General features: G+C 42.2%; 3 protein-coding genes across 3 annotated transcripts in view; all 3 read left to right on the top strand.

The window, feature by feature from the left end:
• Positions 1-5984, top strand: part of LOC139652501 (disks large homolog 4-like) — a gene marked incomplete at its 5' end in the record, with an annotated part of 12700 nt that extends 6716 nt beyond the window's left edge. The window contains 12 exons of the mRNA XM_071529599.1: positions 1-69; positions 187-289; positions 997-1111; positions 1919-2095; positions 2356-2398; positions 2487-2517; positions 2910-2957; positions 3111-3212; positions 3902-4074; positions 4527-4639; positions 4750-4841; positions 5878-5984. The exon at positions 1-69 is cut by the window's left edge and continues 88 nt beyond it. Coding sequence (XP_071385700.1) covers positions 1-69; positions 187-289; positions 997-1111; positions 1919-2095; positions 2356-2398; positions 2487-2517; positions 2910-2957; positions 3111-3212; positions 3902-4074; positions 4527-4639; positions 4750-4841; positions 5878-5984 — 1173 coding nt within the window. The remainder of the gene's footprint in view (positions 70-186; positions 290-996; positions 1112-1918; positions 2096-2355; positions 2399-2486; positions 2518-2909; positions 2958-3110; positions 3213-3901; positions 4075-4526; positions 4640-4749; positions 4842-5877) is intronic.
• A 10811-nt stretch (positions 5985-16795) lies between these two features.
• On the top strand, positions 16796-48765 carry LOC139652500 (ephrin type-B receptor 4a-like). The gene is made up of 17 exons (XM_071529598.1): positions 16796-16914; positions 32468-32538; positions 35842-36123; positions 36293-36683; positions 39251-39403; positions 40909-41244; positions 41337-41461; positions 42720-42885; positions 43260-43359; positions 44792-44856; positions 45031-45144; positions 45644-45891; positions 45989-46204; positions 46940-47089; positions 47335-47528; positions 47986-48144; positions 48638-48765. The coding sequence occupies exons 1-17, from the start codon at positions 16833-16835 to the stop codon at positions 48744-48746; spliced, it is 2961 nt and encodes a 986-aa protein (XP_071385699.1). The 5' UTR covers positions 16796-16832; the 3' UTR covers positions 48747-48765.
• A 16642-nt stretch (positions 48766-65407) lies between these two features.
• Positions 65408-72089, top strand: part of LOC139652499 (voltage-gated potassium channel subunit beta-3-like) — an 18189-nt gene continuing 11507 nt past the window's right edge. Inside the window, exon 1 of the mRNA XM_071529597.1 lies at positions 65408-65697. Within this exon, the coding sequence (XP_071385698.1) occupies positions 65408-65697 (290 nt within the window). The remainder of the gene's footprint in view (positions 65698-72089) is intronic.

Genomic DNA, 72089 nt, shown 5'->3' with positions numbered 1-72089 from the left:
TCCTTCATCCTGGCTGGGGGTCCCGCCGACCTCAGTGGAGAGCTGCACAAGGGCGATCAGATCCTGAGTGTAAGGACACTGTTTCCTTCATAATGTTTTCACACACACATATAGACACACACACACTCCATAGTGACACAGAGATTCCTCAGCTCTAGGTGTTAACAGCCATGTTGTGTGTGTCAGGTGAATGGCGTGGACCTGCGTATGGCCACACACGAACAGGCAGCTGCAGCACTGAAGAACGCCGGCCAGACAGTGACCATCATTGCTCAGTACAGACCAGATGGTAAAGCCAGAAATGCAACACAAAGACGCCACATTTGTCATATTTGTCTGTCTCTGTCATAATATACACTCGTACGAAGGGTGTGTCATTGTTAACACATCCATGTTTGTGTTTGTGTTACTGTACATATTGATACAACACATGCTGTAGTGAACATGTGTTGTGTTGGTCAGTAACATGAATGTGTGTTGTCCATGACTAGGAATGAAGAGTTTCCTTCCAAAATTAGATATCCATCATTTAAAAAAAGACACCCACTCACCCATATTGACTGCTGGCATTAAAGTTAAACAGATTATGGGTTAGGTTTGAAGTTAGGAGTCAACTACATTTGCTTATGAAATAGTTTTTTGAGGACAGAATCATTTGGTTTTTTTTATATATATTTCGTGATTAATTTGAGGTAGCAACCTAACCCTAACCCTTCAAATACAAACGTGTTGAAAATGACACATCTTTTTATGCTGCAAAAAAATATACATCTTTGCAAGTCATTTAGTCTGATATTGAGTTTGAATGAGTTTGAATTTTCTTCTTTTTTGTCATTTAGAGAGTGTCTACTAATGGAGTAATCGGCTTCATTTCTCAAAAAATATGATTTTATGACTGAATACGGAACTAAATGACTTGTAAAGATGGATTTCTTTTGCAGTGTAAGAGTGTATGTCTATAATTGGTCTATATGTGTTTGTATTTCTGTGTTTCAGAGTACAGCCGTTTCGAGGCTAAGATCCATGACTTGAGGGAACAGCTGATGAACAGCAGCATGGGCTCTGGGACCACAACGCTAAGGAGCAACCCAAAGAGAGGCTTCTACATCAGGTCTGACTCTACAGCAGTAACAGTACACACCAGCATGACACAGCTCACACAATGGGTCTAGTAGGGGGCTTTCAGGTGATGTAATGCACCCTCTGGCGGCCATATTGGAGGTCCACAACTCTTGGGCTATGAACAAATTATTGCATTTCTAAATGTACAATTTAGCCGTTTAATTTCTGTGTCTATTTTTGAGGAGGGACTGATAATTTCCCTACTGATACATCTGATTGATTTTGTATTTAGACAGTCTCAGCTTGTTAGCTAACCGCTAATCATCACTGCCTAACATCTAATTTGCACACTAGCTAGCATATTTACTAGAAGCAAACAAGAAAATGCATAATAACATTAACATTGAGTGCTTTGCAAAATTAGCCTGCTGTTCTAGTTAGCTAGCTAACAATGTCAAGGTCAAAACCAGCTGTTTGTTTGGGTTAACTGAGCTGATTCGGAGTAGGTAGAGTGACAAGAGGACAAGGGCTAAAGACAAGATAGTTTCCTTGCAGTAACCTAAATTTGGAAAGAAATTTACCCTATTGGACCATTCACTTTTACTTATAGCATTACTGAATTGACCTACCACCACATTTTTTTTAGGTATCTCTCTTTTTTGTTATACGTATATTTAGTCATTATTTGCACACAGCCAATTCTCCGCTGGACCTCCATGTGGTTGTTAGATTTGTGACACAACTGCAAAGCCTGAGTGTACTCAGATGATTGTTTTTCCCAAACACTGATTACAGGCTATTTCAATGAATAATAATTTGAAAGAGTTAAAGACTACTGACTTCTTCCATCACGCAGGGCTCTTTTTGACTATGACAAGACTGCAGACTGTGGCTTCCTCAGTCAGGCGCTGGGCTTCAGGTTTGGAGATGTTCTCCATGTGTTGGACTGTGGGGACGAGGAGTGGTGGCAGGCCCGCAGGGTGAGCCCCCAGAACGAGGCCGAGGAGGTTGGCTTCATCCCCAGCAAACACAGGTCAGACACCCCTCTCAATGTGTGTCAATGACTGTGTGTGTAGTGGTCTCTTGTTTTGTTTCACCATTCACTGCACACCTTGATTAAATCTTTCTGCTCAGTGTATGATTAAGAAAGTTCATACAATTGGGAGTTACAGATGAACAGTCATCATTTTTTTTTTAGCTACATCTTGATTGTTGTTCTTTCTCACCTCCCTCTTTTTCTCCTTTCCCTCTCTGAATTTCAATGCTTTTTCTTTTTGCTCCTGACCTCTCCAGGGTTGAAAGGAAAGAGTGGTCTCGCGTTAACACCAAAGAGAGGGTAAGCATATTCGACAGAACTGACTGAATGAGGCAGGTTCTCTCAAAATGTCTCTCAGTCTAAGCCTCTGTGCTTTTCTGTGTTGCAGGACCATAGTCGGGACAGCTTGGGCTCTCAAGGTAAGTTGGCCTGCAGCATAACTGTACAAGACTGCTAACAATCCTGCTGCTCCTCTGGCTGATTTAAGCCAGCCGATTGCAAGCTGTAGCCCCAATGATATTGCAGCAAGGACAAGACACATAGCAACACTGGTTTATGATTAGCTGCTGACGGGTGACGTCACCCAAAAGTTCAGCTGTAGCCAACTTTTCCTCACGGGGAAATGATGAGGTGATTATGGAGAGCACCGACTGACTTTCCTCTGGTCATAGAACATGCACTGAACTCTGCTGACTGGTTTGCTTGAGTTGGTTGGAGTGAACGCACAGTAAGGACAGGCCAGTTTAATGTCATTTCAATAACAGTGATAAGACATTTCTGCCTGGCTGATGCTTCTGTGTCCCGTCTCCAGGGAGGGACAACAACTCACACAGTTATGAGACAGTCACACAAGTGGAAGGTAAGATCATACAATACAATGTTTTGAATTTACATTTTCTTCTACATTTTTGTGGTGATATATTTTTTGTATTTATTTCCTTTCTCCAACTTCTCCCACTTTTTGTCTTCGTCTGATCTTTGTCTGTCTCCCTGTCTTTCTCTCCATGCAAAGTTCATTATGCGAGGCCCATCATAATACTGGGTCCTGTGAAGGACAGGGTAAATGATGACCTGCTGTCTGAGTTCCCTGATAAATTCGGATCTTGTGTCCCACGTAAGTATTTATATTGGAATTATATACACTCACCGAGCACTTTATTAGGAACACCTTACTAATACTGGGTAGGTATCAGCTTTCAGCTCAATGTCAACCAGCTACCAAAGTGACATTTCCATCCGCAGAATTGCCGCTCACTGGATGTTTTTTGTTTTTCGCACCGTTCTGTGTAAACTCTAGAGACTGTTGTGTGTGAAAATCCCAGGTGATCAGCAGTTTCAGAAATACTCAAACCAGCCCGTCTGGCACCAACAACCATGCCACGGTCGAAGTCACTGAGATCACATTTTTTCCCAATTCTGATGTTTCATGTGAACATTAACTGAAGGTGCTGACCTGTATCTGCATGATCTTATGTATTGCACTACTGCCACATGACTGGCTGAATGGATAATTGCATGAATAAGCAGGTGCACAGGTATTCCTAATAAAGTGCTCCGTGAGTGTAGATTGCTCAATCCTGTGGTTTCACTTGATGTCACTGCTGCCACCTGCAGCCATTTTAGGGCGATTATACTGCGTCTGTCCTAGAGTGTGACTGGTTTAGTTTGGATATTCAAGTGGTGTGAGCTGCTTTTGCTCATTCATTTGTTTATTCATAAAATTTGGATGAAATGAATGAATGAGTAAAGCGGCTCATGCGCTGCTAGGCCACCAGAGTGATCGTGTTGTCCTTCAATCCACAGACACCACACGGCCTAAGAGGGAGTACGAGGTGGATGGGCGGGACTATCACTTTGTGTCGTCACGGGAACAGATGGAGAAGGACATCCAGAGCCACCGCTTCATCGAGGCGGGACAGTACAACAGCCACCTGTATGGCACCAGCGTCCAGAGTGTCCGCGAGGTGGCTGAGCAGGTACATGTTATACCAGTCCTGGGGAGAAACTTTGATATCAATGGTGATGATAACACTTGATAAAATGGGTAATTCCAGTCATCAGTTCTGATTGACTGATGCACATTCAAAGCCATTGTATAATAGATAAACACACAGCTATGACAACCTAAGTGTAATTTAAATACTAACACGCAAACTGATATCACCACTCATACTGGCACTCGAACTATAACTCCAGACACAAGAGTAACATTTAAATATTATTTAATTATTACTGATCAAACATGAAAGATTTATTGAACATTTGCTTCCTTTGTATTACAATGTTAACACTGTTTTATAAAAGCAATAACCCACTAGAGAACAGTTTTGGATTAAAAAGACATTACTAAAAATGTTATATCTGATCTCATGACAGTTTTTATTCATTATTCCTCATCATCTCTTCCCCTCTATGTGTGTGTAAGTAGCAGGGGAAACACTGCATCCTGGATGTATCGGCCAATGCTGTGCGTAGACTACAAGCTGCTCAGCTCCATCCTATCGCCATCTTTGTCCGGCCCAAGTCACTGGAGAATGTCCTGTACGTACTGTAAACATTCAGTACACTTAAAGTATTTAGTACAGATATTGAATACACATCATGGAAAAAAATCTGTCATGAGAGATGACTTTGTGTGTGGTGTTGTGCAGAGAGATCAACACTCGCCTGACAGAAGAGCAGGCCAGGAAAGGAATGGACCGCGCTCTCAAACTAGAACAAGACTTCCTAGAGTGTTTTTCAGGTAAGACCAGAGACCTCGTGTCTAAATGACTCACATGCACAGAGACAATCTATGCACACCTTTCCACACCAAGTCTGGGATCTCCAGAACATGTACCACACATTCTCAACACACCATGTGTACCCTCAAGGGGATTTGGGTATGGGATATGGCGACCCCCGATGGTGAAGGGCTAATACACCTGTCTTTATGCTCCACTGTAGGCTTAGTCACAATCAACTGGATTTGAAGTGGTCATGATTAAAATGTTCAGTTTTATGATGACAACACTTAGTGCTAGAAACAACAGGTCATGCATATTTCTGACTGTTGATGATGATGCTGTGTGCTCTTCAGATGGCGATAATGTGTGCATTTCAAACTTCATTACTGTCGCTATCACTTCTTACCATTTGACAAATTTTCTCTTTTCTCAATTCTAAATGTCAATAAATGTCTTCAAAAAATCATACTTGAACTTCACAGCAAAGCTTTGATTACTCAGATTTGCTGCTACGTGTGATATCTGCTTTCCTGCCAGAACTGAAATCGGGTGAACACGGGGCACTTTAAAATAAACATTTATCGCAAATCTCAGCAACCGGGTGTGAATATAAAAGTTTCCTCGCTAATCCACTGCTGTTTACAATTCATAACAAGAAATCTGAACAGGTGGTGTACATGACATTTTATAAATCTGAGTGTAAATGTGGGTATGCATGTTTCTGCTGTTCAGATTTCACCGATTTGTAGCACTGAATCTATGTTCTAAGTTTTAGACGTGAAGCGGAGATGTGTAATAGAGATTTGTCAGCTTGTCAATCTGCATTGCTTTAGATGTAGATTATCATAATTCATGATGTATATTAATAGTAGGCTTGATTACAGTCTTCATCATGACTCACCAGGCAAACACATCTGATTATCTTTGTATCTACTGTCTCTCTTTTTCTCCCTCCTCCCCCCGTTTCCCTTCTTTTCTGCTCGCTCCTGCTCTTTTCTTTTCTTTTTCTTCATTTCCTCTATTTCCCCTCTCACATCCTCTGTCCCGCTGCAGCTGTCGTGGAGGGGGACAGCTTCGAAGAGGTTTACCACAAAGTAAAGACAGTGATCGAGGAGCAATCAGGGCCTTACATCTGGATCCCCACTCGGGAGAGGCTGTGATGCTGCACCCACCTGCCCGCCCCTCCCACACCCACCAACACCACCTCCCCCATCCGCCACCCCCCCGCCCCCCACCCCCAGCCAGCCAGCCTTGCCTGTCTGTCCGTCCTCCAGCAAAGTCAGTGCTTAGGCTATCACAGAGAATGACACATGAGAGAGACAAATGCATACCAAGACAAACACAAAGACATACACAGGAAGCGACACAGTGGGACAAAGAACGATACCAAAAAACAAAAAAAAACAAACAAGAGAGAGACGCTGAGACAGATGTGAACACAGAGTGATGTGTAATTAGACAGAAAGAGACTGACAGAAAAGATGTAATCAGTATTCCACTTTAATGAGGCAGGACTGAGTGCTGAGAGAGTACAGAGGGAGACCCAGCAGGGACGGAGCCGGACCCCAGGGTAAGCACAGAGTAAAAACCACCTCGCCCTCCCCTTCTCTCTCGAGTCTCACACCTCCACGCCCCCTAACGTCCGACACGGAGGTGCCAAAAACGACAACAGCTCTCTGCTCCCTCCTTTTTATATCACCTGGCTTTTCCCTCCTCCTCCTCCTCCTGTCAGCGCTCCATCATTCGGGACAGGAAAGGGGGGAAGGCCGAGAGAGGGTCGTCCAGATCCTGCTGAGTCCCTCTTGACCAGAGAGTCTTTCTTGCGAAAGAGTCGTTTTTTTTTCCTTGTGAGTCTCTTCTTGGTTCTGAGCGTGAACTAAGAACAACGCCTCAGTGACCGAGACTGGCATTTTTGCTCAATCACCCATTACAGATATTGCAAGGAATTATTTAAAAGCAGTTCAAATAATAATATTAATAATGATTAAAAAAGAAAAAAAAAACACTCATATGCTGAATTTGTGCATGCATCCTCAAAGACAATGGAGACGGGAGACCAAAACAATGGGAAAATGAGAGAAAGAAAACACAAAATAAAAAGAAGAGAGGCAGATAAGTAGGAGGTGTTCTCCTTTTCCACCTCCCTGCTGTGGAAGAGTTTTTTTAGCATGTCCCATGAAGGGAGAAGAGACGAGAGACACGGTCCTGAGACGTGATGGTCATGAGAGGCCGGTCCTGAGCAAAGTAGAAGCTCTGACATCCAGTATAGCCTCTGCTCTCTTATGCACACACACTCTCACTCACGCACGCCCACACACACACACACACTCACACACACACACACACACACATGTAGAGTTGTAACCTCAGCTGTAACCTAGCACACTCCTCTACAGGCGGACTGGCTGTTCTGACCTGCTAGTCAGATTTCAGGATGAATGTTATCTCTAGGCACAAACAGCAGCGCTGTTAGCTTAGCTTCATCGCATCACAGCCAATTCACTGATCACTTGTCCAAAACAATCCCTCAGCCGCAGACATACACACTGTTTCCAATGGCCACAGTAACAGCCATGGTGTGTGTGTGTGTGTGCGTGTGTGTCTGTGTGCGTGTGCGCATTTGTGCACATTCGTGTGTGTGTGTGTGTGTGCGTGGAAAGTCCTCTTTGTGGGAGGAATAGGTCTTCTTTTTTCTCTCTCTTCCACTTTTTCTCCGCTTCTTTCTCCCTCTTGTGTCCACACAAATTAAAGCTAAGTCATGTTTAACAAATAAATGGCCTATATATAAATATAAATATATATATATATATCTTTTTTATGACAATTTCTAACGGGACTTAGTCTGTAAAAATCAACATCTCCAAACAATATTCCATTGATTTCTTTGGGTAATATTGCTGTTTGGTTGTTGAATTTACTCACGTTCCCATTTTATTGTTGTAAAACACAGCCAAGACCTACACAGAAGTAATTGAACCATTGAAGTCGATGTAAAGCAGACCTCACTCTAGAGCTTTGAACTGACATATTTGACATGTTCTTGTATATGTTCAAAACGAATTGAAATACACGTACAATGCAGTTGTGTGTGTCTGTGTGACTGTGTGCGCGTGTGCCTACGTGTGCTCGCTGCTTGTGTATGCATGTGTGTGCTGGGCGACATGAAAGTGTGCGTTATGTATACAAATCTAATTATACTATATCATGATATTATTTATCCTTTATAATATATGATTATAATGTATAATATATAAATGGGTGGTGTGCGTATGTGTGTGCTAGAGCGAGAGAGTGAGATGTGCACATGAAGATTTAGTGCAATACTGCTATGATGTTATGCAACGGAGATGGGTTTGTGTGTGTCTTCGAAGATTATATCAGTATTTATAAAGTTTGCACTGACAGCATTATATGCTACAGGTATCGACAGGAAAAACGGCAAAGGACTCCAAGGGTTTCTAAGCACGCGTTTGTATTTACTTACAATTTGTTCTGAATTATGATTATAAGAGTGAAGGTAGAAGTGCTGGTAGAAGTGACTGCTCATATTTATTGTTTCTTTATTTTGCTCACTTGCTTCTCTCGAGGTGGAACAGCTGAAGCTTGTGAATGAAGAGTATCAATGTTTTTTTTTGTTTATGATTTATTATTTATTAAGAACTGTCACTGGTTCCATTTTACTCACTTCAAGTCTGTATATTTTTGTATTTTATTTGTTTTTGGGTTTTTTTCATATTGAGAGAGTTTTTGGGTCCTGGCATGAAGTGTTGTAAATAGTAGAGATGTTGGGGTGCCGTGTGGCTTTGGATTTAGCCGTGCACATTGCTGAATTGATGCAAGTAGAGAATCCATCAGAGCCACAGCCCAGTTAACTGCTCAAACACAGTAACAACATCCGCACACCTTGGGTGGGGAACACACACACACACACACACACACACACACACACAAATATATCAGCACTTCCACACATCCATTTACATGAACAGAATCACAGAAACACCGACACATAACACATTCTACATGAATGGAATAATATGTTTTCAATTTCTTTATTTGAGGGTTCAATGTATTTCTTAATATCTCTCTCAGCCATCCGTATCATAGTGTGATATTCCTTATAAAATATATGAATTTTTACAGAAAAAGACTGATTATAAAGTTACAACAAAGTCAACTGATGCAGAAAAATCTATTTAACAATGACAATATCAAGCAAAATAAAATGTTCCAGTTCAGTGAATCGCTTGTTGTAAATTAGCTATAAAATAATAAAAATAATTTAAAAATGCTTTCTGAAAGTTGACTTTGCAATGTTGTTTTTTCTAACTGTGTTGACGATTTGATGCCTCAGAATTACACAGGTGAGACTGCAGGAAAACAACAGTCCGGCCAGCGGAGGGCGCTCATTCTCCATTTTTCATTCTTCAGCGTCTTACTGTAAACAGGCTTTCTCTCTGTCTCTTACTCCCCAGGCCCACAGCAGCCTCCTCCCCTCTTTCTCTCCCCCTCTCTCATCAGGGGAACCATTTTCTCTTTAGAAAAGCACACAATGAAGATGAGTCCGTTTGATCTCATATTATGCTATTGTGTGTGTGTGTGTGTGTGTGTGTGTGTGTGTGTGTGTGTGTGTGTGTGCAGACATGCAATATGTGCATATATATGGCTGTTATGACCCTTTATTCCTGTATCCCATGGCTTCAGGCTTGTAGCATATTTGTGTCATCCATATATTTATTTTAAAAAAGATCATTTTCATGTATTAACACTAGAAAGGCCAGTGGATTTTGGGGGGTCAATGAGAAAGCCAACAAGCTGTCAACTGAATTACAACTACTGTTTCTTGGCGTGATTTAGAAATCTTACAACCCTGGTTTGTACAGTAAGTGATTCTAAGAAAAGTCATGGAGGGAGATTGCATTTCACTTCTAAAATTCAAAGCAACAGTCAATTGTCTGCAACATTTCCTGTATTGTTCCAGTTTTTCTTTATAAGAAAGAACAGTTGAGAGTGACAGGGAGGATTCAAACCCAAAACCTCCCAGATATGTGATGTGCACCTCAGCCCTTTGAGTCCTCAGGTTACCCCCATCCACATTCTTCTGTTATCCTCCTATCTCCCACAAACAGGTGTTCTATTATCAGTGGATATTTGAGTACACTATCTACCCAGAAGTTGGTGGTGTAATGCAAGGTGAGATCCCAGGGCAAAACGGATGCCTTTTGAGAGATGGATTACATAGAAATATAGTAAACTAATACGATTATTATACTTCAAAGGGAGCAGCTGAGATTTCTTCCTTAAGTCACTGATTCACTGGATATACTGACCTTGCACAGGGATCCTATCCTACTCAGTAGAGAATATCATTACAGATGCTTGTTTTGAAAGTGTTTATCAAATTCAGGCCAGTAGTTTCTGAGAGACAAATGTACACACAGTCCATAGTCATTTCCCTATTTAATTGGCAAGGAGGGCAATAATTTCAAACTCAGGACTGAGAGATGAATGCTTTCAAAGGGAATAATTAAACTGAGGGAAATCAAGCCAGTGATTAGAATCCAATTTCATCCCAAAGATTAAGAAAGGAAGAAGCTGGCAGAGTGAAGTTAAAATGTCAAACAGCTCTACATCACAACACTGGTCCTGGCCCTCACACTCTGAGAACCTGCACTGTTATCACCAGCAATTCACAGCCTCCTGTTTTACAATAGGCTGATAATCGGTAACACCGGTATTGTCCAGGCCAGAATTGGTGTGAGAGGGCATGATTTGGATGAAAGAATGGCTGTGTGTGTGTGTGTGTGTGTGTGTGTGTGTGTGTGTGTGTGTGTGCGTGTGTGCGTGCGTGCGTGCGTGTGTGTGTGTGTGCATTTTTTGGAAAGAACACTCTGAACTGCTGCCTTAACCAAGATTACCTGAATGAGAGGACACATTCAAAGCAAAACCACAGCAGCTGATAAACGACTCCGTAGGAAACCAGTGAACCATTACTGAACAACTACAAGCTATCAAGCGACTCAAAGCCGATAGCATCAGCGGACCTGAAGACACACCAGCTGAGCTGTTCCAGGCCAGGGAATCGGTTATCAGTTTTTTCCCTGAACCTTCACACATACAGTACACGCCCCCAGACTTCAGGAATGCCACATTACCAATGTCCAGAAAGGTGCCAAACCAAATGGTGAGAACTTCCAAAATTTCTCCATACTTTTCCAGTGCAAGGGAGATCCAGGAAGGTATTCTCCTGCACAGACTAAATCCTATGGTTGAGGAAAACCTCTTAGACCCAGTGTGGCTTCAGGCCTGCTGCAGAAACAGCAGACGTGTTTTTTGAACTTTCACGGACCGCAACAGGAATTGTTACTCATGTTATAGATCTCACCAAGGCATTTGAGTCAATCTACCAAACATTTGGCTGCCTGCAGAAGTTTGTCAACATCATTCTTCACCTTCATTACAACATGACAGCTCCTGTCTGTTGTGGAGGTTCAGACACAGATCCTTTCCATGTGCGTTTTCTATTATTCATTGCAGCATACTGCTGTCTTTTGCTCGCTCATTCCTTTCCTCTCTTCTCTCACTTCCACCCATCAGGTCTCAGCTGGCACCTCTCAATCTGTTGGTGTAGGACAACCTGGGCTTTACTCTATTCCTATATGTGCTGTGTTAGTGAATCCAGGTAATACAATTTGGCTGCCTCTGCTTCTCTTTTTTGTCTATCACTGACTGCACAGTGTATACAAAGATCAGAAGAATCATCCTTGGAGTGGAGCGCAGCTGAGCATTGACAGATTGAAGATGCTGTTCTATGCTGTTTGAAAAGAGATGCCTATTTAAGTGTATAGACCAAAATAATACTGACTCCTGTGGCGTTGTGCTAGAGCCCTCGGATTGGTGTGGGATTAAATCCCATGAGTTCCGTCTACACAGTCTCCTGGCCCATTTAAACACATATGCAGGCGTATTCAGACACCTCTAAGGCATGTTGTGGTAAACTGACTGGCCAAAACACAGCAGCCAAGCCCATATGCAGAGAGGGTATTGGTGTATTGAAATTACGTGAGAATTGCAGGCCTGAGGGAAATGTTTTGGCATAGAGTTAACATCTTGAATATTTACCTCTCAAGATGTCACTTCTATGCCCATGTTGCTTATTAAAAATGGCTACAAAGGAAATTCCCCTTCTGCAGTTTACCCACCTTGAAATAAATTCAAAGTGACAAATGACAGATATTGGTTTTGCACCGTGAGGTTTTACCAGCTAAGAAAAAGACAAGGTATACCAAAAGCAAGACAGTGTTATTTATAAGCTGCATCTGCAAGGGCATGGCTTAGCCAGCCTATTATGTCACCTGTGCCAAGCACACAGAGAAAAATCTCCATTTTGTGGAAGCAGGTATGACATCTGATTCCAAAATTAGGACGATGATGTACAGGAATTTGCCCACATTTTTTTGTATTTTTGATTATACACTTTCGCTTAGCTACCAATACTTGCTGAAATAGCAAACAATATTCCTCAAACTGCCAATACACACATTTAACCAAGTGTAAAATACATTGAGTACAGACTGTAGGTGCAACAGGAAATGAAGAGAAAATGCAAACATGCAGACACAGGCGGGTTCTGCAGAAAAAGTGACAGAATACACAACAGAAGCAATATTGAAAATATGTCTGTCTGGTGTCTCTGTAGTGAGTGGGAAGAAAAGAAAAGAAGCTTGGCAAGGGGAATGATAACTTTTATTGCTACAGCCATTAGTTGCTCTTGGCAAAAGAGCATGCAATACAAGCAGTGTCCTGTGCCAAGGCTTTTTGAACTGTTTGGATTGCTGCATGCCTTTTCCCATCATTACTATGTGTAATTTTGATGTACCTTGCCTTAAACGGATGCAGCAAATTCACTGAACTTGTTATTGTGATGTTACCACCTGCCTATCTCTGAAGACAGCGCTGCAATATTGGAAATATCCACAGAAGCATCAGGCCAGATGGGACAGCTGAAGAGCCTCCACTTCTTTGTAATCAGCAACTCTCTGATTTTAGGATTCTTGGCACCCTAAAACTAGTCAAACCTATTTTACAAAATCCTGCCTCCTTGCAGGCTTTCAAAGCTGTGTGATGATCAGTCATAGTGGGATGGTGTTCAGGTGTCTGATAACACAAAGCCACTGTCAAACAGAGAAGTATACGCACACAGCTGACAACTAGCCATGTTTCCTCTCATCTGTCGGTCATTCTGATCCCAGCACTCCTCTGCCTCACACTCAAGAGAGCCGTTCTACAAATTCTAGACCGAGTTAGTGTGAAGAAGAAAAATGGTATCTCCCAAGGACATTTCCCAGTCCTGTTCGCTCCTCTATTATTTCCTGTTGAAGCTCCCACAGCTGCTTGCCAGAGCTGAAAGTGAGAGCCTGATTAAAGCTTATAAGAAAGAATTTCATGCCCTGCATACAGTATATGTGACAGCTCTGGTGATTGGAAAACCCCTCGGCATCATCCTTATGAATGCTGTTTCGAGTTCCTACCCACTTGCGTCACACGCTGACACATGAGAGAAAAGAAATAAAAGAAAAGAAAAGAAAAGAAAAGAAAGAAAATGGACACAAGAAATCCAACAGGCTACATGTATGTTAGGGTTTTTGTACAAAGAAACAGGAGACTAATACTGCTATAGGTTGCTGTAAGTTGTAGGAGCAGAAGACCTTGTTTGTTTTTTATTGTACAATTTCATATTTTATATTATTTGCAATGCAACTGAGTACATCAAATGAGGTCAAAAGAACAAAACAGTCATTTAAAAACAAAGCAAAAAGCAACGTGATAATTTACATTTGAAAGATGTCTTCCATTCCTATGCAGGTGTAGGGATCAAAACAGTCCCAGCCTAAAATATTGGTCTTAACAATTGATGCAGTATGAGTCATGAACTCTCATGCTGCTTTCATTTGATTTTATTTGCAAGGCAGTGTGCAGCGTTGATATATAGAGTAGAGCAGCAACATGTGATCCATCCACTTAAACATATCTACTGTTACACATTCAGCTGGTCCAAGCAATTACCAAATTCTGTGTAACTGCATTTTGAATATTTTGAAAAACGGTCAATGTGTAAATTATTTTTATCCACCATTGTAGGCTACTATTTGTACTGCTTGATTTTTATGGAACACGTTTGAATCCAGCCTGTGGTGAAGTCCATATGGTGAATGTACTGAACTTCATAATTCTTCTGGGCGGTCAGGAGGTCCACCTAATTACTCTGCCCTATAGAAATTAGAAATAATTTAAAAAAAATTCAGGTTGAACACTGAACATTAAAACATAAAACACCGGTCTTGCCTTGCCAAAATTAAACATTGGTCTGGCCTTGTTAGTAAGTTTGAGTCTGCAGGAAGCTTGAATTGCTAATGCCTTGTTTATATTTTGTCATTTAGACTTTAAATATGCATTTGATCTTATTTATGCCGCTGCCTTGGCCAGATCGTCTATGTAAAAGTGATTCTCCTGGGGAACAGATCTTTCAGTTGAGGAAATAGACTGTGAAGCTACATTGCAGTAATGAATTGGTCTCTGTTGAAAGAATATTGATCATTGTGTTCAGATGAAAAGGAAAATATGCACATTTAAGGGGGAGGTGCCATAAAACATAAAAGTTTCAAATGACTGGGGAGTGGAACAAATACATCACTGCAGAAATGCATGATAAATATTGTATAACTATGCAACACCTACATTTTTCCATCAGACAGAAAGAAAACAGGTGCTCTGGTCTGTTAAAGGCAACGCGGCTGCAGGGTGGCGTCGTGACTAAGGTGACATAAGGTGACATGTCGCAATTACCAGCCCCGCTGAAGTGTCCTTGAGCAAGACACCCGACCACCTCCGGGACTCTGACCCGCCCCGAGGGGATAAAGTAGGCTATCATATTTAAATGTAAATGTATTTTTACCCCGGAAGAGGATTGGGTATAAACAGTCTCATTATCCCCCCTACCAAAATGTGCTGGGAGCGGACCCAGTTCTTGCAGCTTTGCCGTCTGAGTTGCTGATGCTGCTACTCCCATCTAGTGGCAGGTTTTACTGAGAGGACAGTTTTAGCCAGAGGACAGCCAGTGTAGCAGCCTGCGTCGCTAAATACCTGCTACTCGGCTTCACCGCGGCTTTGGAAAACTGAGTCAAGCTAGACAGAAATATTAGCCAGACTGAGACCGGACGGTAAGCGGTTTTGCCTTCAAAATAAAAGCGTTACTGTTTATTGAGTGTAGCTTGAACCTGGTTAAAGGGTAACTAAACCCAAAATCCAAATCTGTGTAAAGCCTGACATCTAAAGGTAACAACCATGCTACTGAAATTGCATTATTGGCTGATCCTTGGTGCCAGGTGATGTCACAGGCTTTACATAGATATGGGTTTTCCAGTTTAGTTTCATGCGGAGACAGTGCACGTGGTCAGAATGACCAATGATAATTTTGGCTGAAATGACTGGGCACGTTGGCAGTTGGGTATATTTTTAGTTTGATGTGTCTCTATTCAGGATTGAACTAGGAGGAACCGGGGATGGGGGGTGGGGGGGTGGATAGCTGATGCTTCCTACAGCACCACTACATTAGTCCTACTGAAGTTCTCAGGTGCATGGTCATCATGAAAGCGTAAGAGGCATGAATGCCATTATGCCAAAATACGCCTTTATACCTTAATAAACAACTGTGCCACTGATATCGGTAAAATTGACTTTTTCAAAATATTAAACATTGTTCCAAGTTGTCTGGTGTAAGTTTTGTGTGTCTTAATGAATGTTTGGGCTAAAATTTTTGCCCACATGCCTACAGGCCTGTAGACCTAGGCTACATGGCTGCGAAAATATACTGAGAAAAAGTCTGTGAAAACAACAACACTTTATTTATGACAGATTTGCTCTTCAATATATCATTTATTTTCATTTTGGTGCTTGTGTATCAACTCATAAAATACTTTTATTTTGAAAGTTCTTCCCGGAAGTTATATTTCTCACTCTGTCGGCTTGACGCTGGTGCTATGGAAACGGAGAATGGGCGGAGCTTGCTGCTGGTGCCGTTCGACTCCAGGTTTTCTGCGGTGGTAAAGTCCTCGGCGATCAGGCTACGGTAGTGAGCCCACGAGCCACATTACAGCGTAACTTTTAATGCCTCCTGTCCGTGTAGTCAAGTGTTTTAACGAGATAACTCTATGAGACATTTTTTCTCCCAATTTCATTCTCAATTTCGCCTGTAAAAAGAGGAGAGACTAGACCCATCGCGCAACATCCTCACCACCTTTCTTGGATTTTTTTTTCTCTCCCCAACCAAACAGTCTGATCCATGACAAACAAAAAACATGCTCGGGCTGGTTGTTTTCAGAACATGACGAGAAGATAAAGATAAAAGGAGCTGAGTGATACAAAGGGAAAACGTTTTTACATCTTTATTTTATTTTTTTTTGCCAACTAACAGAATGCAGTGAAGTGCCCTGGTTGCGGATTCAGCCTGCTCGGTCATCGAGCTGAAGAGAGAAAATTTGGGAGAAGTCGTGTGGAGCACAAAGAGCTTATTAGACCCGAGGATACAACAAGTTTCAGCTATGCATCCCCTGTGTTGACAGAGGACTGGGATGTGAAACTAGGGGTTAAAGCCCTAAGACTTGTAGAAGACTATTATTCTCCTCCAAGACCTTCCCAAGACACAAAGTTGGACAATCTTGAGAAGTTTCCAGCCTGGTTTAACCCTTGTTGTTAAAGGTGTTGCATCCGACCAGTTAAAAGTAGTTAACATTCATAATCGACTATTTAGGTGTTGTTCTTATTAAGTGTGTTTTTGCTACCACAGTGTTTTGACCACATCTCTCTGAACTGAAGTCCATGTTAAATGCGGACTGGTTTGCGGTCAGTGGGTGCACAGCCGAGCCAGCCGAGCCGCCCGTGCCACTTACTTTTTAATCCAGGCAAAACAGTCGCTTCGTTTGCCCGTTTGCATTATTCTGCGTGACATTATGGAGCCGACATGCAAGAGTATCGTCCTGCTGGGGTGCATCCTCCTCCTGGACCTGGCTCTGCTGGCTTCTGCAGAGGAAGGTGAGTCTGGAGTTTCCTAAAAATATGCTGCCATATGTCTGTTTTCTGTAGTTACTGGGCTGTGTTTGTTACAGCCACTCCCTTAACGAAAAGGGACCCCTGCAGTACATTTTTAAAGGATGTTATGCAAATATCACACCAAAGCTATAGTCCCTGTAGGAATAGTGTACAAGTATTATAGTGATACCATAACATATTTAAAAAAAATAGTAAGGTCACCATAAATTCACTGTTGAGCAGACACGCTCCCTATGGGAATACTCATGTAAAAATAGTAATTCTTCTTGAGAGCATTTCTGGCTTCGAGTCAATTAGCCAGTTGATGTATGAGGCTTCAGTTTGTTTTGAAAGAGTTTATTCCACAGTTTTGTCAAGAGTAGTAACCGAGTTAGTGGTTTTGTCTGTTTGACCTCTTCAGGAAGAAATTTCTGTTTTCAGTTTCAAATGACCAAAAGGTGCCTGAGGTTCTCAGACTGCGTCCTGAGGGACCAGCACCCATTTTAACCTCAGATGTGATCTGTAAAATCCTAAAATCAATACTAAAACATGAGTGCATGGAGGCTAATGTAGGGCCGATGTGGTCATGTCCCCTAGTTGTGGTTAAAAGCCTTGTTGCAGCACTTAGATAGAAATCTAGACGAGAACTTTCTCCTGGATAAAAAATGTGCCTTACTGTTGAGATATTTTTCAGCTGGAGAAAGAATGGCTGAAGGTTTTCATCAAAACTTAAAAACTGGATCAAACTCCTCATAGATTTTCAGCAGCAGACTTGACATTGACAGACAGATTGTCCTGAATCAGCTTTGTGAACCCAGGAGGGCCAAGCAAGACCATCTCAAACTAGCTGACATGTTGAAGAAAATGATGTGACACAGTTCGGATTACCTGCTTTTCCAGGCAAATACAGCTGGACGTCATCAGCATAACAAGGGGATCAGATATGCGTGGAGTAATGTGCTTAATGCAGGCGTGTCAAACTGAATCTCAGTGAGGACCACATTGAGAAATCAGAATCAACTAGTAGACTGGATATTTATTTATTTTAATCTACTGCCATGTCATTCTGTGATTTGTGGCATCAAGTGAGGATGTCTCAGTGCCACGGAGTGCACTGAAACCTTATTGGTGTTTCTTAAAAATGCTGCTGAGACAACCTTCTCTAAAACATTTGATAGAAAAGGATGTTTTGAAATAGGTTGTTTACTGAGGCTCAAAGGATCACAGCTGTGTTTCTTGAGGAGGGGTTGAACCACAGGGTTTTTTAAAACTAGCTTACTGTACTGTGTTGCTGTGATAGTGGCATAGGGCTGCTGCATACCCTGCAGTATGCTTTTTTTTGGCTAATATACAGCTGCTAAATATGATGTTGCCATATTGTTTTGCTACCTGTAGCATCTTTGTTCTCTAGATGTCATTTTGCCACACTTTGTCTACACAAAATGAAAAGAAATCATGTTGTCAAAAAAAAAAAAGGAAAATGTAATTATTCCATGAGCAGATTTTCCGTCATTCCAATGGGATGAGAAAGAAGCCAAGAAGTTGATAAAGCCTTCATGCAAGCGAAGGCACACTGACAATTCTTATGACATGCAGCTGATATGCCAAGTCTGAACAGGAATAGCTCAAACGTGTATAGCTTGTGGGCACAACAATTGCAGTTGCCTAGTGGGTTGATTTTGGGTGGAGGCAGCAAGGTGTGCCCACACACACACAACTGCATCTTGCCTTTATACTACAACACAGATCAGCTGCTGCTAGCCAACCAGCTAAACAATATATAACTGGTTTCTTTATGCAAAATAAAACATTCAGCAATCTTGTCCTGATAGCCTACAGATAGAAGTCCCCATTTATGTGGAAGGCAGCATTTTCATATAACTGACTTTTTTTAGAGGTCTTTGCCCAGAACGTTTGAAGAGGAAAATCATTTCCACCTCAGTGAGCCAGTGAGCTTTCACAATTAGCCCTAAAGAGTAACCCTCCAAAATCTCTCAAAGGGGGCATATCCTCCCTTTGTTGCATTCTCATTTTCCTTACCATGTCTATTCTGTTTACTCACTCACCTCTCTACCACTCCTGTTGCCTCCTCCGTGGCGTAACTAGCATGATGAGTGGCATAATGCGTCACAATCTAAACTTAAACTCACAAAGTGTCTCAAATCAGTAAATGCAGAAAGGATGTTTTTATTCAGAATCTAAGAGGCCTTACTCGGGCCTCAATCCCTTCTTTCACAGACATGTAGCCTTTTCTTTTGCTACTCTTTCCACGTCCTCTGTCTCCTTGATGTTTGACTGCTGCTATGCTGTTTTCTCTTGCCGACTGTCTCCCCTGCCGTGGAAATGTGGATCGTTTCCCAGAAATCCTTTTAAACGGAACCGATTTTTATAAGAAAGGGATTTGCATTTAAAGCAACCTCCCCCCTCTCTGAAAGCCTGTAGCCCATCATCCCCAGCACCTCAATCCCATGATTAGCTTCCTCAAGAGTTAAACAGGCATCTGAGTGCCACAAGTACTCTCTCCCCATCTCTCTCTCTCTTTCTCTGTTTCCTTGCTGGGAAGGATGCACACGGCAGCGGAGACTTGCAGGTGGATGATGGTGTAGTTCGATGAGAAGATACACCCCCAGCCCGTACATCCGTGTCAGGCATTCACTGTCGAGAGTCAGTCTGTCCTCTACCTCCACCCACATGCTACTCTCTGAGAGTGGGACACAATGGGGACAGGCTGCAGAGGAGAGGGAATGAGGCCACAGCCTATCAGCCATAAGCACCAAGGAGAATGGCACTTTTAGAGGGATGGGGGTTCTCTTTGAAGTGAGTGAAGGAGAGATGGGAAGACCGGCAAGAGTCAACGACTTAGACAGAGAGAACAAGTGCAGAGAGGGCAAAGAGTGCATGTTTGCACATTTGCACACTGTGCAGTGTGCATGGTGTGTGCTTTGCTTATATGCAAAAATATGCTGAAATCACAAGCACCTGGGGCCAGATACTGTATATGAGCACTGTAATGTGATGAACATGGGATAATAATAATGGGATAAAAAAAGGACTAGAAGACAACAACTGGGAAGGAGAAATGTGCAAAAATTGTGCTATTTACAGTGAGGCTTGTTTATGGCATTAAGATGCAGTGTTTTTTTTTTAGTTCCAAGCTCTTCGCAGTTTGTCTAATGTCACTTATCTTGCACAGCAATCAAGGCTGTTATTTTATGTCCACATACTGAGCACCACATTGGAAATATATATTGTGTAGCATTTCTACATGCCATTGTTGTCCTATATCTTATGATGTTTCATGTTGCTACATTCAAAAATAGAAATATGTGAGGAAGAAAATGAACATAAGGCAGGTTCGAGCCTGGGACTGCATGTGCAGACGGTGCGTGCAGAAAAAAATGTGTACACAATGTTAGGAATTGATAGTACAAATTTGCATACTTAAGGCATACACCATCAGTAGGCATGATTTGATTTGAGTCTGGGATATTTTCTTCCACGCATCATACGTTGACCTACATCTTGTGTTTGATATCCGTTTTTTCAAGTTAAAATAGAATCCAGTTGGTAGGGGATCAACCTGAAGAACATAAGTATGTTTCCACCTTGATGCACACATAAGGTTTCAGTAAGTCTCCCAGGGCTTGTTTTACATACTGCGCTGGACCAAGTGGGCTCTGCTAAATATACAGCAGAGCAGACACATTCCTGTGTAGCAGCCCTCCCACAGTATGCACACAGCTAATGTGTTCATACTGGCTTCAAGAGGGACGCATCCTCCAAAAAGGAGTGGGTCAGTCTGGTGAAAGGAGCGTTCAGCACCTCTTTTTTCGGCCGTTTGATGTTTCATTTTTATGATGTCCTCCACACAAAATCCTCCCAATGCCATTTGCTTCTGGTGATTGGTGATTTGCATCTCTGCTTAAGGCTATCCGATAAACTGTCATTGCATTATTAAACTTGGTCCAATTGTCAGGGATTGGCCAAAAGTGTGGTTGTGCATCTCGTAATCTAGCCTACTAAATTCACTTCCTGAAGAAAAGTAGCTGGAGAAGGCAAATTAGGCTATGAGGTTTTCTTCTTAAGACTTCACGGCCAAATATGAGCCTTTCTTTCTGCTCGATATCAGTCACCACCACACAAACTCCCAGTAGTAAGCTTGTAAGAGCAATGCATAGTCTGACGAAGAGTTGTAGCTCTCAATGCGTCTGTTGATGTTTGGATATGAAAGAGAGTGATGTGTCAGAATAAAAGAGAAAAGCCTTGAAGAGCGACTATTCTCTTGTATCTCTACTTAGATGTGTCAATCCTTAGATGGTTTATTTAGCTGGAGTCTGCACAAGCTGTCCACCTCCCACTGCAAGATTAGTCACTGAAAGCTTGTGTGTGTGTGTTTGCTTCGGCAAGATCTTTTTTTTTCAGAATGATTGTAGATGCTGCTTTTGTAAAAGCTTTGATAAAAACTCTGTTTAGTACAGCAATAGTCATTTTTGGGGCTCATGGAGAGTGGCTGTTTGTTAGGTGCATTTTTGCAGTGGATGGAGGTATGTGGGTTTTTCATCAGTCCAGATTTAAAATAGGATAGATCACTCTTTATATATTATTTTACAAAAGTACCACTTTCCATGCTGTTTACCACTAACGAATGACCAAGAGTTAGTTTTGCAGCAGTTACTCTGTAGGATAACTCATCACCCCAGCTGCTGTAGAGGCACACATGACAACCTTTGGTACGTATCCTGATCAAGTAAATGATACAGAGACACAAATCAGCTGATGAGTAATCTAAAGTTGTCTAACCGACAAACTGACTAGTCTGACTAGAATATTGAAAGACACCATAGACACCTGGAGGTGGAAGGGTGACCTACTGGTTAAGTCAAATTTATGGTTTCTGTGGTGTGCCCGGTGTTCGCGGTGTTCACGGCAAGACTGTTCTCTCTGCAGAGCCACAGCATTTTATGGTAAATGCGGTAACAGTGCAGTGTTCGCGGAGATTGCAGAATCTCCTCCGATTGTCAATTTTTGCTGGTTGTCAGCTGTCAGTTGGCTCAATTAGACTACTTCCCTGCTAACCAACTAACATAGTAACCATTAACCAATCATAGCCTCTGAACTGTGGTGTGCCTGGTGTTTGCGGTGCGGACCCTCCGCACACCCCCTGCGGGGCTCCGCACTCGCCGCACAGACCCTCCGCACCACGAACACCGGGCACACCGGGCACACCGCAGAAACCATAAATTTGCCTTTAGAGAGATCATCCTAGATCTCGAGTTCAATACCACATGACTCCATGTGTCCTCCACCCTGCAGGGGTGCTGCTGACCCTGACCTCTGACCTCTCTGTGGAGGCAAAACGGTGAAAATCCCCCTCAGGGATCAATAGAGTGTTGGAAGACAAGTGCAAAACCTGTACTGTCCCATGGTGTGTTTTTGGTGATGACACATAGCTCCTCAGCTCAGCAGCTCCCTAGTTGATCAGCTGCTTGCATCTCTTCTACAGTAATGTCAGGCTACTTGGCTTGCTCATTAATGTTGACAACTGAACTGCTATATAGCATATAACATACATACATAGAGGTACTGCTTCTATAACAGTGTGCTTCATTATAAGTTGCCAGAGTACGTCTTACGATCATGAAAAGATTTAGCTATATGCATCTCTATACATCAATGTATTGTAGCAGTCCAAAACTGCTACAAACTGCTGTGGAAACTCATTTGCATACGATAAGAGGAAAATGTACATCTAAGATGTAAGATTTGTTGTTAAAGTCAAATTTTCACAATAGCGAAGTATCTGTCTAAAGCCGACTTCTGCCTGACCTGAATTTGGCTCTTGGAGACCATGGTGCCATGATGACAGCACTGTGGTAAAAAGAAATGCAGATGTATTGTATCTTACTATGCGTGCAATCCTTTTCCAAACCAGATGGCATATGATTTGAATCCACGCGAATGAATTTAATTTTTCCCAGTTATCTTTAATAAACATAAAATGTGTGAATTTTGTTTATTTTGATGAAGCATGGAAATAGAGTGCTTTCTCCTGGTAACTCTGATAACTGGATTTAGTTTGACTGCTTGGTACTTTTATTGTTGACTAGTAGTGTCTGCCAGATGATTCATCAATGACTCAGTTTATCATTTCCATCCTATCCTCAATGTAAACACATTTTCCACCTAGATAAATATGGCTTATAGTATTTTTTGTTCATCTCAATTTCTCTCACACTCCACAGACCCACAGACTGTAACATTATGAAAACATCTAACAAAGTAACACCTTTTACCAAAGGCATGCCGCCGGTAAAGGCATGAAATGATGTTGTTTTTCACGCCGTGCACCGTGCAACACATCTGTTTACTAAAATACTTGCCCTTCAATCTTGTGGCACCAAGATCTTTGAAAATAAATCATTCAGCTAAATGTATGTGGCTGAGCTGAAATTATGAATATTAATTGCCTGTAGAGGAGTGAGTTTTTGAAGCTCATAAGATGTTACAGTATGATGTGTTTCTTTAGTATGTATGAAAAAAACAAAGGTAGCCCACACATTTCACACACTTATTTTCTTTTCTTTCTTGTTTTGGCACGGACGTTTCGACTGTCAAGTCTTCCTCAGTGTGCAAATTAAAATCACAAACACAGGTTTATTTATAATGACATCAGCCATAGTCATTACCATAATTGATTGCTTCAATCACATTATTTATACAACCAACATTATCAATCTCACAATGTCAATATTATGTTAGCATCCTATTTATAGAAAACAAGTCAATTCAAAATCTTCATTTAAACCATTAGAAACTGTGGCCAAAGTTTATTGCCAGTAAGCCTCTCTCTGGAGAAGCTTTTTTTCTAGATCCCCTCCTCCTAATTGCCTGTAGAGGAGTGAGTTTTTGAAGCTCATAAGATGTTACAGTATGAATCTTTTTTTAGTATGCCAGATGACAGAGTATGTTGTAAGTGCAACAATTCAATTGTATTTTGAATTTGTTCAATATAGTAAACGTTTTTGGCCCACTAAATAAAATGAAAGTAGTAGCATTTCTCTAATTCAGCTTTCAAAAATATCTTTGTATTTTTATTTTGTTTTACATTTTAGGCATTTAGCTGATGCTCCTAAGCTGATTTTAAATTCCTAAATTGCCAGTCCAATAGTAAGAAATGCAAGGATCAAAGTCACAGTGCCCAGACAATAGAGGAGACAAAAATCCCTGTGTACCTGGGATGATCATGTGTGATCAAGAAGTACGAGGTAATAAGTAACATGGAGAACAGCAGAATGATCAGGCACGAGTAGAGGAACCAGATGGAGGAGACTAGGGTTTGATTTAAAGGGAGTCCATGACGCGTTTCATAACGATGTGAGCTTTCAGGTTACAGTGGAAATATGGCGAATCTGAAATGTCTGGCAGATATGTCGTGATTTCCTCATGCCGCAAAACCTGATGGGTCACCGTCCCACTGCTGAGGCTACTTGCCAGTTTGGGTATCTCTTTTTACTTTCCGTAATATAATCTTTTATTTCGAGACAGCATGATTTGTGGAAATACCAAGGTTGTGAAAAGTGCAGTACATTCTCCGAATAAAATGATCTGTGAAAAGATCTGTAACTTCTTTTTCGTAATTCATACAAGGTTATCCTCCTGTTATTGGATTTTGTATTTAGAAGCCATGCCTCAGGGAGTTGGCATAACCTGCAACAATATTCTCAAGATGCCTTTCAATTTTACACAGTTAGGTTATTTTTTGAAGAGGGCTGGAGAAAGCGGTGCCCATAATTGGCATTAGCAGGAGGTGAATTCATTTTAAAACACTCAGGTAGATCGATATTCCAAAGAAGCTGAAATATGCTGTAAAGCGAGGCAATTTAATAAATTACACTGAGAGATAGTGCTGCTAATTAATTCTTTCAGCCTTGGAGTTCTTAAATATGTCTACTTGGAATTGCATTCCAAATGATTAACACTTTTTCCACAATAAAGAGGGGAAACTTGGGAGCGGTTGCTTTTCCTCCATGTGTACTAAAAGAATCCTTTTGGTGATGCATTAAAATCTGTTGCTTTCACTGCTCTTCACCAACATCAGACAGTTCCTGATGCACGCCGATATACAGTAGCAAACACTTCCTATAATTATGCAATCTGTCATCAATCAATGATAGTTGTCACATTTCTGGGGATCATGTTTTTCTGCCGCATTTTTCATCCGGCACTCTCTTTTGGAATATTTAGGCCTCAAAGCTGTGTGAATGTTGTTTGTGTAAATGACATGGCAGTTTCAATCCAAGATGCAAAAGTGTTTTTTCAACATTGTTCACACCTGAGGTCAAAACTCGTTACTTATAACTCCCACTCGATATAATATGGTGTAGAACTACATGTCTCATATTCTGTAACCTTCTATTAACCTCTGATTATATGGGAGGGCCTAAGCATTTTGTACCAGCGTGATTAAATTATATATTCATTTTCTACTCATGCCAGTAGAATGCTGTAACAATTTCACCTGCCACTTTACCACAATCAGTTAAAGGAGAACACCTATGAATTGTAGGTCGTTTCTCATTTGTATGCCCTTGGATACTTCCGTCTCTATAAGTAAACATTCACTTTTGTCTCCCAAACCCAGAGAAAAGCTTTTATTCCAGCCCTTCAATCTATAATGTTACACAAATGTACATCTAACACTGGGAATGAATTAGAAAAGATTAAAAAGGTGATTTCCTGGGGATCAGAATAGATTCTCTGCTGAGCCACTTATCACACAACTAGAAATCAGATTAATCTCACCCGTTGCACTGTGCTTTTTGTTAGCTACACAACACAAGTCATCTGATGTCATCTGACCTCTTCCTCCAGTGGGAACTTTTAGACTAATGTAATTGGGAAAAGCACACCCGCATCTGGGGTCAGAATCAGTCAGAGAATTGCACAATGTAGTGATTCAGTCCAGTCAGACTCCGGTGACTAAGTAAATTTAAGCCAAATCCTTAATCCTCAGTGCTTTCAGTCGGCCATGTTGGTTCACAGCTGTGTTGGTCATTTCTGGTAGCAGGTTTGGGTTCTGTCCAGTGTGAGGCTTCCTCCCTAACGGGGTCGCTTCCTGTCCTGGGACAGGGAGAACCACAACACAAGAAACAAAAAAGGCGTCGAACATTAACACCCTTACTTCACCTCACACTCTTTCTCGCTCCCTTTTCACCTCTCTCTACTCTGTCCATTACATCCAGTCACACATACTGGTAGTAGCTCACCTGCATCCTCAAGTGCCACAGGAGGCCTTTGTTATACATCAGCAGTCAACGTGTTTCTCGCTTAACTTGCTGTGGTGAATGATGTGCATGTTGGTGGCCGGCCCCCACCAGACCAGGAGACAGGAAGGGGACTGCAGGAAGCGGAGGCCTAATCTCCCTCCCTCACAGACACAACTCTGTGTCAAACACACACAAACAGCGGTGCACATATTCACCCCATCAGCTTTTGCACATTCTCTAACATTCATGCTCACATGCACACACTAACCTGCACTCACAAAAAGACAGGAGTGGTTGTTAAGTTATTTTCATTTTATCTTGCATCATGGAGGCTGTAAATTGCCTGACGCACAAGAACATCCAAAATCTGCTAAATTTAAAACTTGCTAGCGAAATCCCTTGTAACACTTGAGGGTCTTAACGATATCTGGAGGACAATCATCCCCACCATATAATTAACATGATAATCTTTTGTAATGGAATCACTTCACTACTGCAGCAAATAGGGCAAACCTTAGTAACAACCCTACAATGGATCAGTTTTCTAGTCCCAAATCGCTATGAATCAGCAAACTAATGTTTGCAGCCTCACTCTCATTAACGTTGCCTGTGGTTAACGATGTGTGAATATGGTCTCACACAAGAACATAGGAGGTGTAAAGCTAAAATATAAAGGAAAATGACCGAAGGGATGGGGATTTGTTTAATTTATTGTTTATTTTCTTCTGTATGTGCAACATGGAGGTAGTAAAAAATAGTTTGAGGCACAAGAACATCCAAAAAGCATGCCTGATTTTGTTTCCCTCCACCTGAGGATCTGAACAATACCTGGAGGACAGTCATTCCCACCATATAATTAACATGATAATCTTCTGCCAGGGAATTAGGCTACTTTACTACTCCAGCAAATATGATAACTACTCTGCAGTGGACCAGTTTTCTGGTCCCAAACTGCTATGAATCAGCAAGCTAATGTTATGCTAGCAGCCTCACTAATGTTGCCTCTGGTTAGCACTGTGTGAATATGGCCTGACATTTTTTTTTTGACGTTGCTAGCTTGCTATCTAGACATTTCATTGTCCCCATTAACTTTTTTTTTTTTAAATAATGACAGTATAGGCTATGAGTGAGTGGCATCATCGCGCGCTGAGAAGATGGGGTGCATGATTGCTCATGTGTTGTAGAAAGTAAAATTTTATCAAGCATGCAGCAATATGATGCTACCAAGATATTACTATTGCTGATGTGGCTTGATATAAAGCTGGATGCTTCAACCAGGCAATTTTAGCAATTTTAGGGGAAAAAAGCCGACATTACAGCCATTCAGAATCAAATATTGAACATAGCTCATACATTATTGTTGGCAAAGCCCTGATAGGCCCGTCTGTTTTTGTCACTCCTTCACTTCAGCTTTGTTAGACCCCGCACCATCCATCCCATCAGTAAATCCCAGACCTTGTTCTTACAGCTCTTATCCTACTTTTCCTCTTTTCCATTGTCACTGTTCTCCCTGTCTCAGTTTCTCTGGGTGTGTAAAGGTAATTGGCACTCTGTTTCTTTAATTAAAATGGGGTCTAATTGTAGCTGATGCAGGGCAAATGCTCACAGGCCTATAATTTCCCTATCACACTCCAGAGCCGCAGAGAAAGGGGAAAAGTGGGAGGGGAAGGGCATACGGCAGAGAAATAAAGAGCAAAGTGAAGAATTGTGAATGTAATTAAGAAGAGGTTTGTGTCAGGTCTTGATTGGATGGGTCCTGCTCTCTAATTTATGGTCAGTTATAAGTCAGAAGACAGATTGCATGGGTAATGGGACCAGAGTATCTGCTATGTGGTGTTATTCCTTTCTAGTCAAAAATACAGTTTCAAGCTCAAAACCTTATGCTGTTCTCTGTAGGCTGTGTCTCTCTTTTACGTTGAATAAATAATTCTGTCCCTTTTCCCGAGTTTCTCTGACATCAAGGTGGTGATGAAGATAAACTTTCTGCCATGCTACCAGTGATATCTTGTGGTCATATCTATTTCAAACAGAAAGCACATCGCCGTACCTCTACAAAACGAACATAAAAACTCAAACATTTGCTGATTATTTCTATTTATTATATTAATATATCTATATTTTATGTCTCTGTAATTGTAGTTCCAGGGCCAAGTTCTTCTACTCTTGATCCCAATTCCAACATCAGTTCCTGTTGTAGTGTAAAAAAAAAAATGCCTCTCATACGCACAATTGTGCTGTAATTACTGTACAACTGTTTGTTTTGGGTGTTAAATACGGCCAGATGATGAATTTTCATTGTTTCTCCATTTTTCTAGCAGTCGGGGTAATTTTCCAGCAGTGGGTGGCCACCGCTGCTGAAAGAATGTAGGGGAAACGCCGGCTTCCTCTTATAGGGCTCAGTCTGAATCTACTTCAGTGAGAGGCAAGGCCATGCATGCACATAATAGAAACACTCATGATCGCATAGAAACACTCAGGCTCATGCATCCTGTCTCATAAACCTTAATGATAGAGGAGCGATAAACAGTGATTACTGTGCCTGGAGGTGGTATTTCTTCTCCACTACTTGAAATCAGCATATGAAACAGAGGCAGGTGTGCATATGAAAGGTAGAGACGGGGCAATCTTACGGCGGAGCGTGCGCATTATGAAGGTGGTCTTTAAATTATGCTGAAGTGAAGTAGAGGTAGAGCAAATGCCGGGAAAACACCGGCCTGAACTTTGCCACCCAATTATCCTCCTCTTCCACCTCTCTCCCCTTTCTGCCCTCTTTCTGCAGCCCTTCCTCCCCTTTTTCTTTATCGTCTGAGACTGTTGCTACAAGGCTGTTAGGCTTCTGCAGCGGGAAAGTCAAAGAGGCGAGAGACGTGTGTCTTTGTGCAAGGATAGTTTCAGAGTTTGCGAATCGAAGAGCCGAGAGAGTGAGGTGTGTAGCTTGTCAAAAAGAAACGAGTATTACAGAGGCAGAGTGATTTGATAAAGGGTACATTTACCTTTTACCTCTCTGTCATGTACTGACGAACGTGCAGCATAAGCAACGCCGACAATTAGTGACGGCATGTCTTCACTTTCATATGCTGTTCTTAAGACAGGCGACCCAGACAATGGGAAAGTGAAATCGAAACCGACGTAGAATGCAGTAAGAAAGATCAAAGTGATTCGTCAGTGAATTGGAAGGGGAGGGTGGGGATAAAAAGGGGATGAGTTGGTGGGGGGAGTAGGTGTTTGTTCACTGAGGGAATGTATTTATAAATGAGCAGGAGCTGAGATGTGAGCGAGCAGAGGTGGGTGTGGTGAAGTGATCATCGAAACCATCGTGGAAAAACCAAGTAGAGTCAGATAGTTGTAGACTGTCCACAGTTCCTGGTGTTTTTTGTTTTTATTCACATAGTTCGGTCGGGTCCCCATAGCTTGCCAAAAGAAATAGAAGAACCTTACCATGGGAAGAGTCGATAGAGTTGTACTCTCTTGGCAGATGGTCAGTTTTTCTGAGTGTTGGGCTCTGAGGCAACATTTTTGCAGTGTACTTGTAGGAGTTTCTGTTCCCAAAAAACTTTGCCGGATGTGTGATGCAGAATGAATCATTAAAACCATCTGAAAAAATAGCATTAAAACAACTTTTGGACTGTCAAAATGTCCCCCTATATTTTTAAATAATCAGTATTGAGTGCAGCTGTGGGAGGACTAAGGACGCACCCTGACCCTGCTTACAATCCATCCTGAATAGCCCACGCTTTTCCTCAATATTTGATCTTTAACTGGCAATTTAACCCTCGTTAGTGTCAAACAATGGTGTCTGCAAGTGTGAATGTCTCTGGACGGCTACAGCAACAACAATGCCACATTTATCTCAGTAGGAAGGGCGAGCCAGATTGTGCCAAGTCTTATCTCACAGCTTTTCATGCCTTCATGCATATTTTATTGGGATGTGGGTTGGTAAGTGGTACATATGATTGCCTCTCACTTTACACGAGATCACAGAGATTAATAATTGTAGGCGTTGCAATTATTTTGGTAAAATACTATAATTGTTTGGAATGAACAGAGTGATGTGAAAACAGCTTACTGCCTTCACATAATATTCTCACACTGATTTATTGATGTGCAAAAAGCTTACTGCCTTCACATAATATCCTCACACTGATTTCACATGTCTGGCAGTCAGTAAGTGTATGTACCGCATCTTAATCTGCAGCACCCAATTTGTGTGCAGGACTTGGCCACATTAACAGTATTTCCTGGAGGAGTAACCGAGAGGAAACAACTAGTCTGTGTGTAAAAGCGTATTTCAAGCATTCTCCCATCCTGCATGCCGTGGGGAACTGACTATACTCATTAGGATTAGGCTGTAATTTTTTGAACAAATAATGAATTTAACTTGGAAAATTGAAATTGGGATTAGGCTGTAACATCAGGGGAGCATTCAGGAACCGCTTTCCAATTTATCACATTGACCATCGTCGTCATTGAAGTTTTGGTGGCAAATTATATTAGATGTAGGGACTCTTCCATATTTTGCGGTTTTGTAAATCGATGTTCTTGGCTAAAGCCACTGGGGAACTGCTGGGGTTTTTTTTCAGGTAAAAACTGACTAGGCCTAATGCTTTTTGAATGTTTAACTGAACTCAGCCTGCATGTGATTTCCTGCATGGTGCGGCACATACAGTTAATCTTCCAGCATGATGATAACCAGTCACTTTCTTTGCAAAATTTAAACCTTATTTATCTTTGTCATGTTTTCAACATTTTGTAAACATTATAAATACAAAATACCCATTGAAATACAATATTTTTTTGTTTTTGTTTGGTGTAGCCTACTATTTCTGTTTTCCAAAATGTCTTCCTATTGTCCTTCAGCATGCATTCAGAGTCCATTGAGACAGCGGGGAACCCCAATGGTTGAATAATGTTTTGAGGAAACAATGATTTTACCTTGGAACAGGGAAACAGGCATTATTAAATAAATCTATTTCAATTATTAAATAAATGGCCAGTAAACAGGCAGTGGCTGTCAAAAAGCAGTTAAAGGAACCTATTCATCCAAAACTGCCAACGAGCCCCGCTGACTAGTTGGAAAACTTCGACAAGTTGTCTTGGTGACCCGGCGGGGTGCGCTGAGTTGGTCTGTAGTTGGCTGACACATTATGGTTTCTGAACTGCTGACTTGGATGTTTCAAGCCAAAGGAGTCTGACATCCCTTTAGTCTGTTAGCCTATTGATGTTGTTTTGTTCCCGTTGATTCTGAGTGCTTTGTGTTGTGTTGACTGCAGATGTAGTATCATGTAACTAAGTGTATAGGCTATCTGTGTGTGTGTCTAGAGTGTGTATTGAGAGTGGTTGTGGGTTGCCAGAATTTACTGTTGAGCCTACTGGGGGATATTGTGAGCCTAATTCAACAAAACATCTTGATAACCCCAATGATAAACGCACACTCAAACCCCCTTTCCACTGACATCCATTTTTATGCAAGTGCTCTCCTTGATCGTGGCACACAGGAGAGCTGCATTAAATCCTGTTTATTGGTAAATCCAGACTGCCTGACCCTTGAGATGAGCTTCAGCAGGGAACCTCCTCAGGGACGTGTGGGGCTCTAAAAGCCAGTCTGCGACAGAAACCTCCTCCCATCGATAAATACAAGTCACAATACAGCAGAGCAGAGAAAAGACCCTAACCTAACTGACATTTTTGCATCGAGTTACATCGAGTTCTGGTCCCAGCTTGTGTTGGGATGCTGAATCATGCCAGAACTGCTCCGATTGTTAGTGAGCTGGCTGTCCGCCCTTTTCGAAAGATTACAGAAAAAAATCAATTCAATTGTAATCACAGCTCATGTCTGGGAGGGCTTAAATGTTTGTGTGTGTGTGTGCATGCATGTATGTATATATCTGTGTAAATTTGGCCGATACCCTTGTTCCCACTACTTGTCCCTACTCTCCCTGGACGAAAGCGGACTATTTTACCAGGTTTACCATGACCACAAGTATGGTGTCTGGCTGGGAACAGAAGGGACATGGGGGAATAGAAAGAAATAAGTGCAAGGGAAGACAATTTATGGTAGTGGGAATGTTCCTCTAGATGTAATTGACTGATGAAACTCAATCTTCTACCATGATCCCAGTGCAGTTGGTAGGCTATAGCTGATACATGGCAGATGTAGTCCAATAAATGGAGTTCGATCTAGGGTCTATGTATATTTCTGTACATATTTCTGTATATTTCTTTGCATATAATGTTGTATTCATGTGTTTATATATCTTCCAGTGAGTGATAATATGTTTATTTTTTCACAGAGGTTCTGATGAACACCAAGACAGAGACTTCAGATCTCAAGTGGACCATCTACTCCCGTGCCAAGCCTGAGGTGTGTAACCCCAACCTCACTGTGCTGACTGTTAATCTGTATTCCATACACAGGACTCGTGGTGACCAGGGATTTTTGCCTTCCAGCTGTTTCTTTGCTTCTTTTGCTACAAATGAGTTCCTTACATGACAGGTAACTGACAGAATAAAGGAAACACCAGAGTAAATGAGGGATATAAAGTACATTGAAAGCAGATGTTTTGACATATCGCATCAGCCTTGGAGTGAAAGTTACAGGCTGCCCACCATTTTGAGCCAGAAAAAGACATCTCTGTAATTTGACCGAGTGAGTTGCTGGGGCGCTGCTGCCAGCAGCATCAATGGAGAGAACTGCTCAACTTGCTGATGTCTCTTGATGAGGAAAAATGGCTATGGTGATGCTGGCATGGAGGTCTCAGGGACTGGTCAAAAGCACTTACCTGCTTAACAATGCTGTCCATAAGAGCTGAACAATTAATCAAAAAAAAAATTGAAATCACAATATGAACTTCTGCAATTTCCAAATCGCAAAGGCTGCAATTAATTGCTCAAGGGAGAGAAGCATCCAAATTGGATTTCAAGTACAATATTGGTGAAAGCCTTTCATCATACCCAAACTCAGTAAATCCTGCACACTGACATCTATTTTTTTTTGTTAACAAAATCACTTTTTTTTTAAGTTTAAGTTCTAACAATTGACAAGAACAACTAATGATATGAATCGCAATTGCAATATTCTGTCAAATAATCACAATTCGATTTTTTTGTCAACATCTTTGAGCCCTACTGTCCATGCATTTGAATCAAGATTCAAGGCAAATCAGACAAGCAGTCAATTTACAGTATGTGCAGCCAGTCACTTGCAGCAATTCATCAAGAACGTCACATTGAGGGAAAGCCATGTTTGGATTGTGGTGCCTAAACCCCTTATTATGCTGAAGAGAGCAGACGTGGTTAAATGGTGGTTTCATGCTCAAAGATGACAGCTGGACAGTGGAAAGAAGTAGTTTAGTCACATGAGTTATCTTTCATATTGATAAACAAATGCATGAGCACATCTGTGACACACACCAAAAGATGCAGATTTGAGTGCTTGCTTCCTGTCGTTAACATTTTGGGTGGCAGCGTAAAGGTGTGTGGTTTATTTTCCTGGCAGAGTTTATGCCTGTTCCACCCCCTTAGAGGGCAAAGCAAGTGCCATTGAAGACAAAGCCATTTTGAGTGATCACGTCCACACTACAGTGAAGTATTATTATCCTAATTGAAGTGATCTCTTCCAGGATGGCATTGTGTCAGTCCAAGGAGCACAAGTGGCTACGACTATATTCATAGAGCACAAGGGGCCACTGCATGATTTGACAAGCACAAAAACTATTGTGCCCACCTGGGAATGCAGAGGCAGGATTCAAAACAAAAGAAGAAACTAGTGAGACAGATGGGGGGGGGGGATTCGAGAAATCCGAGCTATTTTTCCTCCCAGATGGGGGGCTTTTAGTCCTGTTCTTCAAGACAGGGTCAGGTGGTGACAGAAATGACCTGTGGGGAAAAAGCAGTGAACCTTTCAGAGTAGTGAACCTTGTTGCCCTAACTACTAGTTAGAGCCGAACTGTCAGGCTGCCCATCTATGAGGGCTTGGGGGTCGTTTAGGGACCTGAGACAGGACACGAGTTCTTTCCATGAGTTCCCTTGTCCTTTCCATTACTACACCGATGACAACAATCACTTTGATGATCCGAAAAACTTCTTACCAGTTGCCGATTCTTGCCACGTTCCTCTGTCTTACACTGGCTGACCGTAACGCCTTAATTTACCTCACTTACACCTATGCTTGTTTCAGAAAGCCCTGCCAAGGGGGACGACAAACAAGGCTGTCAAACTCAATTTCAGTCAGGGCCACGTTTAGAATTAGGTTGAGTGCCGGATATTTGTTTAAATGTTTTCATTTAGTTTAACAATGTAGACTAATTATCTTTGACCATGTTTTTAATAATCCCGTGTAACCTTCTGACACTTAGTTTGCCTGACAAAAAGCCCTAATCAAGGGAAACCAATGGCTGTGAAAGCTGCTTGGTATTTAATCAAGCAAAATAATGAATATTGATTATCTTTATTCGGTTTTTTTTTTTTATAGTTAACTGATATACAGCCTGCTTCAATGGCCTAAGTGATACATCTCAATAGGTAGCCTATATGCGGTATTTAGTCAAGCAAAATAAATATTGGATATGTTTAACTTTTTACATGTACCATAGTTAACTGATATGCATCCTGTTTTGATGGCCTAATTGTTCCACCCCACTCAGTGGATGTATCTGGCCTTTAGTCAAGCAAAATAATGCATCTTGAAGTAAAAGAATCAATTTCCTTTTGCTGTCAGCCGACACCTTGCACTGTTCCTTTGATGCAATTTTCAGGCCTTATAGTAAAGTCAGATGGGACCTGTGGGATGATTTGTGGATCTTCATCACAGAACATTTGTTCACATAAATAGGTGCTCCCGTGCACTTTGGCATTGTGTCTGGGATGAAAGGAGGAAATTCTCACCTCAAGAGATTCAAACTTGGCTCCCAGTGCACTGCTGCACTGTAATTCATTCAGGCCAGTCTTTTGCCTCACTCTCCACGTCATCTGCAAATGGATTTTTAAAAATTAACATATTTACATAACTGAATTTCTGAGCCTCAAGTTCAGCAAATCTGCTAAATTCTGCCCTGAGTATGTTAATTTTTTTGCTTGTATCCCGCTCTCGGGAACACAGTGATGGCAAGCACGTTTGCCTTTGACTCACAAATAAAAAATTCAAGCGTTTTACTCTTTCATTTGGCTTTCCCACAAAGGCAGTTTGGTTTGGAAGGTTTTCACTTCATCATACATATTTGTAATATCCTCTCTGTATCCCTGCGTTTTAGTTTAAAAGTGTGGAGTAGTGAAAGGAGTGAAAGCTGCATCTGTCTTGGATGCTGCGTGCAATAGTGTGCTCTGTTTGACAATTGAAACTTGTATTCCCACTAGCTGTGGCTGCAGGAAGAATGATTTAACAACCCAGATTCAAATGTGGGCTGGATCAAAATTCGTGGCAGGCCAGATCTGTCCCACAGGCTTCTCTGACAGGTGCTATAAAGCACAGGTCCAACGATGAATTACAACCTTATTACGATGAATAAGAGTTTTTATTTTGCCAAATATATAAAGACCATAGTGAAAGTCTTTCTTGGAGAATTAAATACACTCAGGGCTGGAAGAAAAAAAGAGTTCAGATGTTTTATGGGTCATGTGTCATTTTAACTTGCTATCTGACAATTCTTTGTTCTCTGTTTTCTCTCAGTGGGAGGAAGTGAGCGGTCTAGATGAGGAGAACAACAGCGTGAGGACTTATCAGATCTGCCAGACTGACAGCTCTTCCAGCCATTGGCTGCGCAGTGGGTTGATCCAACGGCGGGGAGCATCTCAGGTGTATGTGGAACTGCGCTTCACCATGATGGAGTGCTCTTCGAGAACCACCCACCACCGTAGCTGTAAGGAGACCTTCAACCTCTACTACTACCAGGCGGACTCCAACGAGGCCACAGACACTCACCCACCCTGGATGGAGAACCCATACACAAAGGTATCAGCACTTAACGGTTGTGTACATTTTCATTATCTACTATCTTAACATTCACACAAACTTTGATGTATTATGTGAACTTAAAAGACTGAATTCTCTGTGTTGGAATGACCATTATATAAGAGTTACAGATCTTGCCCTTACAAGTTTCCCTTTCTTCCTGTCCTAGGTGGACACAGTGGCTGCAGACTTTCTCCTGAGGAAGGGAGGGGAGCGGAAGTTCAATGTGAAGACATTGCGGCTCGGCCCTCTGTCTAAGAGAGGCTTCTACTTGGCTTTTCAGGCTCAGGGAGCCTGCATGGCACTGCTGTCGGTCAGGGTGTTCTTCAAGAAGTGTCCCGCACTGGTCAGCGCCCTGTCCTCCTTCCCTGAGACCGTCCCCCGCATCCTGGTGCAAGAGGCGCAGGGTGTGTGTGTGGAGCACGCCGCCCAACAGGGGCCGCGACTTCGCCCGCCTAAGCTCTTCTGTGGGGAAGACGGCCAGTGGGTGGGCCAGCCTACGACCTCCTGCGCCTGCCTACCAGGATTTGAGCCCGCTGAGGGACACACACGGTGCACAGGTAAGAGGAATGCTAAGGTTGAATGTGTGACTGGACTTGGGGAAAGTGCTCTCTCATCAGGTTCGGTGGGAAGCCACACGTATAAGTATGTATGTAGACTACACCCATGCAGGCACACAAAACCGGAGCAGGCAGACTAAACAAGAAAACAATGGTAACATAAGGGTGGGGTTCACTGAGGGTCTAACCATTTGAGAGGAAATGAGAGACTGAGGAAGTTAATGAGGCAGGGGAACGGCTGTGACACCGAGGGGACAGGGAGAGGTCGGGTGGAGCAGCACTGAGCTCAGGAGGGAAGAGTTAAAAGGTCAAAGGGTTACTGCTGAGACATCTCAGAAAGGCCCGCAGTATCAGCGACGATAGAGGGAGGAGAGCAGCGCAGGAGAGGTGAGGGGAGGCAGAGGGGGAATGCTGCCGGTAAAGATCATATCACTTTGAGAACATCAAAGCAAAGCAGACAATAAATAGGGAAGAAGCAGGATGATTCTCTCAGGAGCTATGCAGCAGCTCTGCCTAATGAGTCCAATTAACAAGCCCCCTGCGCACACACACATAAGTGTTGTAACAGAAATACACATACATCTAAAAATGAAACCCAACTCCAAAATGCTAAATATTTTTGTGAAGAAAATATGTGTGCTTGCCATATGTGTGCTTGCCTGTGCTCCTGTTTGAAGGTGGGATTTAGTTTGATCTCTCTGGGGGGCATACGTATATGTTAAAATAAAAAACATTTCAAATGTTCTGCTCCTGGTGAAGTGGGGTTGGCACTTCCACTTCCAGCATTCTGACATTTAAGCGAATTGGGAGAAAAAAACTCACTAGACCAGAAAGGGAAATTGCCATTAAAGCAAGATTGAACAATTTAGTTAATTTGCTTGGAAGGCTGGTCATTTTAAAAATTCAGTTAACTGCCTAGGTTTATAATTAAATCAATGGTGCTACAATGCCTATATCTCTCACACAATACATACATTTTCTGGATCAGATAAAGTTCCCTGTCTTCAAATGTATGAATGCTGTCAAGTTGATTAAATTAGTGGTTTAGATTTTGATTTTGATTAGAGTATTTGAACCACATGTTTGAAGCTAAGCTGTAGGAAGTTATAAATATAATTGGATTTCCATGGGCAGGGTATATGTACCCATGTGCCTGTAGTTTAAGTGCTATCAATGTGATATAAATTACAAAAGGTTACAAGATAACACTGAACATTCATAAATAGATGTGAGGTCTCCAAGTTCAGCAGTTGAGGAGTTACAGCAGAATGTTCACAGCTGTCGCAAAAAAAGCCCCAGGATGCAAATGATCAAGTATCAACATTAAACTTCATATTTAAAACAAGCATTGCCAGCGTGAATGCTTCAAGTTTGAGTAGTATTTTTAGGTTTTAACATTTTTCAGGCCCCAGTGGATTCCCAATGATTGTTTTTGGCCGACAAAAAGGTCCAGAATTCAAAGTAAAAAAAAAATGAAATCAAAACAAAAAAGAATAATAAATTAGCATGAATAGCTGCAAGTACGAAGCAATGTCACAGCTGAATCCTTGTTGAGATTCATTGAAATGCAAAGATGCTGCTTAGTGACCAATTGTAGAAGACTGGTTGTCTAAAGCAACTTTCAGGGGAGTATCTGTATATAACCCTCCTTCTCTCTGAAAATACTGCAGCAGGCTGTTCCTGTAAATCAGAACGTGTTATTTGTCAACTTGCCTGGTTAAATAAAAGCTAAAAATACATCTGTGTTAATGTTCCAGCAGCTCTGGGGTTAGTTGAATAATCCTGTCATCTGTCAGTCACTGTTACTCCATTTGCATTTGATTTGTTTGAATTAATACCTGGATATTTAAACAGCCATGAACAGCTCAGATATGCAGCAGCACTCAGTGCACACTGATACCCAAATACAGTGTTGAGGCCCGAGTTACACTCTGCTCCGCTTGGTGTGAAAGTTCAGTGTTTAACTCGTCTCACTCAGCGGCTGGAGCGCCATTTCATCCGCCACAGAATACGTCTAATATAGAATAACACGTCTGCTTTCGATGACTGTATATGATGTTATAAGTTGACAGTGACGTTATAAGGTGACAGCCCATAAGACATTCCTGTGTACGAGGCTCATTGAGAATTGCTGGTATCACTGTGCTCATTTCATTTCATTGTGTCTGTCTGTATATGTTGTCCGTGATTGTTGAGTGCTACATTAGTTGTTTTTTGGTGGTTGGTTTTTGTGCCTGTCTCAGTGAAGTGAGCTGGAACAAGACTTGGGTCAAATAGCAAAAGCAAATATTTCTCAGCATTTCTTCACTTCACAAGTTCACTGATAGGAAGGTTGTCAGTGACAGAAAAGTATATTAAATTGACTATCACATACATTCCCATGATTGTCTAAACTCTATAGCATTCACTGCATGGTCCTGTGTGTCAATCCCAAGATTTGCAAATTCTATTTTACCCAGGTCTGTCTGGGACTCAGCGGGTGAGATAATATTGTGCAATGCAGTACTCAAAAGGTCATGTCCAAAATCCCAAATTCATGATAATGTGCTTTCCTTTGTTCTCCCCAGCCTGTCCAGTGGGTCAGTTCAAGTCGGGCACAGAGGGCCCGTGCACAGGCTGTCCACGGCACAGCCATGGCACCGTCACAGGGGCGTCTGTGTGCACGTGTAGTTCAGGATACCTGCGAGCAGAATCGGACATGCCCGACACCCCCTGCACCAGTAAGTGTACATACGAAAGTACTTGCACACAACGTTGCATGCAAAATATGGAGGTGCCAAGCCACGCAAACATCCACACTCTTGTTCTCACTCCTTTCCTTCCCCTGATACTCTTGCTGTGTCTCTCCCTGCCTTTGTTTTATCATCTCTGCCTCTATTTCTCTTTTCCTCTGGTGTCGTTTAGCCAGGCTCCTCTCATCTGCTTTGTGTCCTTTGTCCCAGCGCTGGGTATTGAGATGCATGTGGCTTTTGTGACAGGTTGGTGGGGGTGGGGTGGTCACTCAAAAGTGAAGGAGGCATTGATGGTCTCGAGTGACACCTCCATGTGGATTCAGGAATTTCAATTCAGCCACACGTTCGATGTGTGAGTGGGAAGGACTTTTTAATTAGGTGCACACACTCAGAAGGGCCATAAAAAGAGTTTGTGAAACTCAATGTGAAAGTCTGGCTGTTGACCATTTCCATTCTCAGCAGGTGCAGCATAAATGCCAACTAGCATTCACATCCACCAATTTTCTAATTACTGATAAATTTAATTACAAAGGTTTTATCTAAATTATTTATTGCTTAATTAGGCCATTCCCATTTTATATTCTGTTCTGATTGTACCAGATTTCCCGTGCAATTCTTCACATAACATTTATTGTCAGTTTATATGTAACGTCAAACCGGCCTTGCCTTCTGTAAATCATAAGGACCTTTCCCCAGGGAAATAAGTCTTTGACCTTATTATGACGTCCTTGGTAATTTTATTAGTGCTTATTTTTTAGGGTTTTAAAGTTGTCAAATGAACTCAACTCTAAAAAAAAATCCCCCCTCCCAAATGTTGAATTCAGAATTTATATGTCTCTAAATTGTGTGTGATGTTTTCCCCCTAGGATTTCCAATGAGAACATTACTATTGGCACTTAAGTCTTAGCTGCAGGCTCAGTGACAAAGCTCTGTCTCCTTGGCAGGAACAGAAACTCATTCACAGTGGCTGAGTGGTATTGCTGTTTAGTTATGCTTGGCTTGAGGCAATCACAGTCTTCTCACAATTTTCAGCCGGTGATCATTATCATCCAATTTTAGACAAATGTAATTGCACCAGTTAAATTCTGCAACACATGCTCCTGCTGTGGCTCTAATCTTCTCCTTGGTAACTCTTTGTGCAGTCTGATTAAATATAGTTCATACTGAAAAACACGTCAACAGATGGTCTATATGTGTCATGGAAAAGGTACAGCAGCAGTAATTTGGCACAACACATGAAGTTAATAGGGAAGGTTTGTGCACTGTGATGATATGTATTTCATTTCCTCCATGTTATGGTACTAATATTCTCATACATTGCAGTCATGCTTTTATGTAATGCTCTATTGATGCTCTGTTCACCTGCCTTCCCCTACACAGGGAGGTCAGAGGTCAGGGTGAGTTACAGTACAGCGTCCCTGGAGCTGCTAGGGATTCAGTGTCTTGCCAAAGAACGCCAAAGTGGTTTAACTCGGGTGTCGTTGTCACTCTAGAACCTCCCTCGGCCCCACGCAGCATCGTCACCCAGATCAACGACACCACGCTCACTCTGGAGTGGAACGGGCCCCTGGACAACGGCGGCAGAACGGACCTGAGCTACTCTGTCCGGTGCTCCCTGTGCGGGTCCCCCAGGGGGCCGTGCCTGCCCTGCGGAGACAGCGTCAGCTACCGGCCCGCGCAGCACGGTCTACTGGGCCGCAGGGTGGAGGTGTGGGGCCTGCTGCCTCACACCACATACACCTTCTCTATCCAGGCGCTCAACGGAGTGTCTCAGCTCAGCGGCAAGGGCCCTGCCAGCGACAGTGTCAACATCACCACAAGCCACGATGGTAAGAGAAGGAGGGGAGCAGAGAGAGCAACAGCTAGAGAGGTTTTAAGTTGTGAGAATTTCATATGGTGTTCATAATGTCCGTCTGTGCAGTGCCAGCGCTCGTGTCTGTGATTCGGAAGAGCGTGTCCACAGAGAGCAGCCTGACCCTCCACTGGTCAGTCCCAGCCCAGCCACACTACACCATCCTGCAGTACCAGTTGCGCTACTGTGAGAAGGTAAGAGACACCAAATACACATCTAGACAGCATCTATCTGTCATCCCATCTTCAACTATCCGGCTTAAAAGTCCAATATTGTTCAGTTTTCATGATTGTGTTTTCGAATCTGCTATGGCTCAGGATAAGAATAATGTTGATCATGATGCGCTGCAAATAAATGTAATAATCATTTTATTTATCTAGCTCCTTTTAAAACAGTTTACAAAGTGCTTCACAAAAATAGAAAAAAGACATTGAGAAGAAAACAGAACAACCAAAAATAGAAACAAACCAATGTAAGAGCAAAGCATGAAAATTAGTGGAATATTATAAAAATGCTACTACTTAAGAAATGTGTTTTAAGAAGAGACTTGAAGGAAGCAGTCGAACGGGCAAGTCTGAGATTCTCTGGCAGGCTGTTCTAAAGCCTGGGCGCTCTGACAGGAAAAAAATACAGATCAGCGCCCGTCCTGAGCCCAGACTTTGGAACAGAAGGTGGCGGCGGGCTGGCACATGGGGGGTTAAAAGATCAGATATGTATTCGGGGGAGCCAGACCCATACGTGCCTTAAAAGCAATCAATAATATTTTAAAATCAATCCTAAAAGGCACAGGTAACCAGTGCAGGGAAGCTAAGAGAGGAGTAATGTGTTGTCTTTTCTTGGTTGTGGTACGAATGCGAGCTGCTTCACTCTGTAATCGTTCAGTCGATTTGTTAGAGAGGCCAGAGAAAAGAGCATTACAGTAATCTACTGTACTTGAAACAAAGCAGTGTAGGAGTTATTCGGCATCCTGTTAAAAGGGTATTGATTGTTTGAATTTGAAAGCTAAGTCACAATACTGGACTCTGATTGGCTGACACCACCAGCTCATCTTATTCAAATGAGGTACACGTGCTGAGTGGAGGCTTTCCAGTGAGTGTGTCGGTTCAAAAGCTGAAAACTTGATTTGAAGGATTTTAGCAATTTATTAGTGAAGGGAGCCAATCAAGACCTGTTCCAGTTGTGATGCGTTGACTGGAGTTAATCTGAAACTGCTTGTAAAAATGGATGGATTTTTGAAAATGCAATAACTTTAAAATGAACCACTCAAACAAAATAAAATTTCAACAATGTCTACATCAATCATCCTTGATATTATATGATACAAATAGAGGAGAATTTGAATTCCTATAATAGGGCCCTTTTTAAGTTAGCACTATTTCACGGTTTGACTTTCCATCTTTTCACAATGACTCTCTCACCTTCCATCCCGCTATTTTTGTTTCCATTTCATAGGAGCGGCGCAGTGAAGAGCAGTGCCACTACAGAGAGAGTGACAGTAATCAGGTCGTGCTGAGTGACCTGCGCAGGGCCACCCAGTATGAGGTGCAGGTCCGGGCGCGCACCATGGCTGGCTATGGCAGCTTCAGTCCTGCAGCCATCTTCCGCACCCTGCCTGATGGTAAGGAACGGCTTGCACTTATAGAGTGAATTTCACATGCATTTCACACACACACACACACACACACACACACAAATATATTATATATATTTGTCTGCACAATCAGTTCCTGCATAATATCATGTTATGCATTTATAGCCAGTGTCCTTGCATTGAGCCAGTGTCCTTGTATTATTAAGCCTCTTAGCATTACAAATTCATGTCATGTTGTTTCTTTCCCTCTCCTCATTCCTTCCGTTTTTCCCACACTTTTCTTTACCGTCAATATAAACGTCCATCTGTCATTTCTGTGATAACCCCTCTCACTCTCTCTCTCCCCCTCCCTCCCTCTCTCTCTCTCTCTCTCCTCGTCTTTTCTCTCATCCTCCTCTCAGGGCATGACTCTCCCTCCCAGCTCTTGCTCACCGGTATCCTTATCGCTGTGGGGATGTTGCTGCTCGTCACTTTCATCTGCGTGGCCGTCTTCTGCATACGGTGAGAACGAGGCAGAGAGAGAGAGAGATAGATTTGCAAGGGAAAGAATGTGACAGAATAACAGGAAACAGAGAAGAGGGGGGAAATCGAAGGGACCAACACAAATAACAGCCGTGACCCCGATTTTACAGTTTTGCAGCACTTTGTTCTTTTGTTTGTACAAATCCTATCTTATCAAGGGTGGATTTGCACTCTGTTACCCGCACCGTTTCTTTTTTTTGTGAGCCTGTTCGGAGACAAAGCAATATTCATGGTACCTTTTGCTTACACAGCTAAAAGTTATCCTGCTCATTAGAACATTTTCCTTAGGCTTCATTGTTTTTGTTTCAGTAAATAGTATTGGATGCCATCAGAGAGAAAGAGAGAGAGAGAGAGCGAGAGAGGGAGACGGCAATAGAGAGGTAGAGGGCAGGGAGAGACAGGATGCAGCCGTCCCAACCCTGTTTCCACAGGACAAGAGAACAATAGCTGTGACCTTGTGACACACACACTCGGGAGCGCACACACACACACACACACACACACACACTCACACACCGGTGGCTGAGGCCCAGATCTGCCACTAACTGAGGGTGGTGCATTATTGCTATTTTAGGCTTATGAGGTGGGAGAGAGAGAGGAATGGAGGAAGGCAGGGATCCAGTAGCTACAGGGCTGTACAGTCTTGCAGGGATGAGTTTGTGCCAGCAGAATTATAATGGAGCCGCTCATGTCAAAGAGCAAAACCATAGGGGTTGGTTTAGGTATCCGCCGTTACCACAGGCCACCATGTATATTGTTTGTCTGAGATGGGAGTATATTGGGAAGGGGAGGCTGTCCTTCAATACACTGTATCCCTACCGGCTCCTGAGGTGCTGTTCTGTAGAACTTATGGACGGCAGATAAAAAATCGTAAGCTGCTTGATTTTTTGCTAATTTCTGCGGCAGTTTGAATTTAACTCACTGGGGCATCCCGTGATTGTTTTTGCATCTGAAAAATCACATCTTATTACCATTGATTTGCATCACATTAGGTTGAAAAAGCATTAGGAATATTAACCAAAGGAAAGCCTAACGCTCATTCCTCTATTAACTAGACCCGTGGTTCTCAAAGTGGGGTACTTGAGAGGCTTCCAGGGGGTCCTCAGAAAAATGAGGAATAGTTTAATTTCATTATAATTGAATTCACTAAGAATTATCCCAGAGATTGGATAAGAATGACCACTGTAATCCTAGGTTTCACTCTGGCCCTATTATCTCCCCATGTGCACTGTAGACAGTTCTACAAATCAATAATAAATCAACAACAATAATGTTTCCATGGGTCCTTGGGGCAAAATCTTATTAATCGGGGGTCTGTGGCCCTGATATGTGTCTATTTGGGGGTCTGTGGCATGAAAATGTTTGAGAACTGTACCTCATTCTGTTTATCCTGTTCTCTCTCTACCTGCAGCAGACACAGCCGAATAAAGGATCCAGAAATGAGTGACAAAAACAGCCAGTACCTCGTTGGCCAAGGTAATGGATAAAGGACACACGCACTCTTACAGACTGTGCAGAAGCCATCAGCGATTTACCAAGTCATACACGTCAGGGAAATCATTTTTAATGTGACTGGGCTCTTTGCTACTCATAGTTCTCTAACATTTCTCCTCTTCCTTTCCCACGATCCTGTTTGTCTTTCCCTCGCAGGGGTCAAGGTTTATATCGACCCTTTCACCTATGAGGACCCTAATGAGGCAGTGCGAGAATTTGCCAAGGAAATCGATGTTTCCTTTGTCAAGATTGAGGAGGTTATCGGTGCTGGTGAGCCCCCTGCCTTTTGCTTTTCCCATTATTTCTAAATCTAAATCTGTAAACTTGGTCCTGATCAGCTGTTCCTGTGTATATACAGACTGTGATTATGTTTTCCTGTAGCGTGTGGCCTTGCAGATTGTTCTTTTGAGAAATAATGTTTCTAAAAGCTAAGTAGATAATGTGCTAGGTTCAATGGATTCAATGACATTTTAAATGTTGGTCTGTCATTTGTCTTGACCAGGCACTTGTAGCATTGTAGGGAAAAAGATTCAGTATTGTCAACTTAATTTACCAATTAACCGATAAACATGTTAGTATTATTAGCATCGCTCATTCAAACTAAAGGGCACCACTAGCTGCAAGCTAGCTTTAGCGTTTCTGAAAGATTACCTTTTTCCTCCTAATGTGGTAAATGCCTGACTACAATACAAACATACAAACTACCACTGCATCCATTTAAGATGTGTGTGTGTGTGTGTGTGTGTGTGTGTGTGTGTGTGCACTGCAGGAGAGTTTGGGGAGGTGTGTCGAGGAAGGCTGAGGGTTCCGGGGAAGAAAGAAAACTACGTGGCCATAAAGACTCTAAAGGGCGGCTACACTGACAAGCAGAGGCGGGACTTCCTGTCGGAGGCGTCCATCATGGGCCAGTTCCAGCACCCCAACATCATTCACCTGGAGGGCATCATCACGGCCAGCTGTCCTGTCATGATCCTCACAGAGTTTATGGAGAACGGAGCGCTGGATTCCTTCCTAAGGGTCAGTGTGACACAGTGAACACACACACACACACACACAAACTGAAACACACAGTCACTTCATCATCCTCAAACTTAACTTTTTTTCTCCTCTATAGCTGAACGATAGCCAGTTCACCCCCATCCAGCTGGTGGGTATGCTGCGTGGCATCGCCTCGGGCATGAAGTACCTGTCGGAGATGAGCTACGTCCACCGAGACCTCGCTGCCCGTAACATCCTGATCAACAGCAACCTGGTGTGCAAGGTGTCCGACTTTGGCTTGTCACGCTTCCTGCAGGAGAACTCCTCTGACCCAACCTACACCAGCTCTCTGGTGAGACAACAACCCTCTTCAGTGACTGCCTGAGGAACCATCCATTCATTTAGAGAATTAGAGTAACTAGCAGTCAGATGATATGCAGTCATTCATGTCTATCTATAGCAATAATATTCACAAAGTAATCTGAAGCTAAGCAATTCCATATGATTATGTATAAAGAAACATGGCAATCATGACTGCAATGAGCAGCTTACTAACCACAGCCTACGTACAGAATATGTAATCTGTCCCAAGGGCAGAATCTTATCCAGCTGGGTCTGTGGGGCTTAATGCCTTTCTGTTTGGGAGTCCTAACATGAAAAGGATCAGAAACTCAGGTGAATGGCGGTAGTTTAACCGGTGGTTGATCAGGGCATTGATCTGTGAATGGACCAGCATGGCATTGATTAAGTGGTGGTATATTTTCTACTCTACATTTACACTCTAATGACCTTTTTTTTTTTTTCATGTATTACTTTTTCAAATGTGGCCCATAATTTAGTTAACATTATGTTCTTGTAGTTTTATATCAACTGTGCTCACAACATCATCATCTGGGTTGTGTTGTGGCTGCACAGAACATATTAATTATTTAACGATGTTCCTCAATCAAGGATTGTACATTTGTTGGTAGTGTGTCATAGTAAAGGTCCTTAACTTGCTTCAGTGTTGAATCACCAGAACTCTGTATGAACATGATTTTGTTGTTTGTGAAGTGTGCAGTGTTGACCTGTTTGGCTCTCCTTACAGGGAGGTAAGATCCCGATCCGCTGGACGGCACCAGAGGCGATAGCCTTCAGAAAGTTCACCTCAGCCTCAGATGTTTGGAGCTATGGCATCGTCATGTGGGAGGTCATGTCCTTCGGAGAGAGGCCATACTGGGACATGAGCAACCAGGATGTAAGTTGAAGCAATAAATTATGTTGGGCTGTTTTTTACAGTGAGTTTAGAACAGCTCAGAGGTTTTGATAATTGTGTGTAATGTATAATTGTGATTAAGTTACTTCAAAGTCCGTTTTTATGTGATGTTTCTGTTAATTTGTCCTCTTCCTGTATGTGTCCATTAGTGTGGGTATACATGTACTGTATGCATGTCTTTTGGTTTGCTTTCAAAGAATAATGTTCTTGTTATTTTTTCCTATCAGGTAATCAATGCCATAGAGCAGGACTACCGGCTGCCCCCGCCCCCTGACTGCCCCACCCACCTCCACCAGCTGATGCTGGACTGTTGGCAGAAGGAGCGTTCGGCACGTCCTCGCTTCGCGGAGATTGTCAGCGCTCTGGACAAGCTGATCCGCAACCCCGCATCGCTCAAAATAGTTGCCCAAGAAGGAGCAGGGTAAGAGTGCAAATGTCTTCTGGGTGATGGACAGGAAACCTGCCTGAGAAGGCCACAGTGGGAGTAAACAAACAGCTAGAGAATGAATCACATGCCTGTCCTATTATAATGTCTCTTTCTTCTTACTGTCCATGTAGAGTCCTGCCTGTCACAGGACAGGCATTAGCCTCCTACTGCCCAATCCTCTGTACCCCCTTAATGTCCTGCTGTGACCTGTCAGACTCTTGCTGTGCCCATTTCCCTTGCTCCTCATTCTGCCTACGGACTGGTCACATACAACATGGGACACCTCTGCCCCTGACAAATCCCATTGTCTTTCCCTGTCAGTCACTCAGACTTAGATTCCACCTCTGCCTGTCGCCTGGAATGTCGCTGGAGGATATATGTAAGCTACACACTGTTGTTTTGGTGACAGTGTGTGTAACTTGTCCCTTTGTTTCGGTACCTTGTCCCCCAGGCCGTCCTACCCCCTGCTGGACCAGCGCGCCCCCCTAACCCTCTCCTCGTGTGCTTCAGTGGGGGAATGGCTGAGGGCCATCAAGATGGAGCGCTACGAAGACAGCTTCCTCCAGGCCGGCTTCACCTCAGTAGACCAGCTGGCCCAGATCACCACAGAGTCAGTTCATACCTCCAGGTTTCTTATTGAAAGCCACATTTAAATTTGGTGGAACATTTTCACTTCCCAGTAAACACACCTCCCCTAGAAACTCAGGAAGTCAACCTCCCACATTAGCTACCCTGGGGATCCACGGCCACCACCGGCATTCAGGATATTTTCCTAAGCTTTCAATAATTGCACACAGCCTAAATTACTTCTTGAAAAGTTTGGACCAGTACACAGAATAAAATATTACAGTATCTACTTTTCTGGACTTGTTTTAGTAGTACAAGTTTTAGACTATGTTTTCAAAAATTCGAGAAAGACTATGGATTCCCAGAGAGGGCAAATTCGGTGATTGACCAAGTGAAATGCAATTTTAATACCTGCCTCATTTTCTTGCACTGTTTGGTCATTCACCCTTCAGGCATGAACTACTGTTGCTGACTTATTTCCATCTGTTTGTATCTGTTATTGCCTGATTGTTGATTGTGTTTGTTTCTCTGCTCAGGGAGCTGCTGCATATGGGAGTGACTTTGGCCGGGCATCAGAGGAAGATCCTCTCCAGCATCCAGACTCTGACCATTAGGAGCAAGAGCGCTGCATCCGTGCCGTTCTAATGGCTGCGTCGCTCACCTCGCCCCCAACCCGAACATGAGCACCAGCACACAGGTGTAGCCGTGCGCTCTCAATCCTCTCCTGGGCACTGGTGACCCACTTTAAATATGGACTCCATGAAGGATTGGCAACGTTTATTACTACCATAGAACAAAAAGATTCTCTGATTATAGATGACTTTCCCATCAGCATGAGAGGGTCGCACAATGACCGGCCTGTCCCTAACACCCACAGTGACCCTTAAAGGTGGTGACCTGGGGGCGAAGATGGCGCTGTGCAGATTCCTCTGCCTCGTTTTTACAGTACTGGCCAGTGTGTTCATGTTTAACTGAGCTTAGGACCCAATAAAACTGCTGAACCCAGAGGAAGGACAGATCGGTGCCAATCCAAGGGTTATAGCTTCTGTAATATTGTGTAATAATAAAAATTGGAGACTAGCCATTGGCTGGTGGTGTTGTCCTAATAAAATGACACTTTCACCTTTCACCAAAGGAGACACAAAGCAATGCCAATCCATTGATTACCGTTTTCATAATATTGTGTAATTATGAATGAGAACTACTTTCACCTTTGGTGTCTTGCATTAATCCATTTGGATTACATTATTATATGGACACCCTTCTTGGAAGACTGAAAATTTGAACGTGCTTTGTTGGATTTTCCTTGTTTTCATTTGGTTTCAACGTTACCTCTTCTTTACTCAGGTGTGATGTGTAATACAGACTTTGGAGAGCGCTGTACTCATCCTAATCAGTCTTCTCTCATCTTCCTCAGTCTGGCTCTCCATTCACCAGCTCAGCAATGTGCGAGAAAAGCGAAACGGAGACATATCAGCACTTTTGTCGTTTTCAGAGAGAATTGAATTGTAGTCTTCAGTGACTTCCTGTGTTTCTCTTGGAGTGTGGCTGGTCATTTCCACTGCCTGTGTCTCTGCTGGCAGCTCATTTCCAGAATACTCAGACTGAACAAGGACCAAGTGGACACAGAGACCAGAGAACACTGTAGAATTGTTTCTTCATAGACTTTCACCAGGGAAGCTATCTGGCCTCAAATTTGTTTTTTGTTTTTGTTGATGTCATAAGTGCTATGTTTTTTAATCTCTTATTCCTTCCTTATTCTTCATGTTCCAGTGCCATTCAATCATCTTTGTGGTCTTAAATGCCTATTTTATAAAGCAGAAAGCCCTCATGGGTGATTCAGTTTTATCTCATTTAAAATGTACCTTAAAGGGATACTTTGACATTTTGAATGTTAGTTTATTATTTTTCTTCATCAGATGTTGGTCATGTAGTTGGCAAAATGCTTCTGCGTTTGCCCTAAAGCTACACTAAAATGGTTTATTAACATTCTTAACATTTATCATGGAAAACAATGTACAGCTGCAAGCTAATAAGCTAGCTGACAACTAGCAGTATCCATTTCAGTGTTCATGTTTCAATGTGGAATGCTAACAATACTAATGAGCTGCTTTTTGATTAACAGAGCAGCCAGTAAAAAAACAACCCTCACATTTGCTTGCTGAAGAAAAACAGCAAATTACCATTCAATACATCAAGGTATTCCTTGAAGATTCTACCAGTTTTGCATTTCTTAAAGGATAATACCGGCATTTTTGACATTTTGGTCCTGTATCATGTTTGCCTGGATAGCTCATAGACTTGCAGTGTATGAAAATGTACCTTTAACAGCTTGAAAACCTACCACATACAAATTCCATACAGCGTATCACTTTTTTGTGAAAGGTTTTGACTTTGTGCCATAATGCAGCTTGTGGGGAAGAATTTCCTCTTATTCTTTACATTTCACATACACTGGAAGCCCATGGAAGTGGTGAACCACCACAAAATGACTGCCAAATATTTCAGTAAAAGATGATGATTAACTTAAATCTACACAAAAACAAGTCAAAAACACTGGTATTGTCATTCAAGAGTGTGAATTTATGTGAAAATGTGGTCTTCATATTGAAGATCTCTATAAAGTAGTCTTTTAAATAATGAATAGATAAAGTATGTTTTGATTACCGTCCTGTGTGTAGGCTAATCTGTATTCAGTATTCATAATAAAGATACACACCAGTGTTTACCATCAAGGACTCATTTTTCATCTTACGAACAATACGTCAAATTTTCCCCAACCCAAGTTCATTCACACGTGCAATCAAGTGGAGCATGCAAACTGCACAACCATGTGTGTGTACATCTGCATGCACACACTCACTGATGACATCCATGTTTGCCCCAAAAGTGAAAATCCACTAAATTCACCCAATCAATCCCAGTGACTCTGCCAAAACAATAAATCGGAGAACCAAAACTGGGAGCTGCACCACTGACAAGACTTAAAGATTTTTTTGTGGATTGTTTGAGGTTTTACATCCAAATGAGTTTTATTTCAGTGTTAACAGATGTGAACCAGAAAATTGGCCCATATACACATTGCTACTGTGCAGTAGGTGTTATCTCTGTCTACCGTTCACTTGCTTATTTTTTTTACGAGATTATAAATTATTTTTATTATAATATCTCTCCTGGACTGCCTAAGATCATAGCAATAATAAGGAAAATGTGTTTCGGGGGTGGATTTCTGTTTCCTTTGTAGCTCGGTTTGCAAACAATCCTCCACTATCGCCATCCTCAGTAATGAGAAAGAAACAGGAGGCTGCCAGGGAGAGAATTGAGAATTGAGTTTCTCTCCCCCAACGTTTTCCAGCTTTGCTTTCTCGCAGCCTTTCCTCTGTCTTCTGTTTCTCTAGAGAGCCTTTACCCCCGAGGGCTCCGGGCTTGTCCTCTCCTATGTTTCCCTTCCTGGTCCTCAGCCCTTTTAATCATGAGGAGATGTTCTTTCTTCTCCCGTGCCTCGGGCTGAGAGCAGCTTATAGCACACCACAAGCTTAAACTATCTCGCTCAGACTCTCATTCCCCCTCTTTCTCTCTCTCTCTCTCTCTCTCTCTCTCTCTCTCTCTCTCTGTCTCTGTCTGTCCCTCTCCCTCCCCCTCTTCCCCTACCTCCGCAGCTACCATAACCACAGTGGTGCTTGTCATTGTTTCAAGAAGTGTTTAGGTTCATTGATTTATGTAGTTTGATTATCTCTGTGTTACTGAGTCATTCCTCTTCTGCTATTGCTCTCGCGTGGCCCGCAGACCATAAAGCTGTGCAAGAGGAGCTTTCATGTGCTGGAGATAAACAATGATGAGTAACTGTTCTTGTAAACATGCTGTTTATGCCAGGGTGTGGTGTGTGTGTGTGTGAGAGATGGGTTGTTGTCTCTGGTTTCTACCTCTGACAGCGCCTGCGTGACCCTTGACCCCGCCATAAAGTATGAATCTAGCCTGAGCTTTGTCTGTTTATCTGAATGGCCATTCATTAGGGTTGTGGTCGAGGAAAGAAGAGACCGGGCCAACCAGGTTTTAGCACTTAGGGGATTGTGTCATTCCCCTTGCATTCCTGCGTGCACTCAAGTGTGGAGCACCGGGGGTGTAGGGTGGGGGGGGCTGGGAGAGTGTGTGTGTGTGTGTGGGTGGGGTGGGGGCAGGGGAGGGGGGGCCAGTGGGACAGGTAAGTGTGTGTTTGAGAGAGATGGGGGCAGGGAGAGAAAGATGTGGGAAATGGTTTCAACCTACATCCAGACCAATTCACAGTCCACAATATACGAAGTGTGATCTTGCGCCAACTGTGTATTGTTTCCATGTAAAGTTGCCAGCTCTTTGCTTGATTGCTGGTAACCACAGCCAATAATTTTCATTTTCCAGAAATGTACATATTTTTTTCTTTTGATTCTCTTAAAGGACAGAAGGCTGAGGATGGAAAGTTAGTTTGAATATTGTAATTCCTGTGTCACTGTCACTGACACCGCCTCGAGCCTCAGGTTTTCTCCAAATTGATCGCAGTGGCCTGGTTTTTCTGAGAAAATCTGACAAGCAGCCAGTGAAGATTGTTTTTCAGCCATGTGTGCAGCGCAATTGTGGTGAATCATAGTAAGCACATTGCCTGGTAGAGCAGTTTCACTCTGTTTTATATTAAATCTGATCACTGCATTGGGAAAGTAACTGGCTCCCCACTGCTATGCAGCATATTGTGTTGACTGTGCATGCAGGAGCTTGTGCCAGGCCATCACTGTAAATGAGAATTTGCTCTTAATTGACGCGCCTGGTCGAATAAAGGTTGTAAGAACATCATTATACTCTATTATGCTGCAGTGTGGTTTGATGTGGAACCTGCCTTGTATTTTCCAGCATGCATCTAACCAACAGTGAATTAATGAACCTCTTTACACTGCAGACCCCTGCTGCCTCTTCATTGTGGAGAAGCATTATCATTAATTATTAAGTAGTACTAGTGTCTTAGTATTTTCTTTATTCTCTCTTAGGGCTTTGTCTTGAGAATAAATGGACTTGTGTGTAATTTCAATTTATGGGAAATCTCTCAATTACTGTGAATATTTAATCTTCGCCTCAGCTGAAGTTATAGATCCATGTTTCTCAGCCAGAAAATGGTGGTCCTTTGTGCATCTGTTTGGTAAAGAAATTGATTATGCGTAAAAGCCAACTATTTTACCAATATGATTAATGATTATGATCAGAAACAATATTTCTAGCTAACATATCCACTTCTTGTTCTCCAGTCATGTTGACACTTCAAAGCTGGCAGAACAAATCCCATGTCAGACGGGTGTTAGTCGTTAGTGGGAGCGAGAACGTAACACCTTTAGGACGAGCGGTCGCCCCTCCAAAGCTCCACGCGGGTCCCCGCTCCTATCTGCTGCTCTGTCTCAGCTTTCAGTACACACACTCCAGCCATCCATCTCCCCTGTAGTGCCCTTTGTTTCCCACTCTCCTAAGATGTGCTCGTTCCCTTCTGTGAGGAAATGAAAGAAGTGTGACCTTCCCGCTCCTCATCCCCTCCTTGTAAATCACCCCATATTCTGAAACTCAATCCACATGCTTCAAGGCCCACTAGGGGAAATTAAAAGTAGTGGAAAACTATCAAATTACTCCAGAAAGTCCTAAGAGTAAGAGAGGCTTCATGTCACAAAAGGGGATTGATTTGTGAGTGGCTGTGTGTTTGTAGTGGAGGAATGTCGTGTTGATTGACAGAATATAATAAGAAATGGCAAAGGTGTCTAAAAGAAATGTGTTTGATAGCCTATTTGAACCCAGTTTGCTAGTCAATCTTCCACTTAACCTCTCACTCTGGCCTCACCTTACCTCCTATATCACCCTAACCCATCCTCACCTGTGAACCCCAGAAGTATAAATCGTCCCTCTCGAGTTAAAAACTTCCATCTCCCAAATGTCAACTTTTCAGCAACTAAGAAAAACAGTCTTGTTTGTAGCTTGACCACCATGCATTTCTGAGTTTATCCAGTGGGGTTTTGTAAGCGTTTCATCAGCCCAAGGGGGTCGTAGAACTTTCTCAACCCACAGAGGATCGTTTCATCCTTCAGCTGAAGTTAAAACATGAACATCACCGAAATTGGAGTTGAAATGCTGTGAAATACTTCCAATGCGCCTTTATGTGCTGCTGTAGGCTAGAGCTCTCGGCTTTGTCTGCTTTCTCCGTCTTTCTGATTCCAGTGAAGTCTGGTCTTAATATTTTTATAGTGGTCAAAGCTATTCTTCATCTCAACTGGAAGTTTCTCTCCCCGTTCTCTGCCGTTACATTATAGTTTGGCATCCTAGTGAGTAACTTATCTCTCGTCATGGACGTTTACCAAGCACATGATTAGTATATAGATTCAAATAACAAGTAGATTTCTGATTTATTGCATTGAGATGAAAGGAATTTGCTGTTTAATATGAAGTTAGAATCTTATTCAATCAGTTTGAATGCAGTTCCCCATTTAGCAGGCCTACAAGCATTCCCCTTCTGTTCCCCTCTGGCCCCAAAACCTACGCCCGCTGGTCCAGCCCTACTGGGATAAATTACAGCCCCTCATAATTGTTCATTATACTGAAAAAACATGACCACTCACGTTCATTACTGACCCCATGTACAAACCATCGCCGTGTTTTCTGGACTCACATTGTGACAATCTGCAGGCCGCCAGAGGAGCGGTGTGTGTTTGTGCGTGTGTTTTTCTTTCTGGGTCCCTACACCTTTGTTCACCATGTGCATACTTAGAAATCTGAGGAAGGAGCATATGGTTATGATTTAACTCGCATCTGGACGCAATATAGGCCTATGAGGTTTCCAAAATATATTGAGTGTGTGTGTGTGTGTGTGTGTGTGTGTGTGAGTGCAGTAACCATGAAGGTAACCCTTGGATGGTGTAATCAGATTACAGAAATAAAGTAATTGTTATCAACCTTGACTTGTATAACAGTTTACAGCTGATACCATGCAGTTATTTTTTTCCATGATATTTATAGATAGAACATAGGCTACCCACGGTTTAATATCTAGTAATATCCAAAAAGGGGCAGCAGCCATTTACGCAGGCGGACTCGTTGGTGTTAATTACTGTTATTTACCGTCTTAGGTCTCCCTCTAGTGTGCAAAAAGGCTGCTGTCAGCTTTTTCTGATATTGAAAGAAACATTTAATTGCGTTACTCCACGTTTATCTGTTGATTGAAGCACTCAGACTTGCCACTGTGTAAACAAAATGAAAAAAATGAAAGCTCAACCATCTAATCCATCCGACCCATTCTTTAACAGAAGTTATCCTGTCACACTTGACTGTTAGAGCACATGGCATCAAAGACATGTATTTACTTGTATCACAGTCATTTACTAGTCAGCCTTATAACAACTGATAATGTAATGTTAGTTTAGGTTATAAAAGTAAGATTTTGTCTGTATCTAGTATACACACCAAACACCTGGATTTAACTAGCCTACTTCAAGATGCACAAAGTGAAAGAGCATTTTCCAGAGATCACGTTAATGGACATTGAAACAGCATCTAACAAATCTGCACTTATCCAGCAGCGAACTGGTAGACAGCTCTATATGTGGCAGTATAGTAAGTGTCTCTTCATATTTTGATATGAGATATGACTTCAGAGTTGGAAAAACCCTCTGTCTGCATCAATAAGCCCGATATGTCTCCCGCCTGCAGCAGAGCATTTTAATAAACCGAGGGTGCCATTTTATTTGCTACAATTTATGCACAGTGTGTCCTCTTCTGGGTAGTACGCCACTGCATCCAGATGTTTTTATTGACAGAGACAGATGAAATCCCATTTAATAGAGAAAGCGGCGTGTGTCGGTGAATGCCTATGAGTTCAGAGATTGGTCTGGACTGCACAACCGCCACCAGTAACAAGTCAAGTCAAAGCCTTTTTGTCAGGAGTCATATCACAAGTGATCCACACAATCCATTCAAATTGCTCGACGTGCCCCTCGAAGGATATCGCCAACGATTTTTAGGGAGAACTTAGTTATATTTTTTTCCACGTTCAAATAAATAAGCGTCTTCCCAAACGGATCGCAGGTGGTCACGTGGTCTATACTGTCAGACGTTGCAGTCATACAGTTGCTTGTCGTTACTTGATCCCTCATTTAATGTAGGCTACACAGTAACTTTGAGTCCAGTAGGCTACACAACAGTGATAACAGTGTGTTCATAACAGTATTGTTTTGCTGTGTTGCCTTGTCGCCACCTTGTGGAGGGAAGAGGATGTGGCATCTTAAAGGAACAACAGTCATGTGTTTGCTTTTGCGACCACTGGCGTAGATTTGAGAGGGAACAGGCGGGGTATGTCCCCCTCCAATATTAGGACACACACACGCGCACACGCACACACACACACACACACACACACATTATTTGTCTCAAATGCATACTGTATTTTTTTCTCGCTCTGCGTTTTTAAAAGCACATTGAGCCCAGATTGAAGCTTTGGTCATAAGTACTAACACTCCTTCCCCGTAAAAAAAAAAAAATGAAGCTTTTCATCTAGTTGATTGAAACTCCTTATATTGTATGTTTTTATAAAGCAATTTTGACAACAAATTAGGCATGCTTCTTATTTTCATTTTCAGTTTACCAATGCCGCATTGTATATCATATGGACAAGTAATTCTCCTCACTCACTTTTCTTGTGTGAATTTAAGTCTTTTATTTCAATCTTGGTGATGAAGTGAGGGAAAACAGTTGCATCTAGGCTATACTACTATGGCCAATAGTGTGTCAGTGTGATTTGCAATCCAGACTTTGATCTAGGAAAAGCAAAAAAAAAAAAAAAAGGTTGAAATGAAACCTATACACCCAGCAGCTTGTAAAGGTGCTGGCAAGTGAGTGATGGCAAGCAAGGATCCTGAAGAGTGGCACATGAATCAAGAAAGGTGATTACATTGTGCTGCTTCAAAGCCGGGTGTTTCTGCCACGCACCAACTGAGGAAATATGCCCACTTCTTCTCTCACTAGCAGAAGAGCTCGCTACCCTCTCGTCACTTTGTGTGCAAGGTGCCAGGCTGCAGGAAATAAAGCTGGACTTAATCATGGTTTTATGCTTTATATTCCCGAGTTACCACTTTGTGAGACTGACGAAATCTAAGATCTTTGAGCAGTTATGCAACAGATTACTAAAAACAAACTCCACTGCTCTAGCCCAGATACCAGATAGTTACACAATCTGGAAACCAGGATCACTCACACACACACACACACACACACACACTCACACACAAACGTAAACACACATTTTTCTACTTAGTATACCTCATATGCCTGTTTACTTCATCCTACCACACATCATGATAATCCCACCACTTAGACCGGGTCGAGGCCACCGCCCCCCCCCCCCCCCCCCTCGTCTCTCAGCTCAAAGGTGGTCTGGAAACACTGGGGGTTGTAATTTACACTGGGAAGATGGAGATTGACCTCAGCCAGCTGCCCGTGTGATTGTGGTCACTGGAGAGAGCGATTACAGCGGCTTAATCCCAGATGATCTCTGCTACTAAAAGCCACTGCAGCCCAGGCAGAGGGAACCGCGGCTCAGAAACGTCCTGGCTGCCTTGAAGATAAAGGAATGGAAACAGACGCACAGAAAACATCAACTCAGACAGCTGAATGGATTCTTACACAGTCAATGGGCTTGAGTTTAGTGTACTGAAGGGGCTTTCATTCATTCATTAAGTCACTGATGCTGTTTCTTTATCCTGTCCGTCATAACTTTCACTTATTTCACAGACATGTTGGCTACAGTGAGCAGCTTCAACATGTCAGACCTGGATCTGGCATCTTTGAGGGCCGCCTTTTGAGATGAAAGAGATAGAAATTGAAAAATCAATCCAATATTTTGCAATTTAATAGGCTACTAACTGGCTTGATGGTGGGTGGAAGTGAAGGATCTGACTGACAAGTGTGTTTTTAGTCTGCTTTTTAAGTCTTTAAATTAAAAATCATAAACAACTTGATCGACACTGCCAAGATTGTTTTGAAGAACAACTAGAAGTAAATCAAAAATGAATAATATTAATCCAAGACGTACATTCAAGCATTTTTCTGGGTCTGTTGGGTGGGACTGTCTTCCCAACTGCACATGATTATAATGTGGATTTCTTTGTTTACATTGTTGAGAATAGAAGTAACTCCTTTCTATCGACACCACAATTTTGTTCTTTTATGTGTTTCCATATTCTCTGTGTCTATCTTTATTTTTATTCTTTTCATATTCTCCCAGGCTGGTAGAGATAAAGCAGATAATATACAGCTGCATGCAGATGTTCCTCCTGTCCTACTACTATGAGGTGAGCCGGCAGTCAATAATAAGATTTGTACCAGGCTCCTATATGGCTTGTGTGTAAAATATTAGGCGCCTGGGGCTTAGCCAGCACATTAACCCAGACCCTGATGATAACACTCAGCACTGGCCTGAAGCCGGTGCCAGGCTTTGGCTGGACGCCATCCACTCCCTGTTGCAGCCCGCGGAGCCAGAAGGCAGCAAGAGCCTTTTGTTATGATGACATTGCCCTCAAAATGAGCCCAGTGTCTACAGTCCATGCAGATCGATTGATCAATTCTCCGATGTTGGTGAAAGGATTTGCTAGTATCGTATGCCTCAAGAAAAGGTCAGAAAGCTGAACTCTCGCAGCCTTCGCTGGGCTGGTTTCAGATGATATGCTGCTGCAGAACTACACATACTTCATCCGGGTGTTCTGTTAATCTGAACGAATGTAAGCTGGTGGGGCTTCAACACAAATCCCTCACTGTCCCTCCTTTGAGAGATAAAAGATGCAGATTGCTTTTCCTATCCATTTTTAGTCAAAGAAGCAACTCACTTCAGTTTGATACTGTTGGATTCATTATTTGTGTCTGGGTGCTGCTGCGGCTGGCATGTCAGGATTGGCTCCGCTTCATTTTGAATTTAGACTCCAAAGAAGAGCAATCAAGACTTTTTGATATTTTACAGGTACTTTAAGTTCTTGTTTCCCGCAGTTGGATGCCTGACATTTTCCCTGGGCTGGATGCTTCAAATCTTCGGTAATCTCTATCAGAATCGCACTGCCTTGTCGTTTTATTTGTAACCTGGAAGCTGCTATTACTTAACATAGATGTAGTAAGTGGAAGAGTGCAAACAACAAGAGGACCAGTTCTCATCTGTTTCAGCAGTTGTCACATTCAGTATAATAATGTTTGCTAGTCGGGGTGGTGGAGGAGGCAAGGGAGGGAAGTTCTCGGTGGAGGATCTTTATGGCATCAGTAAGAAGCCCAAGGCGTCGTCCTCCGGGGTGGCGGTGGCGAAGGCTGGGCCCCGGAGCAACAAGAGCCAGGGCCAGAGGAGTGAGTCCGAGGCCCTGGCCTCCCAGATCCTGGAGGCAGCACACAGGCTGGTGGAGCGACGCAGGCTGGAGCTCTACCTGAGGGAGTGTGGCCTCTCCCTGGCCAACTGTGAGGCGGAGCGCACCGCCATGACATACAGGTGAGAGGGAGGGAGAGGGAGAGAGAGAGAGAGAGAGAGAGAGAGAGAGAGAGAGTGAGAGAGAGATATACTGTTGTGTGTGAAGAGTTAAGAATGTCAGAACTACTGTGACAAAATGATTGATTAAATTATGTTGCAACTTGACAGTAACACTTGAGAAAGAAATAATCTGTTGAAACACTAATGAAGGAATATCAGGTAACATGTTTTCCCCCTAAACCAAATGTGAAACACTTTCAAATTAAACCTTTAACCTGCATTCTGAAGCAGTGATGCACAAATTCCTGCCACAAAACACACTATAAAGAGAACAGCATCTTCATAAGAATGTAACTGTGTTACAAATGATGCCCAATCACAGCTAGAGAATATGCAAGTAAGCCAAAGTAAAATGCAATTTGACAAACCTACAGATTGTATTAGGAACTAGATTTTCAGCTGATTTTGAGAGGGAGAGACTGGAGAGGCTGCAGGACAAATCAAATATTCGGTTTTGATAGGGAATGAGAGAGAGAGGGAATGACCGACCGTCCTGAACACCCAGCAATCTGAGGATAGTTAATATACTTACATAATGTATCACTTACTGTATATGTACATGTAGTTTAGTGTTTTGAAGAGAAACACAAGTGGAGGCAGCTAGTGGAGACATCATTCATGTCTGAAAAAAAAAAAACTAATAGAAATGTTATTGCAGTTTCTCACCACTGACCTAGAAAAAATGTTCTGCGTTTGATGAGATTTCAAAGCACGGTAGCACTGAATAAATGTGGCTGGTCTGCAGGAATGTCTGGCTGTTCAGGAGCACAGTTAGTGCAAGGTAACCCGCATGTGACTTCCACATCAGCTATTGTCCAATCCCAACCTCCGAACCCACTGCAAAAGACAGGTTTAATGATGCATGATGGGACAGTATGGGCCGACAGAATTGGTTGTCACACTGCTCATACCTCTCACTCTGGAGCGCTGGCTTTAGCTATTTTGGGATCAAAGTTTTGCCTTCATCTACCTTTTTTTTGGAAATATTTCTGTTATATATAGTATTTTTTGTTGCATATGTTATTATTGTAGATTTGTGTGCATGTAAGAATGCCAATAGCCAGTTTCTGAATATCATTCTTGAGATAATATGATATGTTCTTATGACATATGAAGACACACGCAGTCTGTAATCCAAACAGGCTCATACATTTATCAAGACCGTGCAAATGCACCTCTAGGTGGCAGTGTCATCCTGGTATAAAGCCAAATTGGCCCTGTGGCATAATGACTCAAGTCCAAAATTGAAACAAAATTTGCAGCTTTAATAAATTATCACAATCTGAGTATCCTTATTGTGCTTTTGCTTAAGTAAAATATTTGTGAACCACCACTGCAGTACCACTTCCATCACTGGTAATGGCTTTTGTGAAATTCTCCTTTGTCTTGTTTATTTTGGTTTTCCAATCTGCAGCCCCTGTGTTAGCTTTGTGTGATTTGTGTACTGGTGCCTCAAAATTGAACTCCCTTATGACTGAATATGATTGCAAGTGCAGTACATCAAACACTATGGTTTAGGCCTACCTTCTTGTTCTCTCTCTATTTCTCTCTCTATTTACCAGTTCAGCTGAAAACCAGTTTTCCATATCTACTTATCTCCTGACTCCTGGGCTGATTTTGCATAGCATGAAAATTACCTAAATGTTAGTTCATTTGGGTGCATCATTTTTTTTTTGTTGATAAAATAAACCTGAGCTATTTTGATGGATTAAACTAAAGCAATTCCACTGAAAGCATGAAGTAACTGTTCACCAATTGTCCTTGGTATTTCTTTTTTTTTTTTACAAACTTACTGTGAAGTTGAATTATTGATAGTCACAAAGAAAACAAGATGGATGGCCCCCTAAAGGAATACTTAAAAGTTACAGTTTCAATTAAACTACATGCCCAGAGCTTTCCTAAACTACATGCACATTTCATGCAGAGGCACATGGAAAGCAATTTTCAACCCTTTTTATACAAGGAAGCCAGCTGTTGGCATCTGGCCTCTTTGGTATGGCTGTCAGGAAAAGCTTGCTAAGAATGGAACTTATTAAGGTTAAACTGTCCACTGAAACTGGGCTGGAGAATGAGTGAAACTATATATATAAAATGTGTCACTCTGGCTGATATGATCCTTTACTTCCATCTATAGCTAGATTTGCAACTGTGTTTCAAAACAACTCACCTAAACCTCTTTGTTTCCTGGTGCAAACTGCAGCTTGTGAAGTTTTATAATGAAAACATATCTGAACAGGAGTCAGGCATAGAGACGACCCCTATAATGCCATTTATCTGATTTATCTGATATACTGTAGACCTAATACCTTGAACAGAATGCAATCAGCTATAGATATAAAACTAATCTCATCCATATCATGCTGTTGTGTTCATTCAGTTCTGGTAGATTGAAAGGCTTCCTCCTCAGGATGAGCAGGGGTTTGGGGTTAGCTGTAATCAGAGATGTAGTGGAGGGTAAGCCCACCTGAAATCAGTTTATCCACCTTTTTATTTGCAAAACAGCTTAAGAGATTCACAACACTTTGTAAGGAAGAGGTTTTGCAGACAGGGCAATGTCAGACCAAGCAGTGTTTTGTAAATGAGTGTGAGCCGCTGAGCTTTTTATCTGGCGAGATGGAGACAGTTTATAGAGTGGTACAGGACACTTTGTGAGGAGTGTTAAGTGGCAAGTTTCACATACAGCTCCATAGTTACGCATGGGGAGGATGGTGATCTTCCTCCTGACTTCCTGAGACCACAATTTCTCCACAGCCTGTATATTTGCATAGGATGTCGTAGCATGTCACTACAAAATGTCAAGATGCAGATACTAGAGCTCTGTGAAATTCGTATTTGTATCTCAGCAGGGTCAGCCATATCCTTGACCCGCGATTTCAGCACAATATGGTTCTGAACTGCTGAGCAGGCTGAGTGTCTGTCCCATTAGCCTATTGCTGTTGATGCTGAGTGTGGAAATGATTGGATGACATGTTGTAGAGTAAGTATAAGCCCATTTGTAGATGCAGTGTCATTGCACTGTAAGTGAGTGGAGGCCTGTGCTTAGAGCGGGTACAGAGGGAGGAGGCTGTCAGGCTGCAGAACTGACTGTTGAGCCTTTTGGATGTGTTTTCGTTTTTTGATTTAACCAAACATCTGTGATGTGAGATGCACACTTGATACCCCCCTTTTCCTCTAACGTCCAAATAAGGTTCCTGTGTAGGCGCTCACCCCAGTTTCACAGGACAGGGGATCGTTAAATCTTATTGTGTATATTGGTAAATGTCACAGTGGGGTGGCATTCAGGTTTTTGTCTGACTGTACAGCAGGAAACTTCCCAGCTCCAACTTGTATTGAATGCCTCTTTAAAAAGGGCTGATTGGCAATACACTTAAAATGACGTTCTAGTGGCTGCTGGCTGCTATGCAATCTGCATTTGGGTTATCATGGGATTGCAGATTGTCCTGAAACCTCTGGGTAGCAGGATTTCATTAAACATATCCAATGGGGAGAAAGATGGTGTGTGTGTGTGTGTGTGTGTGTGTGTGAGAGAGAGAGAGAGAAAGAGAGAGAGAGAGAGAGAGAGAGAGAGAGTGAGAGAGAGAGAGTGAGAGTGTTTTGAGTTTGTGAGGGAAAGAGAGTGTGAGAGTGTTGTGTTGGTCAGTGTATCCGTGCAGAAGGTCTTGCTGTTTGAAGCAGAGTTGAGCTGCTGCTGCAGAACAGTGAATGAAACTTTTTGGATTGACATCTTTCCGGGGGAAATGGAAATGGAGTTTTGATCGTAAACAAAGCCTTGCCTGGACTATTATCATTGTCTGGCCGCTAAATGACACAACCATTAAATTTTGATATGATGTGATGTGATGTGATATGATGTGATGGGATGTGATGTGATGGGATATGATGTGATGTGATGTGATGTGATGTGATTTAGATCTGGTGTAGAGCCTCTGTTTTTGCTGAGAAATTATTTTTACAATGGATACAATTTTGTCTCAGTATACATTCAGACACTTGTTTAGAGCATTGGAACAATTTTTTCCTCTTGTCCAGACAGCATCTTCACCACCAAAGTAGGCTCGGTCTATAGCCCACCCCTTATTGTTCTTCTCTCTCATACTGCATAACCTATAGATCTATAGATCTATAGGCCTACTGTTCTTCACAAGCAGTGGAATCAATTCAAAGATTGCTTAACCAAACACTTTTGTTATATGTGCATTGCACAGAGAAATATGGGTGGAGTGGAAAAAAGATAAACCACTGCATGAATATGGAAAGGGTGAGCCATGCTTCAGTGTGAATTGGAATAATAATGGAATAATAATTGGAAAGCGATAGGTCATTTTGAAAGAGGGGAGGCTTTAGTGCTTCACAGACTATCCGTGTACACTTAAATGAATATTTTCCTATCGATTTGCAGGCCCTTTGTGTGCTGCAAGCTTTCCGTGCATCATGAAATTGTCCTTTACTTTTTCAAAACGCAATATTGTGCAGCGCTTCATGCACACATTTAGATGATGTGATGAGATTTCTACCCGTGTGATGAGAATGTAGAGATCACACCCGAGAGAGAGAGAGAGAGAGAGAGAGAGAGAGAGAGAGAGAGAGAGAGAGAGAGAGAGAGAGAGAGAGAGAGAGCGAGCGAGCATCTTGCAAACCCCCACTTTGCGTGTGTCGTGAACATTTTTGGACCCACTGCAAGGAAAACCAGTGTCGGATTATGAACTGACAAAATAATGCTGTAGGAGAGCCAAGAGGCGGCATCGACTATCTGAAATGCCTATTGCAGCTGATTTTTGGGCCAGTATGCCGGCATTTCTTTCAAATGACCATCTATGTGACATGAGATTCTTTTCGAATAACAATCGAAAGAGAGCATAGTTGCAGCCGATATGTCACTGACTGCATCCACTGAAGGTAATAAAATTGATTCGATATTATTATTATTTTTTCCTTCTTCTTACATCAATTGATGCTGCGTGAGGTTGGGCGATGTGTCGGTGGGGTTTGACTGTGTGAATTCGCATCACAGCAAGTTGAATATTTCCCTCTGTTCAGACTGTTCGCGTCGGCAATGTAAAATTCGCGCAAATAAAACCTTTTTTTTTTTCTGCCGATACACCTTGCGACAGATTATGCCTTATTTCGACGCGAGGTGTGAGGATGCCTGTAGCTGTGGTTGTGTCATTGCTGCGGCACGCTCCGGAGCTGCTCGGCTCAACACAGAGAGAACTAACCTCAGCTGAAGAGAAGACAGCAAGCTGGCAAGTGCTTTACCACCCAACATAAGCCATATGAGCCCGTGCATGTATGTGGGGAAAGGCCAACCGACCGGCTTGACACTCTCAAGGGAGGAATCTATCGCAGCGGGGTTTCGGGGGCTTCCCAAGCACTGCCACATCCCAAAATCTACCCGAGGACTGCTGTGAGCCTACAAGCTTCCTGATGATTCTTGGAGGGCAGCCCTAATGCATCTTGTGAGTGTGAAAACTCAAAGACTCTTTTGCCAGGGTAGCATCAGCAGACAGGAGACAGACCAGACGGTGACTCTGTGTGTGTCAACTTAGAGCCTGGACTCTTGCCTGGTACCTCTAAACTCTTGGCCAAAACCACTGACCTGCCCTGTTGGAGCCCTTTGTCTGGGCATCACTGCTTTACCACAACAGCACAGCGTGTAAACAGCTCAAAAGCAGCACCAGCAACCTGCAGACTTTACTGTTTGTGCCAGTTTTCCTAAACGGTTTCCCCCAAAGACACACCTGAAACCAGGGTCAGGATGCAGGTGTCCTTCGCCTGCACCGAGCACAACCTGAAGAGTCGCAGTGAAGACCGGCTCTGTGGCCTTCGCACCGCTCCGCCTCCCGGAGGAAGCAGTGGAGGAGTAGGGGGAGGAGGAGGGGGTGGAGGAGGCGGCGGAGGAGGAGGAGGCAGCGGACAGGGGAGCAATGGCAACTACATGTCCCAAAGCTCGGCCAAGACCAGGGAGGCGCCGGGGTCCCGCCCCACTCCGCAGGGCCATGCCCACATGAAGGAGGCCATCGGGCGCCACAGCAGTATGAAATACAGGTGAGTATGGGTGAAGGCCAGGTGAGAGAGGATGAGCTGAAGCTGTAGGGGCGGAGGGGGAAGTTGTCAGGAGGACGGACCGCAATAGAGGGGTGTGACTGGAGCGTCTGGCTCCCAGAGTGAAACAGAGGTGGTTTTCAGTTGAGTTATGAAAGTCTGTTGACCTCCAGAGAAATGATGGATTATTATGATGAGCATCTGTGGATCAAGGTGGCAGGTTATGTGACAGGACTTCCACTCTCATTAAGAGCCTCTCAGGTACTGATGCAGATCTTCCTGCCAGGCTTCATTCAGTCAGTCTATTTGTTGAGGTATAAAGTGAATAACTACTTAAGGCGAGCTGGAATTGAGTTTGATATGACAATATGTCACAAAAGTGTCTCTAACCTGCACCCTGTAACATGTTTGGCAGGCTGCCTGCATATCCATAAGCAACGAGGAAAAGTTCCTCAGTGCACAGTCTATTTGACATTTATCATCAAAATATCACATTCCCTTTCAAACAATTATTTCAAACAGTACACTGATGGACCTTACATAATGTATATAAAACAGCCACACTGTATCAAATTAGAAAAAAAGATTGTTTAAGTTTTTATTGTTGAAAGAGGAGACTGCACACAAATATAAGAATATATTTCCATTATCTTATGTGTTTCAGCCTCTTGCTCTGATTTTCAGATTCATAAAAAGCTTGTCTCCAATAATGTCTTCTCTCAAATGATCACCTGTTTTTTTGGTAGTTGAAGCAAAAGAATACACCCAGCTTCATGAAATGCTATCAAAACCTCCAATAGTGTTGTAGCAGATATCCTATGTATAGAGAACCGTTGTTGCACGTGACATCTTAGTCATAATAGGAAAAAGAATCAACCAATTAGTCTTTAAAGGAAATCACAAGTGTAATTTCCTTTTTTGCTCATTTAGTTATTTAGTTATAGCCTGGAAAGATTAGGTGAACTGTTGATACAAAACAGACTGTTCAGTTAATCTTGATGGATCAGAGCTTCAGACTGATGTGGATGTTCCAGACACACAGGTTCCAGAGACACAGGGATCCTATGAGTAGTGGAAAGTAAAGCATATTTGAATTAAATATAAGCTATTTAACAACATGCACTATGCACTTAAAAACAATCAGGAATGGTGGGGATTTGATACAGATGAGAGAAAAACCTGATTCCATCAGTGTTTTCCTTAAACGAGACTGAAGCCTACAGCAGTTTGGAGAGAGAATTCTTAATGACCCGTTGTTCCTGTTAATCAGGTTGACTGAAATGCCGCCATTCTCTTCACTCAATTTAGTTTTCATTTAATAGGCTGTTTAAATAGGGAATGAGGCGCAGGAGGAAACTGGGATCTCACCAGGATTTTTTTTTTGTTTTTTTGCTTTGTGAATTGCGTACATGTGATTGGATTGGGGCCTGCTGGTTATGCTGCTGTCAGTGGAGTTGTGTCACTAATAGGGAATGCAGCAGCACAATAAGTCTATACAGCATATGGCCAGCTCCGGTTGCCAGTGGCAACACCCTAGGCATTGCCTTTAGTTTTTGTCTGTCTTATTTCCTAATCAGCAGGCACTGCTGTCCCTTATCAGTCCCTTCTGCAACTGAGTCTGCTCAAAGCCCCGTCACCCTTCCACAGTATCTGCTTGTGGCTACGACAGCGCTGTGGTCCACTGGTGACAGAGCAGTCACTCATTCTCCATCTTACACTGTCGCCAAAGCAGCGTTTTAGACCTATTTGCAAATACAATTATTCACACATAAAACATTATTTCCACACATATACGTGTGTGTGTTTTGTATGTGTGCAAATAAATGCATACATAAATCTTATTTTTATGGTCTCAAGATAGCTTGTAACTTTAATCATATTTCATAGCAAATTTTACCTTCACGGTAGCAATCACTTTAGAAGAGTACATTTTTGAGATGAGCTAAAATGGAGTGCCTCAAATCTCTCAGTACATCGTGACATTGATTGAAACCAAATGAACAATGCAATAGAAAAGAAGTAAACAACTGCAAGGGAATTTGATCTCATCTGTATCCCATTTTGCAGATGGGACCTATTCTTACCCTGTTTGACTGCATGTTTTCTCATGCCCCATGCCATCTCATTAACCATTCATATTCATCACTCACTGGCAGGTCACGGACGATGGCACCTGCTGCCAGTTACCACTCCCATGAGCCCCCCACCTCTCTTTCTTTCTCTCTCTCTCTCTCTCTCTCTCTCTCTCTCTCTCTCTCGCTCTCTCCCTGTGTTTCTCTCTATCACTTCTTCTTCTTTGATCTGTTTTTCTCCTTTTCAGATTTTTTTCTTTAAGATACTCCCTTTCTTCCCACTTACAGTCCACGCAGAACACTGCAGCATTCTCTGTATACTAAGTTGAAAAGGTGTGTTTGTGTGTGTGTGTGTGTGTGTGTGTGTGTGCGTGCTTGTTTCTGTGTGGTTTATATTTGTCTACGTTCCTAAGATACTCAACAACAGAGTGCATCTAGAGTCCACATGTAGTCTCCTGCATCTCTGCCATTAAACTGCCATGGATGTCCTTGTTTCGTTCCATGTCTCAGTTTTATGGATCTTTGAAACTGAGTCCAAGTGCATCCAAATCAGTGACATCACACTGAAGTGCAGCTTTACTGAAAATGTCTGCGGTCATGGGGACATTTTACCAAGGTGAAAGTTCCATATTCGCCAAACGTTCAAAGCTGTCACACAGTTTCTAAATCTAAAATGATGAAAGTGTTGACATCTCCTGATTTGAGTGTCTCTCCCATGTGACATTTAAGCAGTTGAGTGGCATTTTACATTTTGGTGCATTAAGTTTCAATGCACTTAAGCGCAACCAAACAACTGAGAGATGGCTGATTGCATTGCCTATTGTCAAGGATAAATTGTATTTTTTTTAACAACCATTTATGACTGTACATCAACTGCTTAATCATCCCCTTCATGTAGTAAGGTGATAATTGCTTTTAATGGTTAAACCCCTTTATTTATTTTTTTTGTTATTTTGTTTTTTTGTTTTTTGTTGCTGTTGTGAACAAGCTAGTGTTAGTGTGCAGTTGATATTAGAAGACAATCTAGCTGTTATGCAGGCAGACCAACCGTGAATGAGGACATTTTATACATTTTGCCAATCTTAATCCTAACATTGTCTCATCATGCCAGTGTCATTGTATGTGACCAATAATTGTGGGGAATTTTGGACCAACATTGCAAAGCAAAGCAGCTGCACATTGATTTTTGCGGATTTACTGTAGACTCATCAAAACTGCACCTAGCAAACTGCACAACCCAGAGATCACATGGGGTGCTTTCAGCTAAAACCTCCTCAAAAGTTGGAAAAATTGAATAAATTTGAATTTCACTATTGTTTGTCTAACCTTTTCAAAATTCTGGAGAAGGGGATGATGCATTTTATGGAGGGGCAAGTCTAGAAGTGTTAATGTCACTCAGCCAGAGTTGTGTCACTTAGCAAATTGGCCGTTTCTATGGTAACCAGGCCCTCTCTTTTCACACTCAGCAACCTGACAAGCAGGCCAGGTGCATTTCCATCACAGATGTATCTGCCACTGTTGGAAATTTCACATGGATGTTTTTTTAACCTAATGACCACAGCACACAGTTCAGTTGCAGACTGGGTGATGTGAGTTGTCTTAAAGCAACAGTGAGAGGAGGATCATGGTTATATTATAGAAGGGCTAAATCAAGACATTTTTTTTTACAAATACTTTTTTCATCAGCTGCGGTTGCTAACTTGATAATTTTTACCATTCTACTTGAAAACCCATTTATTGAATAAACTTATATTTACATTTGTTTTCAGTATTATGCACATAAACAAGTGTCAAACATTGCTGAGTGAAAATCCTGCCAGCATTCAGCAGCTTTGAGGACAGAAGGAGTGGCAGTTCAGGGATGACAACATATGAACACCATTCTGCAGTTGCTAATCCTGATTTTCCCATATCCTGGGGATCTCATGGAGCTGAACTGGGGGTCACATTTTGGTTCCATGTGAATCAGCTGATCTCTAATATGTGAACACAGGAGTTTAGGGGCCTTAGGTGGACTGGGGTTCCTTGGTCTTTTTTGTTATTTCTCCATAGAAGCCCCTTGAGACCTGGTGTAGGTGGAAAACCACAGTTCTTGTGTCCAAGACTAAGCTAAATAAGCACAAGTTAATAAAGTAAAATTTGACTTCATTCCTTTGTCATAAATTTGCACCACGTTTCACAAATTTGAAACATAGCTACATGCAATTTGCTTAAATTAGTTTAAAGGGTATTAAGTAATACTATGATCTCTATTGGTGACCAATAGGAATTGCAACAACATTGGCAGAGGTTGTCTCTGGTTGTCTCCAACCCCAAGCCCCTGCCTCCTTTAGCAGTGGCCTGTAGTTGACACAACAATAAAGTCACAATAGAGACCAGTATAGAAGAGATCCAACAGAAATGTCTAGTGAAGAGGTGATATATCACAATACAAAATACTGTAATAATAACACTGCTTTATCATTTGCTATTATGGCTTGAGAACAAGGCTTATTAGTCTTTGTATCAGCATTGGGAGTATCTTGAAACTCCAATGGGTGAGGAGGTTTTGTTCCAAAAAGAGAGTAGCTATGGGTTGAACACTGAGTTTTGAAAGGCAGAAATCTCAGCACCTGGTGAAGTGATCATTGAGTCATTGGTATTGATCAACAGCCCAGTCAAACTCCACATATAATGTTATGGTCATTTTGTGCTATGCAGCAGTAAAAACGTATTTCTCCTTTAATCCAGTCCAAGTCTAATCACTCTCCCAGTACTACTGTTATTACATCTAGACTGTAAGAGGTCTCTGAAATGAAAAACGTAATATTATACTCTTTACTCTTTCATAAATGACCACAAGCCGCCCATAGCTTGTGTTTGTTTATTTGGCCCATGTGTAATTACTCTAAGTAATATTGTTTACCATGTAGACCAGTGGCCTCATGTATAAAACCACTACAAGAGGCAAGCATACACACTATATTCCCTGTTTTTATAAAATCCTGTGTACACCGTGTATTTCACTATAAATCACAAACTGTAGGATTTCTATGCATGTGAATGAATAATGGCTTTATGAGTATATCTAAAGTGACAATCTCAGTCATTTGGCCAGATATTGTGATCATGATTAATAATTTTTGGTCTCAGTGAACTGGGGAACAGCATTAGGAGACTCTCTGTACAGTGTTATAGCACATTATAGATGTGAAGAAGAGGACAGGATGCTGCAGCAACCTTGGCCTTCAACACTCATCTAACTGGATGAGGTGACTGAATAGATCAGTCATATTACTCTGAGGTGCAGCCACAACTTTAAGACAAAGTTTACACAGTATCTGTTCTTGTTTGACATCATCTGACTTGTAAATATGTCCAAATGATAAACTATGATCCATTTTTAGCAAGTAAACCGCAACCGTTTGGCTATTTGCTTCTCTTGCCACCTACCAACATGAATTAATGGGAGTGCTTGATTGTAAAGTATGTGTAGTGCTATGGATGAGCTAAATATTCACACCACATCAACTCCTTAAATGGGTTTTGAAACTTCCCATGGTCTCCTTTTGGCATTTAATTACTCATGCAGCTCATCCAGTCTGGCCAAGAAAATAGAAAAGTACACAGAGATAAACCCGATAACTCAATCTTTGCCAAATGTGAAGCAATTGGTAGGACAAAGTTATTTGATGAGGCTTACATTTGTCAATATTTGTCAAGTGGTAAGAAGGGACGGCAGCAGTAATTAGCAGAGTATGTCTGAACCGCACACATCATCATCAGGGCCGGGGAATCCGCATCACGACCTCTAAACTGCATGGTCAAAGTCAAAGTCTGATATTGTCTTCCAGCGGTGCCACAGTACCTCTGCATGTCATTATATGAGAGAGTAACACAGTATAATGAAACAGAGTATCTGCAGGTCCTGAAACAGTCTGAAATACTGTTAAAATAGATTATCTAAATTTGAGGACTTTTTAAATATCTTAAATACAGTAATTAGAGGTCTTAATTTTTTTAACCATGTCATTTTTATATGAATTTTGATGAAGCTATAAAATGAGACAGTGGTATTGAGAGATTCTTTACATTCAATGATATTAGTTAAGGCAGAGTAGGAAAGTAAGGCAAACAAAATAAGGCAAATGCCATAAATTGTGTAATTTCACTAAAATATATGACTGGCAGTAGTGCTGGTTTTATTTTATTTGCTTTATTGCATTACTTCCACTTCATTTTAAGTTTGACCCATATGCATGGGAGCGGATTAATACAGAGCAGGGTTAATTCAATATGCCAAACATGTTTTGTTTTCATCACATCTGCTTTAAGAAACATAAT

Source organism: Centroberyx affinis, unplaced genomic scaffold, assembly GCF_046629955.1.
Source record: "Centroberyx affinis isolate AG114_WGS23_722 - 3 ecotype Tasmania unplaced genomic scaffold, CSIRO-AGI_Caff_v1 ptg001805l_1, whole genome shotgun sequence".
NCBI classification, from domain to species: Eukaryota; Metazoa; Chordata; class Actinopteri; order Beryciformes; family Berycidae; genus Centroberyx; species Centroberyx affinis.
Note: the sequence above shows the minus strand (reverse complement) of the source record. Positions and strands in the feature narration are given on the sequence as shown.

Coding starts and splice junctions, on each gene's coding strand:
- LOC139652500 (XM_071529598.1), top strand. CDS start 16,833: ATGGAGCCGACATGCAAGAGTATCGTCCTGCTGGGGTGCATCCTCCTC. Junction 36,684..39,250: donor GGGACACACACGGTGCACAG/GTAAGAGGAATG, acceptor TGTTCTCCCCAG/CCTGTCCAGTGGGTCAGTTC. Junction 41,245..41,336: donor CATCACCACAAGCCACGATG/GTAAGAGAAGGA, acceptor CCGTCTGTGCAG/TGCCAGCGCTCGTGTCTGTG.